This window comes from Sebastes fasciatus, chromosome 14 (assembly GCF_043250625.1).
Source record: "Sebastes fasciatus isolate fSebFas1 chromosome 14, fSebFas1.pri, whole genome shotgun sequence".
In the NCBI taxonomy this organism is placed as follows: domain Eukaryota; kingdom Metazoa; phylum Chordata; class Actinopteri; order Perciformes; family Sebastidae; genus Sebastes; species Sebastes fasciatus.
This window is the reverse complement of record NC_133808.1, coordinates 9,776,950-9,849,038: the sequence shown is the minus strand read 5'-3', so window position 1 is coordinate 9,849,038 and position 72,089 is coordinate 9,776,950. Positions and strand designations below refer to the sequence as shown.

At 41.2% G+C, this 72,089-nt stretch overlaps 1 protein-coding gene and 1 long non-coding RNA gene across 6 annotated transcripts; both read right to left on the bottom strand.

Annotated features, from left to right (window-relative positions):
• Positions 1-17,888: 17,888 nt before the first annotated feature.
• On the bottom strand, positions 17,889-18,824 carry LOC141782100 (uncharacterized). The gene is made up of 3 exons (XR_012597039.1): positions 18,657-18,824; positions 18,174-18,298; positions 17,889-17,960 (listed from the first exon to the last, which is right to left on the bottom strand). It is a non-coding gene; the product is annotated as an uncharacterized LOC141782100 (long non-coding RNA).
• Positions 18,825-32,059: 13,235 nt separating this feature from the next.
• shox (shox homeobox) lies at positions 32,060-42,669 on the bottom strand. Of its 5 annotated transcripts, none has more exons than XM_074658628.1 (7): positions 40,921-42,668; positions 38,845-39,053; positions 35,580-35,637; positions 35,313-35,422; positions 34,167-34,211; positions 32,717-32,929; positions 32,060-32,352 (listed from the first exon to the last, which is right to left on the bottom strand). In XM_074658628.1, the coding sequence occupies exons 1-7, from the start codon at positions 41,165-41,167 to the stop codon at positions 32,263-32,265; spliced, it is 972 nt and encodes a 323-aa protein (XP_074514729.1). In that variant the 5' UTR covers positions 41,168-42,668; the 3' UTR covers positions 32,060-32,262. The 5 variants fall into 5 exon arrangements, with proteins under 5 accessions (XP_074514729.1, XP_074514730.1, XP_074514731.1 ...); XM_074658629.1 differs by having other exon boundaries at positions 35,313-35,401; positions 40,921-42,666; XM_074658630.1 differs by lacking the exon at positions 34,167-34,211 and having other exon boundaries at positions 40,921-41,948.
• Between the last annotated feature and the right edge of the window lie 29,420 nt (positions 42,670-72,089).

Here is a 72,089-nt window from a genome sequence, read left to right as displayed (position 1 = left end):
AGTTTGTTAATGAAGTGCTATTCTAGTGCTGCATCACCTGAAAAAGTGACAACGGCTCCACAGCGATTCACCGGTCCCTGAGGGGAGGGAGACAGATGCAAGCTGATTTGAGAGCAGGCACCGGGGGACGGTAAACCAAAACCAATTGAGTTACAGCTTCATTACATAAAGCCAGAGAAGGTGGTTTAAACGATATGAATGATAACCCAATATATTGGACATTAGCAGCACAGATTGACATGTGACAGGGGGGAGAGTGGTAAAGAAAGGAACAGATGGCTCACCCCGTCTCTCAGTGTGTAACATGGTATATCTTGTCGAGGGGCGAGTTTTATTGATTGAATTCCTGCCCTCAGACACGGGTCCTATAGCTACATGTGTCAGCGCTGCTACTGGCTGTCGGAAACCCAACACCGGAGCACAGGTTGTGCAGCAGGGTGGGGAGTGGCCTTTTATGGTAGTCGCACACAACCAGTCCCATCTGTCATCTGAAATAGTGCTTCCCTGTTGTCAGGGTTGCTTGCAGAATAGAGCCTCATTATCACTTACAAATAAGAGTGGGGATATTAGCAAAAACATCTCCCTCAAAATTATCTTTGTACATGTGAGTTTTTATTTTGCATCTTTCATCAAATTACAACTGAGATTTTATTCAGCATCTTAAGAAGAAGACAAAGATTCAAAGCCTCATTCTGCAGAAGATGAAGAGATATTTTTTTTTTAAAGCCTTGGATGTGATCGTGTTGTTTGTGTTTGTGTTTTGTTATCCTGTCAGAAGGGTAATTGCTGCGGTTGCAATAGATTAAGGTCTTGTGAGAAAACAGAAGTATTGAGTGGACGCAGTTGTGCCGCTAACCACAGTTTAATCACGAGAGCACGGAATGACCCCACTCCCGCAAAACAGACCGCTTAATTGCATACAGAAGGCAGCGAAAAAATGCTTCCCTTCAACAAACAGTTCATCATTTTGGTGTAAACTATGAAACGATGTTATATAATGATAACCATCAGCAGCGGTGATCCAGTGCACCCAAAGACCTTTCTCATCAATTATCTGTTATTGGAGCCCCTGTATCCTGTGTATTGTGATATTCGTTTACGTTTGATGAATGCTGCGCTCGGCGGGTGTTTTGGTCCCCAGGATATCTTTCTCCCACTGATGTACTTATTAATAATAAATTGAGCGAGGAATGTGTGAGTTCTGCCTCCCTCCACTGTGATTATAGAGACAAAAGAGTGTTTGAAGTATCCATCTTAATACAAAGACACTTTATTAGATAAAGCTAACTCGCCCAAGACAAATAGTGACGCTTAGGCGCTGGAGTAGCAGCAGCGCTCGCGTTCTCTCTTTGCCTTTTCTCTGTCTCTTTTTCTTCCTCTCACCTTTTTTTTTTTAAACAAATCTTTTTTTTTTACCCATAATTTCATCATACGTGATCGGTGTAAGAAGGGCAAAGACCTCCGTGGTGTCAGGTGAGGAGAGACCAGAAGGTATAGGATGTGGTCTGAGGTGGGCTAAATACGTTTCTGGTGGTGTAAAACCACCAGAGGTTGTCTGCAGAGTCATATGTCATTCATTCATATTACCACCAGCCACCCCTCCTGCTGTTCTAACACTAACAATACATAATCTTCATGTGTCAGACATTCAAATGAAAATACAGGGAGTGTTATTTATGCCTTCATCGCACCTCTCCGATATGTGTTTTTCTCCCGCTCTATCAAAGAGCAGTCAGTCACCCCAGCCATATAAATCACCCTCGAGCTGCACTTTGTGAAAACATGCCGATTAAGTTTGTGCAGCACCGTGGTCGGGCCGGGAAGGCAGTAAATTTCCCTAGTAACAAAGTTAACATTGATTCAGATATAAGCACTTGTCCGTGTGTAACAACGATAACCTTTTAGTAGATTTGGAAAACATATTTGACACCCATTAAAATAACGAATGATTTTTCTCCTCCCCAGAGGAAGGCAGAGAAGGTGTGTTTGGACAGGAAGGGGAGGGTGGGGGGGGGGTTAACACGCCGTGACTTCACCTCAGCCCGGCATCCTGAGTCCTCCGGCTCTCCAGCAGCCCGGGATGAAAAAAAGCACACAGCAAACTGCCCATTAAATCACACATTTGAAAAATGATGTCGTCTTTTGACAGCATTCGGAAGCAATAAAACTGGACGACATTAAACAAATAATAGCCAACGTTTTTCATATGAATAAAAATCTGCTTCTCTATTTATGATTGATATAACACAAAAATGAACCAGCATGTAACTTCACATTTACATTTGTTGGGTTTTTTTCTGCTTTCACACAGATTTGTTTAGAATTAATCTCTTTAAACAGATTCTGCATTCATAGGGATATTCATAGGCAACAGGACAAGAATTTGGTATCAGAAGCGTTCTGGTTTGACCAATCACGTTTGAGCATACAATACAGTCCTTGTGAAGAGCAAAAGAGGTGGAACTCATTGGCTGAAATGCAGTCTCGGAACCCACCGACTATCGTGTGATGATGATTTAGCTTTTTATTGGTTTAAAATTAGCTTGTATACTGGCTACTGTGAATCAATCCGGTCGTACACGTTATCTCTCAACTCCAACTCCGGTATCGCATCTCAAGTTTCTATGACTGTAAGCAATGAGCAGCACACAGAAGAGGAAGTCTTGGCCCGGGTAAACGTTGGCTACACCGGAACCCCAGAAATATAGTCCCTTGCCCCCAGAGGCTTATCCGCCGTCAGACCGATAGCTGATGGGTTCAGAGATTAGTTTAGAATAAAGTAAAGAAGAGCGGAGAGGTTTCCACGAGCAGTGACAGACACCGACATTTTGCAAACGATGTGAGGAGTACCAACAGAAACAGAAGCACGTTGGGCAAGTTAGTAAGCTTAACGTTAGCCCTGGTGACAACTTTGGTGTACCGGGAGTTGCCTTTCTCTTCCTCTCCCATTCCTCCAGCAAACGCACCAGGGCTGTAGTACTCAAGTCCGGTCTCGATCTCGGTCTCGAGTCCACTTTTTCGAAGTCTTGCACTTGTCTTGGACTCAGATTTGTCTTGGACTCGGGCTTGGCTATTTAGAATTGGTCAAGTTGTTCCTGGGGAAAACACTATAGTTTTATCTCCGAGTTCAACTTAACACTAAGTTTAAACTTTATCAGTTAGTTGTTTGTTTTAGGAGGTGCTGCAGGACACCTACGTCCTCGTCCAGGCATAAATACAAATCTCAATAAATAAATAGAAATTTAAGAAGTGAATGAAAATGACCCTGCTTGTGGGCATATTGGGGGTGTTCCCCGGGCGTAGAAACGTCAGCAGCAAATATCGGATCAAATTCAAGGTTTATTAGTGAATGTAATATTTGAATGTAATGGTCTTAAACCTGAATTCTATGATTCTATGCATTGATTAGTTTGATATAAGATGACAGATCAATATTGTTTATAAATAAGATTATTTCTGTCCATCTTAACTCATTAATCACTAGCCTATATAAGAATTAGAAAGACACTATTGCCTATTATGGTCTGGAACAGGACTCGATTTGCTCTGGACTCGACAGCCGTAGGACTTGTTCTTGACTCGGACTCAACTGGACCTGGTCTTGGACTTGACTTGGACTTGATTAAGTTGGACTTGACTACAGCCCTGAAATGCGCCAAGCTAACACTATAGGGCAGGGAACGCTCAGACAATTAAAAACTTATATTAACCCTCAATCAAACTCACAGTAAGACAGCAAGTAAGCCAACCCCCAAATAAAAAATAAAAAACATTGACACACCAGAATATTACTGGAAATAGTAACTGTGATGTAGTTACTGAATTTCAAATTGTATTCCCTTAAATTACAACACAAAAGTAATTACAACCTGTAACGCGTTAATAGGTAATACTACTACCTAACATGATGAAAAGGTATTGCCGCACCAGTTACAACGTTTGATTGACAGGTGATCTCTGGGAACTGCAGTTCAAAAGGTCACATTAAGAAGCACTTAGCACCAAAGCCTTAGTAACATCAAATCAGCAAGAATTTAACCCTGAAAGTCCTGAACAGCACCACCACCATGACATGGATGTTATGTATAAAAGTATTCTGCTAACATAAGCACAGACTTTACATGGCTGAATACTCACTATGGAAAATAATAATATCTACAACAATAATACAGAAACTTCCCCGGTAGTAGGTAATGAAACATAAATTATTACAATTAATTATTAATAAAATATTAATAAAATATAATGTTAACACCGGTATAATGAAGTTTGTTTTATTAAAAAGAAGCAATATATTTTGAACCGTTTATACCTACTTTAATCAATTATCAAAGGGCTATAGATGTAGGCAAAAAATACCTAATCAAGGCTTTTTTATTTGTTTATATGGTGTTTCTGCAGTGCTGGTAATCATCTTTGAAAATACATAGATGCTTCCAAGTTGTAACAACACTGGTGGTGTTCCATAACAGCTTTAAAATAAACTCTGTCTCCCTAAGTAAACCCCTGATTAACAGGATTAATAAGCGGAACAATTTACATTTCATGGACTTGATGAGATACACCTGAGTTTCATGTTTTTACACTGCAGGGCGTTTGTGTTCTTGTGTTTAGCTGTGTGGTTGCTGAGCCGATGATCTGTTTAAACGTGTTTAAATAGTTTCCAAGCAGAGAAACCAAACTCAATGAAACACCAGCTCCAGTCTTTCATGATTCCTGTACTATTCAAGTATTCAGTCAACCGTTTCCATTTTAAGTGTATACATGAGAGAGTATGTACGCGTGTCCATTCTTTTAGAGTTGATCTAGTCAGGAATGTATTTTCATAATGCCACGTTCAGGTTCGCTTCGACTTCAATGAGTTATGACAAGAAAAGCTCATAGTCTTGAATTTGCAAAAGTATCAAAGAACAAAAGAAAGAACAAGTATGCCTCTCTCATTTTCTCCCTCCCAAAAAGCAGAAACACATGTCAGTTGGTTGTGTGTTCTTCCCAAGGTAAAATATTTTTCCTAGCAAAAGCACCAAAGTGACAACTCCATCACTGAAAGTAGTTTGTCCTCTGCAGTTCAGTGAAAATATTATGAGAAGCCGAAGAAGCAGAACTAAGGAGGAGGGGGCTGGGATGAGTGACGGACAGCTTTGACACACCGGAGTACTTAGACAATTACTAACAGTTTCTGCCAGTCACCACATCTGACACAACACAAACACGGCGAGGATAATTTTACATTACACTGCCGGGCACGGGTCACTTTAAAGGAACACAGGGAAGCCCGTTTCAGCTTGCATTTCAAGGCCAATCATCCAAATTGGCCCCACAACACAACCGGCTGCCTGAGACTCATTCTCTCCCTCACCCTCTCTCTAGCATACATAACAGATGATAACCATGAAAGCGAGTGAGCGAGCAGATCTTTTGAAGTGCAGCTGTCAGTCAACATGTTTCCAGAGTGGGAACTATGAGGGTAAAATGGTGTACAGGTGTGGGAGCAGACACGGCTAGACCCCACTAGGTCAAACTGATACAGAGGGAGGGGGGGAGGTTTGCTGGCTGTTATGGTGAGAACAAGCCTTGTAGAGCAGAGGAGCAATGACGTGTGACCTGCGTGTTGCAGCTTCAAATATTCCTTTCAGCTCATATTTAAAGCAGTAGTTCGACATTTGGGGAAATATTCCCTTGTTTGCCAAGAGTTAGATGAGGTAATTGATACCACTCTCACATCTGTACTGTAAATATAAGCCTAAAGCCGATGACTGGTAACATAGCATAAAAGTGGCAAAAACAGCACCTCCATTTAATCAGTTTTTATAAACAAACGAGATATAGCGGGTTAATTAATGAGCTGTAGATGTGCTGATAGGTGGATTTTATTACCGTCGGACCAGTGGGATACCTCCTGGCCTGAAAAGTGAAGCCAAAGCGGAAGTGCCTTAAACTTGCATTCTTTCTAATATCCAGCAGGGGGCGACTCCTCTGGTTGCAAACAAGAAGTCTGATTGTATAGAAGTCTATGAGAAAATGAGCCTACTTCTCACTTGATTTATTACCTCAGTAAACATTGTAAACATGAGTTTATGGTCTCGATCGCTAGTTTCAATTCGTCTTCAATACAGCATGATGTTCATTTAGTAAATTATGGTCCCATTTAGAGTCAAATAGACCATAAAGCAGGGAATGCTTTAGGGCGTGGCTACCTTCTGATTGACAGGTCGCTACCACGGTGTTGTCCGGCCTGGGAGTTGTCCGCGTTTTCGTCTTAGAACTTTTCTTTTTACTTATCTTTCACGTGTGTTTTTTGTTCATGAAAGTTAATTGTAACATTTTGGTTGAAACTGTAACATTTTAGTTGCAAAAACACAAGAATGTGACGGACAAAATGCCGAACTCAAGACTTCAAAACGGCAGTCCGCAAACCAATGGGTGACGTCGTCCATTTCTTATTAATAATAATAATAATAATAATTAGGAATTTGATTTATATAGCACACTTTAAAATACAGCAACATCTCAAGGTGCTTCAAACAGAGAGTAAAACAATCACAATACAATGTTAAGACAATTTACAGAAGAAACATGCAATTAAAAGCATCAAATAGGACAGATAAAATTATTTCCTGACATGAGTTAAAAGCAACTAAAAATCATAGTAATTATAAAACATTAGGGGGAAAGCTAAGAGGAAAAGGTGAGTTTTAAGATTAGATTTAAAAACAGCAAGTGAGTCTGAGGCCCTAACTGTTCCTGGGAGAAGACGCGATCCCCCGCATGCTTGTCAACTTTGTCCGTGGCACAGTGAGGAGGTTGGAGTTGCCCGCTGGGTGTCCGTGGGTGAGGATTGAGAGGTGAGGAGCTCCTGCAGGTAGGTGGGACCGGTACAGTTTATAGCCTTGAACACCAGGAGGAGTATCTTGAAGATGATCTGTTGGTTTATTGGAAGCCAGTGAAGAGCATTGAGGACTGGGGTGATGTGCTGTGATTTCTTAGGTTCTTCTTACGTTACGCATTGCTCAACGAGGTTGGGATGGAAGTGCCTCTGGTGTGGGGACTACTGGTTTTGCTGCCTCTCAGCCTATGATTTTTGTATTGCATTATATCGTTTGTAGGTCTCTGTTAATAAATCCTATGGATTTGAGTGTTTTAAAAGGTGTCTTCTGTGGTTGATTTGGGTCAGTGGTGGAGTGTTGTTCGCCCCGATAGGGCTGCCCAAGGGTGGGGCGTAACAGCAAGTATTACATGCAATTCCTTCCCTACCCCTGTAAAGCAGTTTTATGTCTTATGAGCTTTCTCTACTTTATCTCTGAGCAAGGCACCGAACCTCTTAATATGTGAATTTTAGGAAAATGTAAATAATCCCTATGGCAGTAGCGAGAATGAATCACTGGGTTTTCTGAGCAAAGAAGATTACCATCTCTACAGAGCAGTACATTAAACTGATTGTGGATGTGGAGGAAGTAGGGTGTAGAAGTCACATATGTTAATTCTTATTGTAAAAAGTTTCTGGATGTGCTTAAAGGAAAATCCTGACATATTTTCATCTCTCATTAATTCACTACCTCACATCCACCAATGAATACAACATGTCATAAAATAAGGCACTTCAAAGAGTGTTTGCTTTCCACCGCTCACGGCCTCTCATTCAGTTTGAGCCTGCATCAAACATCCAATTGACAGACATCCTTGTCATTTCATCATTGGCAATTCACCAGTGTCCACTTTCTGCTGGGAAATGATTTCCTTTTATTTTCAGACAACAGCTTTGATAACAGACTGCCAGTCTTCAAAAAAAGTAGCCTTTGAATTAGTCTATACAACAGAAACAATATAATCTCTGTGGGGCACTGGTGCATTGGGTGCCAAATTAACACTCACATAATGTAACTCTAGCTCTGTGAATGCTGTAAAAAAAACTCTAAAAGTGTGCTTAGAGCGATGTGAATTTTAGACGTGGTGCAACTGAATATAAAGTCAATGCAAAGACAGAAGTGGACGCAAACGGACATGAATTTCTTCTGGGTGTTTCACCTTTAGCAAAAAAGTTTGTGCTCATCTCGGGGCTGTAAGACTCCAGCTCATGAATGTATTGATACCAGAAGATAAGGAGAGGGGTCTGACACAAACTCCTCTTGTCCTTCCTTGTCTGTATGGTCGCTATGTTGGCTGTAAGAGGTGAATACATTCAAACTGCAAAAACACTCCGATGGGCAAATTCGCGTGAATAACGCAAGACAAATTTTCGCTTTGCTTAACGGAGCTATATTGGTGATTCAACTCAACGAAACTTGCTAGTAATCAATCAAAATGCATCAATCGTATGGGAGACACAACATTCAAGAAGAGAAAAATTTGAGCATGAGCACTTTAGCTATTTACACCCCTTAATTTAGGGGTGAACCAAGCAGCAACCTCTGGTGTGGAGCAGTGAAGGCAATGCGGAAGTGCCAAAAACAGCAGTTCCTCAAATGGCCACTTGAGGCTGGCTCCAAAAGCGAGTCAATCCCCATAGACCCACCATGTTAAAATGCCAAACTTTACAGCAGAAATAAACATGTTTACAGCCTGGTACAAAAAACTGGGGCTAATTTTACCATTCATGACAACTGTATGGGGTGAATTTTTATATAACTCACCCGTTTAAACTATATTAAGTCTTAAATTTAGTCATAATTGAGGGCGTGGCCGCTTTGAGTGCGCTTTGGGTAGGTGCAGTACCAGGTCGCTAGCTGCTAGCTGTCTGCTCTGCTCTGCTGCGTCACCCGGGCCGCCTCAGCTCCAACAATGATCCACCTCTTTGCCCATTTTTGAATTAGCCTTGAGTTAGGCTGTGTCGTCACTGCCAAGATGGCCGGAGCCATTCACTATGAGCTCCACAATGGCTCTTCAGAAAACTATGGGTGGCGTCACGGAGACTACGTCCATTTATTATACAGGCTATAGGTTGAGCCCGAAAGTGAGGGTTTCCATTTTCCATTTTTGCATCGAAAAACTCTGAGGCTGCTTGGTAGGCGGCCCTCAGCACTGCCATACTGTATGAGACTATTTTCCCTGATTCCTTCCAGTTGTCCAGGTCCCTCCAGATCCACAAATGTCTCATGTGCAGATCTCTGAATGAAACCAGGGTGAGCTGCTGACATTAGGCCTAGGCCGAATGCAGCTGCATCTACACATGTTGGCATAATCCTTCTAGTTAATCAAAAACCGTAACTTCAATAGGGGCCACGCCAACTGGACAGCATTGGGTGAGGACCATTCTCTCTACATCTAGAACACATTAAACATCTGTGTTGTATTATAATTCTGTCTTGGAGTTTTCTTTGATTTCTGTTGTCCAAACTGCAACAAATTACAAATTTACATTTATTACAGTTCTTTGTGCACGCTCTTGTGAGGTGACAGTGGTTCCCAAGACAAAGTGACCCTTTTTCACGATGCATGTCTCCGACCCGATTTCACCCTCGTGTAACTTCAAGGGATCTAAATTTGGAACAGCTCAAGTCACTTGTCAAATCTGACAATGCTGTCACTTCTGTTCACTCCAGCTTGGCCGTGCATCCGGGCTAATTGTTCCCCAGATGTGAACATCCACAGCCATCTAATCACACTCCATTCTGATGTCTGTGTCGGAGTCCAGGTTAATCTGAACTGAGCGTGGAATTCAAGAAAAATCAAAAACATCCTGATTGGCTGACAGTCCCGGTTAGCTGTGTGATTTCAGAGTGACTACGCCATCTCCAATGGACCTGGACCTCCTACTGATGAGTGCTCCATGGAAATTTGTTTGAAAGACACTCCTCAGAGATCTTAGGCACACACGCACACATATACACAAACACACACGTGTGTGCATACACACAGACTATCAGAGAGAGAGAGTCCAAACTCATAACTGTCAATGATGGACAGGTTGATGCTGAGACTTTTTGAAGTGACAGAATGGACCAGGTTTCCGCTGCAGACCCCTTCTGATTGTTTTGCATTTTCCTTCTGTTTGGCTGAGCTTTAGATGTTCACTGGGAAATCACAATATTTCTATTGTTGGTATTTTTACACAATGTCTGTCTGGGTTGTTTGACTGGGCAAATTAACAGGTCTAATGGTTGGAATAATTAGGAAGGCGATGTTTTGTTCCAACAAGCACTCTGCCAAAGCAGCTGAAAGAGAAGGTAAGACGCAATTCCCTCCCTGTGTATACATGCCAACACATGAAAGTCATTTAGCTGCACTTAACTGTCGAAAAACAATTAGGGCAAAGCATAGCAACATCTGCATGCACGACTCCTGTAACATGTTTTCTGCATCCTCCTCCTTTGCCGACAGAACAAGTATTGGCAATCCTCAAATGCTAGGTACACTTCATGAATTTTACATCACGCCTGATCATTACCATAACGATGCTATCAAAGATATTAGGAGCCTTCAACGCTGCTTTCTCTTACACAGGGATCTCTCTTAGATCTCTTGTCAAGGAGGTGGGTATCATCTACCATCATCTTAGCATATAGCACGCACGAGCCCCCTCTCCTAATGAGTGCGTATGCATGTCTGAGTGTACAATATGTAAATCCCAGCGTTGAGTGATCGAGAGGGGGGTCGACGCCGTCTGTGGGTGTGTGAGCGAGTTTGTCATAAATCCTTATAAAAGAGGCAGCATTGTCTCCACCACTGTGTTGTCTGATTTATCTTGAAATCAGTGCATGCTTTTGCTTGTTTTTTTTCTGCTGCGATGTCTACCAAAAAATGAGCCCCTCATTTCCCCTTTTCATTAGTTTGGACAAATTGTATTATTCCAGCTGGTTTTTTTTGGAACAAGAAACCATGAGATATAATGTACCTCCATGTGCTCACATGTGAAGTGTGCGTTAAGAACACGACGTTTAGATTTATTATGAAGAGTGGGTGGTTTGACAGACGTCCAATATGAGGTGGAGTAATTAGCATCCTCATATAATGGTCTCATCTCTCCCTTGCTATTGTCTCTCTGTCACCCCCCTCTCCTCTTCTTCTTCTTCTTCCTGGGCAATGTGACGTCCTCTCTCTGAAGCAGTAAAATGAGGCTGGTTCCTGTGTTGTCCTTCCTCCGTCGCAGCAGCTCACAAACAGACTGTAATTATTTTCTGCCAGGGACAGGATCAGTGTGGAGAACAAAGTGCACGCAGGCATGTTTCCGCAGATACATGCACACACACACACAGAAAAACAAATCGCACATGAGCACAGACACCAAACTTTTTTTCCCCCTGGTCGTCTAGTTATGCTGCGATTCTTCCCAGAGAGAAATATGCTTATTAATGCAACAAATGCTGCCTGTTTTCTGGCCATTTAAAAAAATGTTGTTTACATGCAATCACATGTTGTTCTGCTGTTATTAACAAGACCTGCACACACAGAGTCACACATATACATACTGTACACATGCACAGCAACCAGCCATCTAACTATCACTCAGCACGCTGCGGGTTTCTTCCTTCTATTTGCTGGCAGCAAATTGGATGGTCTCCCATACATATTTTCATATGCTGATGGCCACATTACTGGTGCAGGCATCCCGCTGAAGTGATTTGTGGTGCTCATTTGAAAGTGATAGGACGCGGGCAGCCACTGAACTCCTACTCAGCTGTGGCTAGAATCAGGCTGTCTTTATTGCTTTACAGCCATCGCGGTAACCTGGGCACATTGATAATGGGCTGTTGTGCTAACAGGCAGATAACACATCCAATCCATCACCAACTTCCCGGACTGTGTGTGTTGTTTGCTTTTAAGTAACAAATATATGCCTGTAGCCGCTGAAACGTACCCGGCTATTTGTAAGGAGCCGTCCACGAGCGAACAATGAATCCATTAGATTGTGCCAAGTTTCGTTTTAACTACGGGTAACAGGCGTTTCAAAGCGAGAACACACAGTTGTTACTGACAAATGATGTAGCACATAAAGTCATAAGTGCTATGTACAAAGTTGCTCATTATTCACTCTGAACTCTTTTTCTTATCAAACTGTCAGACTATGTGGTTGTTATAAAATGTGATTACCTTCCTCTCTCTCTCTCTCCTCACCCCCCGTATCCTCTATCCTCCCTGTCCCGCTCTCCTCCATGATTACCACACTGCCTCGAGCTAGTGAATTTGAATTGGGGCCGCCTATTATTTTTCCCCCCCATGTGATAGTAATTATTTACAAATTTGTGAGTGTTCATGTGAAATACAGGATGTTCTATTAGACGTTATGTGTAACTGTGGGGGGGAAGGTGTCAAGGTCGGTCTTGATTCTGAATATGCTATTAGTGCAATCAGATTAAAATGCAGCCACAGGTAGTTGAGAAGTCAGGCTGGAGGAGCCCCTGAGACACTGTTAACCCAATCAGATTAATATTACAGATTGTCATGACCGCCTTTGTTTTCAATTCGGGAGAGAGGCTTGCTTGGGCTCACAGGGTTGGGACTGACTTGGTGAATGTGATTACCCACAAGAAACAATAGGGCACAACGAGAGCACCGCTTTTGGCGCCGCTGTATTCAATAACCAGCAGAACAGACCGGATTCTCGCCCATTATATTTCTTAATTTGGCGAATCTTCACGCAAATTACTCAGGCATGGCCTCATTTGGGTGGAAGTACAGATTACAGAGGGAGGATGTAATTGTAGGAGACGTGGGGGCCGCTCACTGGGAAAGTAGCGAGGCTGATTGCACAGGAAGTAGTATTATTTGCCATGCATAAGGAGGAGCCGCTGTAATGTGGCACAACTGGTTCTGCAGAAATCAAACTATAAATCTCCGGTGAAATAACATTTGTCTTTATCTTCAAAGAGTTGAAGCTTCAGTAGGTAGAATGTTTTTGGCATCATCGGGCAAAAATTCCACAATAACCTTTCAGCATATTGTAATTTAAGTGTTCTGAGAGAAAACTAGACTTCTGCACCTCCTCATGGCTCTGTTTTCAGCTTTAGAAAAAATCTAGCCCATGACGGGAGACTTTGGCCAATCACAGGTCATTTCAGAGAGAGCGTTCCTATTGGCTGTGCTCCGGCTGGTGGGCGGTGCTTGATATTTCTACAACTGATCTCAACATGGCTGCCGGGTCACAAACTATCTCATTTTATAGCTAAACAGTACACTACAAGATGTTTGTGAAAACATTTGAGGCGAGAAATAGACATTACAGTAACAGAATATTGATTCATATTTGATCAGCGCTGCCTAGTTTGACTGTTTGATTGGAGTTTGCGAGTGATTGACAGCTGCTCAGAGACTCTGATTGGTTGTTATCTTCCGGTCTGTGAAATCTTGCAGATGCCATTAGGAGCACCGGAGAAACATGAGGCACATGATTTTTTTCAGATCACCTGTGGTCATGCACTACTGTCAGGATATAGTGACTGTTTTATAAAAAAAACTTTTCTTTTTAATCATATTTGCTCCATTTCTACCCACTGCAGCTTTAAGCTCATCGATAAATACTGAACTGTGCATGTGTGATGATTGGTACACCAATGCAATTTGTTTAGTATAGCCACAGTAATGCAGCTTGTGCTAACTCTATGGCACCCAGCAGTTTAGTTCATGGCCTGAAGCACGCCACAAGGCGTATACAAATACACTCTCAAAGCCAACTCATTCTCTCTGTATGAAAAACACACAAGGCACAGAAACCCTGCAGAGACAACATTTTGTTACAAAAGCCTTTGTTCGTTATCTGATACTTCAGAATAGAACATTTTACTAAAGAGATTGTATTCTTAGATAGTCCTACATTCAACTTATTATTTCTTTCACAGCTCTTTGTCTGTCCTTGGTCAGTGGCACGATAGCAGGTTTTCATTTGTTTATTGATTGGTTGCCAAAAGTCAAGAAGACGGGTCATATCTAATATGTGTTACGACTGGTGAACCCAGAGAAAAAAAAGGCAGGATTCAAATGCACGACTCGAGACAAGGCAGGTGCAATCAAGCAGTCTTTACTTACCACAACGGGTTCGGTGCACAGGTGAGCAGTAGGATAAGGGTAAGGCAAAAATGCGGTCAAAAAAAATTAGGCTAAGATCAGAAAAAAAACAGGATAACTAACACTAGGAAATCACTGGAACACTTGACTCGAAGGACGAAGACGAACTGACACAGAGACAGGGAAACACACAAACTAAAAACACTGGAGAGGTGAGTCTTATTGGGCGCAGGTGAAACCAATAGGGGCGGGGTAGGTAATCACACAGACAGGAAACACACAAGGGCAGGAAGTGAAGTTTCTGAAACGAGAGGAGAGGTAAGTAACAGAAAATAAAACTGGAAATAATAACTGAAAATGGTAAACAATAAAACACATAACCTAAGGAGCAGGACGAGACTTGACAATATGAGCCTGTCAGAGGGCAGGATAGGAAAAGAAGAGGATCAAGGGAGTGGCATGCTGCTGATACTGAGGAACTATAATTTTGCTTTCCATGATGGATAATGAATAATAACCCTCACCCCTGAAGTATTGTGGTTTAGTTTCTGTCTGTCTATTTGTAAACCCAAATGAATTGAAGCCAACGCGAGAAGAGGACCGGGTGCAAGTGACACTGCAGGGGATGAGTAGAGTGACAGCTGAAAGCTAAACTCACCAGGGATCAGGTAAGGCCTGCATCCTGTTCTTGGGAACTGAAGGCATTCAGCATATGCTATGATAGATAAGACATGATAAAGTGCCCTTTAGGGTGTTCTTCCAGTGGAGAAAACATGATAAAGTACCCCTCTAGGGTGTCCTTCCAGTAGAGAAAACAAGATAAAGTGCCCTCTTGGATGCCCCTAAAATAGGTAAAACATGATAAAAGTACCTTCTAGAGTGACCCTCCAGTGGAGAAAACGTTATAAACCGCTTTCTAGGGTGCCCTACCTTTAAACAAAATGGTATAAAGTGCCCTCTTGGATGCCCCTATTGTAGATGAAACAAGATAAAGTGCCCTCTTGGGTGCCCCTTCAGTGGAGAAAACGAGATGCAGTGCAATAACAGGTGCCCTTAAATTGAGAAAACATGATAAAGTGCCCTCTAGGGTGGCCTTAAAATGGAGAAATCACACGGGGTACAAACTCCAGTGTCCTGGGCAAAAATCTGTTTTTTTGACTCACACATTCACCCCGACCTCCTCCCAATGCAACTTTTGTTGCTCTTTATACTTCCTGGTTCAAGACAAGGCCTACTGAAAGAGGCTGGGTCACGCTTCATTAACAAGTCATATCTTCTTTTACAACACATCTGGTCTGCACTCGCCGAAATCGAGCCAATTGCAATGCACGACCGCAGCTTCAGTTACACTGTGCATGTGCTATACCCCATACCCCAAGACCCGTGTCCGTCCGTGTCCCAGCCTCCTTCAATAGGCTTTGGTTCACGATTACATGGATTACATACGAATTTCGTGGGATATATAAAAATTACGGTGCATTGCTTTTTGTAATGAACCGTGTAGAACAGCCTGACAAAAGCATGTTTATTGTGTCTAAAGCAGATTCCTTGTCACTTGAACATTTGACTATAAGAGTGCAAATCTATAGAATTCGCAAAAAGGAGAAAAAAAGTTGTAATTCTAAGCAACACATCCCCCTCTTTCTAATTCTATCTATCTATCCATCTGTATTTCTCTAGTGTATGTATGCAGCAGCTGCTGTGGCCAACACGCTGAAGGGTGTAGAAAGGGCTCGCGTGAAGTCGATTCAATATCACATGTACTACACCTTAAAACAAAACAGAAAAAAAACACAATGTTATTGCCTGAAAACATCCAATAATAGCCAATTAGATCATCAAAAACCATATTCCCAGCAATACACCCTCGCACAAACACACACAGCCAGGGCTCAAAAAAAAAAAAAAAAAAAAAAAAAAGCCAAAGGAACCCTAGGGCTGTTAAACTTTAAAGCTCCTGCTTCAAAAACTACATAAAATAAATGATCTGACTAAAACCATAACCCTGGGAGACCTCGCTCACTGCCTTGTAATTGTCTTCTTTCATGACACCATCCATCCAGAACATTAGGCCTGTGTTCTCAGGCATGCTGGGTGCTATCGCATAGGGCAATCGCAAATGAGGGGGGGGGATCTGACCTCCGCAGGGAACTCTACAGCCCCCTGCTTATTCGGCCGTAGGGATATGGGCCTACATAAACAATTTCAAAGACAAGGCAAGATTGTTGCAAACAGGCTAGTTACACTGCTGGGGCACGGCACGCACACAAAAATGTACATATACATGATTTATACACACACACAAACAGAAACAAATGCACACACATATACCGGCTTTGCTTCTAACTCTTTGGTTCGTCTTCAGTCTTTCTTTGAGGCAATTGCTGGTTTCAAACAGGATCTATAAAAGATGAAACAACCTTTGCACTCGTCTCCCTCTGATGTTAGGAGACATACCTGCAGCCAGTGTTATTAGTAGTTATACTGCCTGTATTGATATGCACCGTGCCCAGTGCAGCGTGTTGGCGGGTAAAACCACTATGTGTTTCTCCCACGCCTCTTCCCTTTGGACAAACAGACGCACTCTGGCCTCCAACCGCAGCACCGTGTGGGATATGTACATCTAATTGGGTCTCAGAATAACAGCAGAGAGGAGGACGAGTTCATCAAGTTTAGCATCCAAACCAAACAGGTTCAGTCGCAGAATTCAAAGCGTTTTGATTGAACATTAGATAAGTGTGTGTTTCTACAGAGGGGGGTTATGCATTTCCTCTGAGTTTATGTATAAGCGCTGGGTGCGATAAATTCAATCCAAACTGATATGCCGCTGAGCATTCATCATAACAAGCGCAACTCAATTTAGCGCGAGCCAATTTCCTGCCTCCCACTGAAAGTCATCTAGTGTGGGTTGTGCTATTCAAATCACAATTGAATTCATCTTTCACGGCTTCATCTAATAGAAGCTTCTCTAGTCAAATCCAACCCTGTTAATTTGCTCATCAATACAGCATAAGCATGCCTGTAGGGGACAGACAGTACAGTAACTTAACAGGGCCCATTCTTTTTCATCATCGCGTCCCACATTATGTACCTGCGACGTTTATTTGCTGTGCGGATGGAAACTGTTATCAAGCTCAGCCGGGCAAAAATAAAACACTCTTTAGTTCTTTCTGAGGGCGATTATACAGTACATTCATTTTTGTTAGTGTGCTAATGTGTGTGTGTCATCCCTGCGGGTTTGCAGGCGTCAATAACACTCTATAAATTCCTCCAACACATCCATAATAACTCACGATAGGGTTCTCTGCCCTTTACTTCAAAGATGTATTTTTGTGCATATCTGATTGCCAGCAGAAAGCAGTAATATCCACGAGGCATAGCTGGAGAAGTGAAAATCCTAATGATCATCTTTATTAGGCAAGTGAATCTGTCACAGCGAGATAATATGATGCTTTACTCAGAAGCGTCCTGTAAATAAGGGTAATTAGGTACTCTGTTCTCTTCAAAGCAAACAGCAGCCTCGCTGGGTTTACTGATGTATCTTTCACTGGTGGATAATCATCACGGCAGTGTCTGAAACTGAGGGTGTCCATACAAAACACCTACTGTAGAGAATAGGATTTTTCAAAGCTGACAGATGGGTTTATGTTTTCCACTGTGTCGGTTACACGCCATTAAAGTAAATGATTTGTTGTTACCGCTTTCTAATAAGGTGCCATTTAAAAATGGCATTTACATGGTGTTATAATGCTTTATTAATGGCTAGTAAACATTTACTGGTTCTTTGTAGATGAGTTTTAAGTGTGGCAAAGAGTGGTGGCAACAGTAAGTTGAATGTAGACTGACAACACCACCTGGGGACTTGCACCCCAGGAACTACTAAACAGAATCTTGAATACTTTTCTGGTAAATGGATAAGGCACAGATTCATTACTGATGAGGCAGAGACACGGTTGCAAAAGAAGTTAAATATTTTATTGGAATTAATCAAATAAAAAGCACTAAATAAGATGGGACAGGAGCTGTAGGGAAAGAAAATATGATATAACAGATTACAAAATACACAAACTAATATGGGGTTATTAAAATGGTTCTATATTGTAACAATATCTAAAGGCCTAATACAAAATCTAATGTGACCTTAAAATATTACAGCTGCCAATCCAAAATTAAACTAAACAAAACTAATCTGAGGCAGACTACACCGAGGAGGGTGCAGGGGTGCTACCACTTACACAGCAAACCTCACAGCAAAACTATGGTGCAGTTCATTAGTGTCCCAGTGCTCTTAACTCCCATGCAGTAGGTGGAGGTACCTCACCGTGGGTGCCTAGCCTCCCAACAAAGTGACACTCAGCTTCTGAAAGAAATACGAAAAGAATTAAACAACCAAACCGAATAAATAAACCACCCAGTTGGTTTAAAGGCAAAAATAACTCAAGCCAACTAACAAAATGGTCAAAGCTAATACTCAAATAAGTCAACAAAGCAGTATAAAAGAACAGTTACTCAAGCCAAACTAAAAAACTAGGGCAAAAAGAACAAAACTAACTCAAACAAATCAAAGCAAAAGTATTTTAAAAAGGGACAAAACAATGAGTATAGATGGGGGACAAAAACAGCCGCAGTGTTACTTCAGGTCAGCCTAAAATGAAACACATATTGAGGCTAATAATACTGCAGCTTAACATTACTATATCCTGAGTCACGCTACTCACCACCATGGGGCATCACAAAGAATTATTCAGCAAAAGAAGTGGAACCATGGGCCAGGGTAAGGGAAGTAAGATAAAGTAAAGCAAAGATCTCATTAAACACATGACTTAAAAGACAAACTACAGTTTTAAACAGCGGTTTCATGTTCCTGCAGCAACACCAACACTACAACAGCAATGCCAGGCAGAAGCAAGAAGACTTAACAGGCCTCAGGTGCCTTATATAACCTGGCCTGATTAGTGGGTTGGTGGAGGAGGAGTCAGGTAAGGGGCTGTGTTCAAAAACTGCAGACACTATAAGGGGAACAAAAAAATGCACCTTACCACATAAGCATGGAAGAGAACAACTTTTAGTAAGTAAGCAATGGAGTTTATTTTGAGTGTATAATCACAATCAACACAATGTCTCAGTATTCTTTGCAAAAACGAAAGACAATTCCAGCAAGAGAAATCACAGAAAGCTGTAAACAACATAGCAATCATACCACTCCATTTATGTTCCATTCTTCAACTTTTGGGTTCCCACATTGTGAAAGTTTGCCCTCCTTCAGCATGCTGGTTCCACCAATCCAAACTCCAATCAGCTACGTTGAAATGGAAATAAAGTATTGAAACTTGAATCTGGATTTCTCTTTTTAACTAACTCTTTAGTGCATCAGGAAGCCCCGTTCCAATAGACCATTTACCGTGTGGAAAATGGCTGCTTTAACTTACATTTACATAAACTTATTGACATTTAAAACTGCAGACTTGTAGGTGTTGTTAATAACCTTTTTCATTAAACGTGCTAAATTCGAAATCGGTCGGGACGGCGTTATCAGCTGTAACCGCCGTATGAGCGCAGTGCAGAGCGCCGGCCATTAGCTAGCCAGTGGAGCACGCTCACATGCACTAACATGCACTAAAAGGCACTCACTGCTGACCCGGCGATCAGATTACAACACACACAGAGGGAGAGGGACTTCATTCTCTGCTCAGGTAGACATTACTCCTCTATATCTTAACATGGCAAATAGTTGTTTGCTGATATATCTGGATATCGTATAGAGAACCTTTAATAGAGCCATTAGTTACAATTTATAAACCTTTATAAGGGTGACTAAGTGATACCAGCTTATTTTTAATTTATCATTATTTAAGTTATCATTTCTGGTTTTATTCAGACGGTGCCTTACATAGCAGAATTCTCCAATATCCAAAATACAAAATGCCTCTTGTGAACAAAACAAAAGCTGACTGCTTGGACTGTGGCATTACACAATTGACAGGGAAAGCATCCATCTGTCCACATGCAGCCTCAGTCTATTTATAAGGCTGCCATTGACTGACAACTACTCCTTAGGCATACTATAAAAGACCAGTGCTGGCTGAGAGGCGGCATGTGTAGCTATTGATTACCAGTCAGAGGAGCATAAAACATCTGGGAAACAGTGAGATGAGTAGCAATCAGGAAAGCTAGCTTTCCCCCAGGCAATTTATAGACCCATTTGCCTTTATCGTATGAAATATTCTCCTATTCTTCACCTTAAGGGGAAGCAATAAGTAACACATTGTGCAGAGAGGATGTTCTGGAAGTCTGGGTGCCCCCCTAAAGGCATTGCACTTTGCCGGTAAAATCCTTGCAGGGTGAAAGGTTAGATGTGTGTATATGACATATTGTTATTTTACATGGCTGGAGTTGACCCCGGTGGGCTGTCACGGGGATTGTTAAGTTTTCTTGAATGCATTTTGTCCCATTTATATTCATATGTATCTCATAATGCTGCATGCACTGTGCTCAGAAGCAGACTGAAGATAAGACTATAGCACTGAGTTAAAGGCTCTGATTCATCCGCGAGGTCACGAGGTCATGCTGAAGTGTGTGATGTACTGTAAACACACAGTGCTGTTGAATTCAAATGTGTATTTATTGATTTTTAATTTAAAAAATGTGCATTGGTATTTAACTTTTAATTATGCAAGATCATTCCAGCATGTATATTAAAACCAAATATCATCTCATGGATCAAACATTTTGTTATTAAGATTCAATGTAATCTTAGTATTGTATTGTCAGTTTTGTAAATAAACATCTCAATGCGTCTTGATTTGCATAAAATCATTATCTGAGCTCAAATGGTCCGAGTTAATTCTGCCATCCATCTGTTTTCTATTAAGAGGGAAAATATGCATAATTCATAAATTAAGAAATATGAATTGGTTGCTTAACAAACACTGAAGGAGTCTTGCGCTAAGAATTCAGAAGTGCTTACACTGGTTTCATATTTGACAGTGAAGTTGCTGTTTTTATTTTCCTAATAACCACAACAAAGATGAGGAGTCATGGTGTTGTACGGTGATATAATTAGAGAGGAGCCCCGACCCGTCTGGTCAAATGAGATCATTTTTCCAGAGTGTGCCCTGGGCCAAGTCTGATTAATTTGCTACACATTGTGTTGGCTTATTGTACCGCTTGCATTACTCGTTCTCATTTTGTTGCTGAGCATGATGAATCTCTCCTGAAGTGACAAAAACAGGGAGGTTTTTCAACCCAAATTTATGAAGTAGCACAAGCTATTGTTTTTCATCAAACTATTTTTTTTCTGTTTAGGGACTGTGTGAAAATTACAGAGGGGGTCAGAAAGTGGGAGGGTTATTTATTTTCTGTTTGATGAAGGAATGGGAAGGCCTTTCACTTTTTCTCATCCCATAAAAAAAAGTAGAAATATTCCAAAAAGATTGATTGTGTGTGTGGAGTGGATTGTAGTGGAAAGAAATGAAGTACTCAAGTACTCAAGTGCAGTACTTAAGTATAATTTTGAGATACAGTATTCGTACTTTACTTGAGTAATGTTTGCCATAATTTTGACAAATGCTAGCTCTACTTCAATTGTGTGATTTTGTGGCTATGTGAACATTGTTATTCCATTAACATGTTTAGGTTTAAACTGGAGGACACCATGTGCACTTTATAGATTAAAGGCAAAACAAGCAGCATCATTTCATTGGTGTCATATTATTTTAAAATGGGTGGGGGAGGGTGTAGCATTCTTTTTTTCCTCAAGGGGAGGGTCCAGAGAAAATATTAATAATGCTGGGTAGAGTTTTTTGTTTTTTAAAAAGTGAACCATAAGGTTCCTCCAATCCCCACTAGGACTGGGTATCGATACTCGATACCTTTAAGGTATTGACCGAAATAACCGAGTACCAAGTGGTATCAAAACTTCTCCAGTGAAATGATACCTGCAATCAATTTGTTTTGTGCCCCAATCAAGAATAAAAATGTTGTATGGTTTTGCTCACAGCCAATCACCACAAGTGTTCTTCGATTTAATGCGACGTGTGACTGGCCCACTATCGCAGCAGCTACAACCCATATAGCCGGGGTCAGGGGATGGCGTTATCAGCGGTGATTGCTGTATTGGTATCGGTATCACTTTAAGGGTACGGGCATCGTAATTTTTTTTAAACGATACCCAGCCCTACTCCCCATCCAATCATTTTCTTACAGTCCCTTAATAAATGCTTATTTGGCGCATTTTGAGTCACATTGCAGCCGAGCATTAAACATTAACAGTTAAACATTAGGAAGAATTGTTCAGTCGTTCAGCCGTTCACTCCCAAGGTCACATTTTGTAAGGCGATACAGTTGATTCTGTCAGTGAGGCCCTCTTTACAGATAATATTTGTCTACCTTTGAATGTATAACTGCCAGACTATTGACATAGCTTTCTAAATTCCAGCAATTTCTGTCATTGGCACAATTGCTGGAAAGGCTTGTTTTAGTATTAAAAACAGAGTCTTTTTCAGGTCTTAGCCAGAGTTTTAGATATTAATACAGATCCAAGTTGGGCTGATGCGCAGTCCTGAACGCTGCAGTGATTTTTCATTACTGCACACAGAGAGCTGCTGACCATATTTTATGTAAATCACATTTCCTACAACCAAAATGTTCCCTGAGGACAAAAATCTGAATTCACTCAGTCAGGTCTGACCTTTTGGCCTTGGAAAGGACGGGTTTAGACCTGAGACCCAAAAACCTAATCTGTTCATCCACACTTAAATCTCTTTGTGGATTTGCAGCGGAGGACTCGTACTGAACGTACTAAATGACTCAAACTTGAAGGGAGGGAAAATAAAGCTGAAATTTTGTTTCACTTATCTACTGTTTCATCGTTATTTTAGACCAACTTTGTCCATGTTTTACATTGAGGTTGTTTCATTGAACAGGCAACACAAAATCACAGTCAACCTTCTCTTGTTCACATGATCGTTTTCAGTCTGAAAAGCCAAAACTTGGCACAAAGTTGCCCGTTAGTTTCCCAAAACACGTTCTCAGTGATCGCATAGTTTTGATCACAGTAAAAATGTTTTCTGCACCATATTTGCATTTATCCATTTCATTAGCAAGACTCCAAAACTGGAAGTTGTTGTCATTTGCATGTAAATGCATTTGACCCTCACACTGGAAATGACAGATAATTATTTTCCCTGAAGTGTTCCTTGTTTGCAGGGCGAACGGAGAAGAGTACAGAGCCGCGGCAATTGCTCAAACGTGGTTTCCTGCACAAATTGCAGTGGTGAGCTGTTTGCTTTTTCATTAACATTCACCCTCTGTCTGATTGCCCTGAATCTGCAGGGTTCCTTCTGCTAAAATCTCCTCCCTGCTACCCTGCAGAGGACGCACAGCAATGCAGGTTTATCTTTTTATCTGCATTGTGGGACGGCTTGTAGCATCGCATGAGATGGGATGAGATGAGAAAACCCTGTCCCCTAAAAATTACGCTCATATACTACTAATTTGTTTTCCCTATTACGTCGTGGTGAGAAACATAATTGCTGCTGGACTGTTGTCCACATGTTCACAGGCAACATTTTGAGATGATGGCCGTACAAAGTGCAGGACCAGAGCTAGAGGTTCACATCCTAAGTCTCGTGAGTGGTTAGGTTTAGGCAACAAAAGCACTTTGGTTAAGGTTCAGAGAAAAATCATGGTTTTGATTAAAGGTTAATACAGTAAACACATTCTCCTTTGTGCTTCAAGTCACAGCGAACATTTTCTGTATTAAACCAAGATTGCTATCTTTCCCAAATCTTAACTAAGTGCCTAAACATGACAACGAAAAACATTTAATAATGCTTTAGCTCCTACGAGCGAATACTGTATCGCAAGATCAGATATTTCTCCAATGAAGTCCGTTGTCAGTGAACATGTTAATGATATGTTCAGTATCAACAATTTGTGACTTGCCCCATACGTTAATTAACAAAATTTTCTTATTATGTTGATTAAAAAAAATATAATCTTGGCTACGCTCAGAGGCCATCATTACCATAATATCACTACTTTAGGAGTAACGGACGTCAGCCGGCGGCTGGCAGTACCACGGTTTTGTACTCTGCGACTCACGTTAACCGCAGTTTCACAAGCGTGAAAGAACTACGGTGGCCTTCAGGTAACGTAAAAACACAAAAGGCTCTCTCTAGAGCAGGGCCGGCTCTAGCCCATTTGGTGCCCTATAGGCAAAATTCAGATTTGGTGGTTAACGGTTCAACCCCTCAGAACCCTAATCCTAGCCCAGTAAACTGCAACACACACAATGATTTAAAGACAAAAAATAAGATTTTTATTTTCATAAATAACTGTATTTATTACAATATAAATAATAAATTGGTCCCTGATATTGTCACTACAATAACAGTTACAAGGTTAAAAGTGTATTTCTCTCTTTCTTTCTTTCTTTCTTTATTTGTTCATTTGTTACCACACTGCAGAAAATGAGGAATGGCGCCCACCAGCACTTTTTAAAAAAAATTTTATTTAAAGGTGGCACCCTTGGCGACCGCCTATATGGCCTATCTCCATTCTGGGCTACGGTAGAAACACAGCTGGGTTACATGATGGTGGACTCTGTGAAGAAGACCCTCTCACTATGTAGATTTGAAGGGTTCATTCTAAGTTAACAAAAACACAACAATTCTTTATTATTATTATTATTTATTATTATGCTATGATTAGACGCTAATGAAAACATAGTTATGAATATTATATTCCATTTCTGCAAATCCCCCAAAATGCTAGACACTGGCCCTTTAAAACATCATGAGGTTCAAGAAACAACATCTTGGTGTTTAATGCAACATCATCGTAGGCAGGAGTAAACCCAAACATAGTTTTGGCAAATGTCCTTATTTCTAATCACACTGAAATATAACACTGTTCACTTGATGTACATAAGTGTGTACAAATGGTTTCGAAAAACACATTAGGATTAATGTGTAAGTGGTGTTATTCGTTAATTGTGTCACATCACACAAACTTGGCTAATGCTTTACAGCCCCGAGATGGCCTCCCTGTCAGTAGTGGAGTCTTTAAACAAGGTGCAAAGTTTCTTTCGCCGACTTTGGAAATGTATCAGAGCTAATTCTCTGTCAAACAGATGTTTTGCTGAGCCACATCAAAACAAAAAGCTTCTGAATGATCTACAAGCAGAGCGTTGAAAGGAGAAATCATTTTTTGCGACCTTTGCTCCGCCTTAGTCCAGATTAGCATAAACCAGTCTGGGGTGACTGCTTGTGATAATAAGCCACAACATAAAGATGTGGAAAGTTATTCTGCAGACAGTCTCGCAAAAGTTTGGCGCAACTTTAGAGAAATCTTTCTAGTTTTTCATGAGAAAGTCTCCATAAATAAAGTTTTTTCGTCTTTTGATTTTCTCTCAGTAACAAACTGTTTTATGGCGAACTTTACCAATCCTTTTAATTCACTCACTGTGACAAATGCAATTAAAACTTCACTTTGGGCCACCTGCTTCTGAGCTGTGCAACTGGACGAATACGCACTGAGATGAGGAATGTGAATCTGAGACCTCCTGGCAATCTGAGCTAACTAAAGCTAATAGTCTTGGAATTTACTCTGATGGTCTGTTGGGACGGTTCGCAAACATTTACTGTTGACATCTGTTTCAATTTCTCAATTTAATCATATTTGCTTTCCCATTTAGATTAACGTTTTTGTAAATACGAACACAACCTAATCTGTCTGTGCATACAACGGCATCGACTCCGTGCGGCAGAGAGGAGTGTGTTGTCTGCAGTGAAGTGAAGCTCAGATAAACAGGCAGCCCGGCTGGAAATAAAACTGCTGTTTGGTCGGGATTATTGATCACATTAATATGCAATGATTATTTTCTCTGGGTGAATTTGTTGTCTAAATACTGGTTTGAAGTAGTGTAATTAGAAAACACTTTGAAGAAGACTCCGGTAAAGAGTTTTGACATTTTAAGAGACGTATTTTTGAAAACAGCTCTAAGTGAAGTGTTTGTTACTCAGCACTTCAATGGAGGACATTTCAAAATGAATTATGGTTTTAAACTGCTGCTGAATGTTTATTTGTACCATATCCACCATGTTGTAGTGTAAAAAAAGAAGAAGAAGAAGAAAACAATGATGCATCATTGATCAGGGATGTTTTTTCCCTTCAAAATGAAGCTGTTTTATTTTGAAAGAAAAGTCACTTGACAATAGAGTTCATGTGTTCTCCGTGGCTGTGGGCAGTTCAAAGACTGTTTATGAACACGCCTCTGATGACTAATGTCATCACGATTTCTGAACTCACAAATAACAAAGTGATTTTCATTTCAACTACAACCACGTAAATTAACTTAATGTCTCATTCTTCACAAAAATGATCATTCTTCATTATGGAGCAAGTTTTTTTTGTCTTCTGGGAGAAACAAATTCATGTGTTTACCTCTTCACAACATGTGAGGGATCTGATTCCATTTTGAAATAAATGTCAGTAAAATAAAGACAAGACTATTGAACAGCAGTGCTTGCTGGGATACAAGCTACTTTATTTATTCCTTATAACTTATGCCTGCTAATTCAATTTATAGGTATTTGTTTCACTCACAGTCCTACACAATGCCAGAGGGAAGCATAGTGGTCCACTCACTTTTAAGTCCCCGGAGAAAATTCACAGCAAGAACATTGCAGTACATGATCTGTATAATTATTATTTTTATTGTAACACTAGTGGTATAAAGCAATATATTGATTTTTGTATTTTAAAGCATGTGAAGGAGTTAGTGGTCTGCTCATGGCATGTTTTATATATAAGGTAAAATACTTTCATTTTGCCAAATTGTGGCAATTTTTTAAATTTTAGTTCTTGCAAAAATGTCCCTAAAAAGTGGATTTTAACACAGGTTGAAAATTAGACTAGGGCTGTGTATTGGTAAAAATCTGGTGATACGATACGTATCATGATACAGGGGTTACGATTCAATATATTGCGATATATTGTGATGCTATAAGCAATGCGATATATTGCTTCTTTTTTTTTTTTTTTTATTCAAATTTTATAAAAAATGTCATATTCTAAAGATCACACCACCTTATGCATAAAATCTGAGTAAAAAAGGTTAACTTTTTATGCAATCAGAACAGTTTTGTATACAGTATCACAAAACATAATATCGCAATACTCGATATTTAAAAATTGTTCCTACACCCCTAAATTAGACACATCTCAAGTCATTTAAATGCACCATTTTCACAGCAGACATCTTGACTTGTCATAGGAGGAAAAGCCCAGGTGTTACTAAAAACATTAACAATGAATTTGTTTTATTCAAGTGTCCCAGTAAACCGTGACAATGTGACAGTGAGCCAGCATGCACAATACCAGGACCCTAAAATAGAACTCAGCCATCATTCATTTTATTATTTACACCTGTGTTTTTCCAACTGTGACGTGTCAACATGTGTTTGAAATCTGAAATTTTGTTAAGTGAAATGTAAATTACTTAAATAAATCTGTGATATTCTTTATTTATACGAGCTTGTTTGATTATTTTTTACCGTGAGAAAAAACTTTGACTCAGCTGCCACGTGACACTGTCTTCAATCTGATTCTGTTCCCGACTCCTGAAAGGATCCTCCCAGCAGAGAGAAAAAGAGAGAGAGAGAGAGATAGAAGAAGGAAATGCTCCGGTCATGAATACTCTGAGCCCACTGGATGGAGCTGCAACGACACTCCGCAACAGAGAAACCCACTCTAACCAGAGCTAACCAGAAAATTAAAGCATAAACCCAAAACATGGAGCTCAAAAACAACTTAAACACTGCAGCCACTATGAAGATATCCCATAATCTCTTTCTCCATCTGGCGTTTAAGTTACTACAACAAAAGTCGAATAAATCACAATGTCTATATGCAATAAATTAGTGTGATGGATGTTGTTAAAAGATGGCAAAATATGTCAATTAAACTTATTCTTAATTGTATTGTTTATTTTGAGACAAGGTTTTAAGTGTCTGTATTTACAGATGGAGCTGATACGTTTAGTAATGAGCCCAAATTGATGGGACATTAAGCTGCAATAAGACATAAAATTCAGTGTTTTTACTAGATAACTTACAACAACACGAGCCGAACGCTTGATCTGAAAATAAACTGCTAATGAGTGTAACATAAACGGCTGAACGGAATGTGAACTTAATGACCAGCTTTTTCTTTCCTCAATTTTCTCAGTTTAAATTCTTGACACTTTCCATCTTCACTGCAAAAAAAGAAAGTGTTGACCCAGACTTAAAATGTTAGTTTTAATATATTTTTGCACTGTTGATGACTCCAGATACATTTATGAGCATTAGCCGACAAAGCGAGCCCGAGTCTAGCCCAAACAAACTGGGATGAAAGGCGGCCTTTGATCCTCGGCCGACCGTAGTGACTTCAGCACTTCAGCTCGATTGTTTTCAGCTGAGGTTTCTCTGGGTGGCTTCACTTCAAGCTACGACTGAAACTGCCGGAACAGGATTTACTTGGGATTTAAGAACCACAAAGTTGTCTCGAAAAAAAAGAAAGAAAAACTTTCAGCTAAACCAAATAGATTTTCAGAGTTGTTGCAAGTAGCCCCCGGAGTTATTGTGATATAGGATGACAAAAAGCTCTCTAACTCCATGTCTCGGTGCCAAACATTCACCGTCTTCTCAGGCCTGTATGCTCATGTGTCATTTCACACCACCGCCGCCAGCTTTACGTTGAGGCCCGCGACAGCTCACATTCCGTCTGATCATAGTTGTGTGTGACATTTCAAAGAGGATTACGAGAATGAACTGTGATAAAAACTATTTCCACGTGACCCCTGAGCACTTGACCTCTGATAGGCTAGCGCAGCAGAGCACCGAGACTTCTGTTGTGCAGTCGTATAGAGATTTTAGAGGTGGAAAGACCTCGACGGTGAGGTTGATTGAACCATGCTGCATTTTCTGGCATTCAAAAATAATATTTAACTCTTAAAAAACAGTCATTGTTCATCCCAGAACATCATCCTGTAGTACATGTAATGACTGTTTTAGGTAATCTGAGCACAATTCACCACAATGTGTTCTGATTCTCTCAGAAACAAGAAAAAGCTCCCCTGGCAATAAAACCATAGCTACATCTCAAACACACACACACTCCTCTATTAATATATTATTGTGTGTTTCTCACTCGTGGCCAACATAAACAGCGTTATGTGCTCAAACATGTTGACAAAGCAGCCATGGCTCATTGGCGGTTGATGGATGGCCGTGTGTGCGCCATGCTAATTATTAGTACACATAAAAGGATGCTGTTATTTCCAGACCCGGCCCCAGCAGGTCCCAGCCGGAGGGGTCAGCGGGTAAAAGCGGAGCCATCAGTCTGCGACTATATCACTCAATCTTGATGTATGAGCAACGAGGTACAAATTAAACGCGCCGCGACCTTCTAGGGGGGTACGGCACTCAACAGGACGCCATTTGGGCTAATTCCTGCACAGGGGTTCAGACAATAGGCCACTATTCCACATGGTGTAATTACGTTGTGTACACACATCTGGAATTAAGCTCCCAGAGGAAGCTAATACACTTTTAAAAAGAGTCATTTTAGATGTGCAAAATGTATTATGTGTGGGAAGAACGAGTAAGAGGGAGCAAGTTTGCGCATGTGCTGTGTGTGTACGTGTGGCGGTTTGACTTCAGATGTAGATGCTGATGAACGTACGCCAAACTCTTGACCTTCTCATGTCATCTGCTCAAAGTTAATCATTGCCGTCGCAACAAGGAGAAAAGATCCTCTTTGAGCGCCGAGCTCAAAGAAGATTACATGTCATACATACAGTATCCCTCAAATCTCTCGCTTGCCTTCTATTTTCCCTCGACACTTATAGGCTTCCCGCTCCGGTTACAGCCATCTTGCTTCTATTTGACGACGCTACAGCCCCCCCACTTTCCATACCAATCCTATCTGTGTCATTTTGACGAACACGGGGGGAGAGATGCACCGTGTAGGAGGGGGGGCTCCAGATTAGGGTTGCATCTGGATTTTATAGCAGCTCAATTTTCCGTGCTGGTGTGCGGCTCAGATTGGATGTGATGAGCTCGGCCCGGCTAACCCGGAGTCTATACGTGAATGTCAGCTCTAGACTGACATTGATATTGATCCACAGGTTGAGACAGTTGCTGAGCATCAGCCACAGCACGGTATGAGACACGGAGAGAGAATGAATCTGCATCAGGACGTAAACACTCCGGATAATTAGGGGAGATTAGCTCTGTTACTATCACGAAATAAATTCGTGTTTGTGTCCCCGCGTATATAACAAAGTATGATTCCATGACACAGTCTCTCGTGCAGCTTAACAAGTGGTAAAAGTATTTTAAAACTCGAGTACAAATATTTATAACTTTATTGATAGTTTACTTGTACAAGATGTACATTCATATTTTGCGAATCAAAAGGGGAAAAAACAAACTGTACGATGATGATTCATGTTTAGGCATGCTTGCATATGAAATGATAATCATTTTTTAATGGGTACAACAAATTCCATGGAGTATTGTTCAATTCAACCATCCCTGAAATGTTTGTAAACTCGGACACGCTACATTTTTTTTAATTTTTTTTAGGCAAACAATGCACTACAGCCACACCTCCTAATTCAAATTTAACACTTTAAAAAAAACATACAAAAATAAATGCAAAGCCATGTAAAAATGTACACTTGTAGTTTTTCACCTTTCATAAACTTTCAAACAAAATAATAATAAATAAAACACCCATATGTTTAATTTAAAATGGAGACATAGATAAACGATTCTAAACGGAGGTCTGGTAACAGAGAAAATGTGTGTTTTTGGAGACTGTTAGAGGTACGTAGATCTTCAACAGATCTACATGTGTAGCGCAGCTCTGACAGCAGTGTTTATAAGGTTGTCAAAATAATACAAAACGATCCAAATGTTCTGTTTTGTCTGGAACAATTGGTAAAATACAGTTTGAATTATAGGAAATTAATAATGAAATGTCACGTAAAACATGCAGAATTAATCATATTGTAAACAACTGCTTGGTTTTGGATTACAATGCGGATTTGTTGGTTTTATTATGAACATTTTGGAATATCCAAAAGTAAATGGATTTGCTGTAATAACTTTTTTAAATTATTTATTTAGAACCCGTCCCACATTTTTTGCAGCATCCAAAAATGTGCTCATGTTTTCCTCGACAAGTGACACCTGAATACACAGGAGGTTACGCGGGATATGGCACCTGGTAATGAGTGACTTCTCCTCGAACTCAATAAAATATACACTGCTGTAGAAAAACTGGTGTGTTTGGCAAAGAAATTCAAACACTCCGAGAGAAAAAAATCATTGGGTCTCTTTATCGTTGAGGGTTAACTGCTAGCTGTTTTTTTTTTTTACTTTTTTGCTATTTACAGTATTGCACTTAAACTGCACACCATTGCATTTCAGTTTGACTGATGCTTTCTTCATATTTTCAGAAATTACAAAAAAAGAAAAGAAAAAAAGGAACGCACGTTATACCCTTTATCCAAGATAATGTCCTTTTCGCTGATCACATGATACAATATCAAATCCCCCTCTCCCCCTTTAATTAGTAAAGTAGTATCTGCTTGTAGTGTGCCATTTGTAAACGCCCACATACAAGACCTGAAGTGCAAAGGCTATCTTCACTTCTTTACCCAGGATACAACACAACAAACAGAAAGAAATAAAGACAGAGAGGGAGCACGCTTTGAGGAGAAAATGCAAACCTAAAGTCTCGCCGGCACATGCCCAAACATCTCTCCCCTCGGCAACAAAGGAAAAAATGAGTTGTTGCTTTTGTTATAGCACAAGTCCATAAGAAGCAGGATATCACACCGCAATGGAGACCTTTCACTTTGTAGGTGTAGGGAGGGGGGGGGGGTTGAGGGCATGTCGAATGGCAGTGTTAAAAACAGTTGTCGAGCGTTTATGTCAGGTGTGGACGGAGGTCGGTCCCAGAACGGTCCTCCAATAGAGCTCATGCACTTGGCAGCAGCAGGGAACACAGTGGTTGGAGACAAATATGGCCTTTTTAAGGTTTTCTTTTTTCTTCGTTTTTCTAGCGAGGGTGGGGCGGGGGGGTAAAGGTGAGAGCCGTTCCAATGCCTCGGTGAGGTGGGTCTGTTTCCCCCCCATGTTCAAACCCTCTGCATTGTCAACATGGCGGCAGCCAGCGTCAGTGAAGGCTCTGCTTTTTGGCCCTGCTGCTGCCTGCCAGTTAGCTTTGTTCTAACGTCCTCTGGTCTGACGGGCCCCGGCCCGGCACTCAGACAGACATCCACATGTGTTTGTACGGTCCTTGGGATGTGATCTGTGCCTGGAGTGGACTGAGCCACTGGCCCCGCAGAAGTCCTGCCTGTTGGGGCGAAAAGTAAAAGGTGATTTCATTGGTATTTAATTACCGTTCTCTACAAGTGGTTTGTTTTGGCAGCTGGTTTTGTGACAATTTTCTCGCTCCCTCCTTCTTTTTTTTTCTCATTTTCCTCCTCCACTGTTTCTCCCCCCTTTCTCTCTCACACACACTCTGTCTCTCCCCCCTCTCTGTATGTGTTCCTCTCTTTCATTCTCAACTCAGTGTTTTTGTTTAGTTTAGTTTTAGCTGTGAGTGTCACGGCCCTTTCACAGGCTCAGTCTTGTGTGAGAGGCGATTATGGGCATCAGGCGAGCGGAGGGGCGGCCCGGTGGGGTCAGAGTCCCAGAGCTTCGGCGTGTTTTCTTGCCTTGAGTCGCAGGTCGGCGATGCTCGAGTTCTTGCTGTTGCTTTTGGCAGCCGCCGCCACCGCCGCCGCCGCAGAGGCCGAGTCGGCGAGCGATGCGATCGGTAGTCCGAACGGGGGAGGCGGGAACATCAGGTAGGGAGCGTGAGCGGCCAGGTGAGGGTGCAGGTGAGGGTGGGTGTGGGCGACCCCTTCCAACTGGAGCTGGGCTTGGACCTGCAGGACAGCAAAAAGTTAGTCAGCACGGGCGCCTCAGGCCGTGTGTGTGTGTGTGTGTTTGTGTGTGTGTGTGTGTGTGCGTTGAGGATTTAGGTTTCACAGTCTGACACTATTAAATTCCCCCTCAAATTTTACCCCCTCAAAGCTGTTGCTTACAGTGTGTTTTCTAAGAAAATAGTTAAGAGCTGCACTCTGCGCTTTAGCTCTTTTTTTTCGTGTCAGCTATTCTAAAAGTTAATGAATCATACATTGCTCTCAGACACCACATCCAATTTAATCGTCCAGAATCAAAGTCTTTCCAGGACCCAGAACAGATTTGTTTAATTCAGACTGAGGACTCCGTTATACCCTTGGAAATATGCAGTCTTGTTATCCTGATTATGTATTCAATTGCATAAATAAACAATTTTGCACTAAAAAGATATTCACATATTTGGAGTTATAAATATTTATCCAGACATATTCCTGAGTCGAGGGGGAAAAAAAAAAAAGAAACCATAAGGAGCATAGGATATCAGTTTTCACATTCTTGGCAATTATTTTATAAGAAGTAGGTGAAAATTAAGCATCCACTCACTTCAGAGGGAGCGAGCTGAGCCTGTTGCCATTTCTCATGTGTTTCAAACACCACAGGAAGAAGTGGGAAAACTAAAGTATTTCGTGCTTTCTTCTCCAACCAAAATAGAACGACATAAAGTCAAAGTTTTAACTTTAACTAAATATTATTTTTTCAATTTGCTCCCTTTCATATCGGCCTAAAAAAAATGACTGAAAATGACTTAAGCTGTTAAATGAAAGGGAAAATTAATTTGAACCACAAATGTTATCGTTGCTCAGCAGCGCTGCGATGGCATCCAAACAAAGCCTGCAAACAGCTAGAGTTTCCACACATCTCATTTACCAACAATCGGGTAACAAACTGCAGCTGTGACTGATAATTTCCAAATGTACGGTGCGATTACGTCTCATTAAAATGCATGGGCACTGATGGAAAAAACAAATGAAACTTGGTTTTGTGGGGTGTTTGGGAGGATATATGACAGAAACGGATCCGTCCCTGACGAAACAGGTGGTGGACGTTTGACGTGTTTGTGCGTTAGGGTGTGAGTTGTCCTGTTTATAACCTCATAAGTTTGTCACACACTCGCAGCTTGCATAGTCTGTTAGTTTATTAGGATGATTTTGCCAGTTTTTCTTTACTTTATGGTTGATTCTGAGGAAGGATGAGACATACCATAAAAAGGTTTTCAGCCCGGATTTGACCGCGGACATCATGCACCTAGGGTTGTCACAATATCAGATTTTTACTACACGATTAGCATGACCAAAAGAAATCACAATAACAATATTATCGCAGCATCTACAGAAAATTTGAAAAAAACCCTGTGAGTCAAATTCATCTTTAACTTTGTGCGCTCTTCTTTGCCAAATAAATTACACTCAAAATACGAGTGTAGGGAGGCAGAGAGAGTCTGTAACCATAACTGTACTGATTTAAGATTCGCTGGGTTATTTACACACTATCATATGTGTATTATTAACATGATATCGATATTTCATTTTTTTAAATATCACAGTTATCGTCAATACCGGTATATCGCGACACCCCCTACATGCACATTACCCAAACACACCACTATATCCATCCCCTTGTTTTACATGCTGCATTGTAATATGGGTGCAGTCTGTGCGTGCTTGCCCACTGCCTATTTCAACCTCAAACAGCGAAGCCCATCTCGGTATGCAGGCCTCAAGCCTCCACCCCTGCCAGTGCAGCTCAACGCCAATATCCATCAGAGCCCACTCCATTCCCCCTGCTTTCATCATCTCTTTTATGTGCTCGCGCCTGCCTCACTGTTGGCTTAATTAGGCCGCTGCTTTTCACGAGGGTCAAGCAGACAACACAGCAGCCAGGACGCAGAAGCATGATAGCAGCTAGATCAAATGTCTGTCCACCTCTCCTCTAACCCGTACAGCTCCACCCTCTCTCCACACTGCCAGGAGGTGAAAGGTGCACTGAGGTCTGAGCTGCTCCCTCCCCCCCATCCAACACACAGTCTCTCATCACTCACATCTAATAGCTGCACATGGCCTATAGATTCATGTGAATGTACAAATATAGAAAGGCCTACTTTGACACCCATTCCACCACAGAAACACACACACACATGTAACCCACACTCACGTTGACCTGGTTTCATAGATTCCACCGTCTTCACCCCCTGCATTACTATATGCTGAGTAATCATCTTTTTTTTCTGCAACTCAGCCTGCATGTTTAACTTTTCTACATTTAATTCTGCCTGAGTTCCCTGATTAGATGGGTTTTTTAAATATATTTTCCAAGCTTTGTCAGCTCTAATAAAAGAACATGGCCTACCTGTTGGAAGGGCATCCGGAGGGCACCCATATTGACATAGGGTGCTACTCTGCAGGCGTCGAGGTGACTGCCGCCGCCCAGGATGACACCTGGAGAGAAGGGAAAGATGTCTGTCAGACAGCCAGACAGTTGGTGTTATGTGAGATGGTCAAGTCAGAATTTTTTTTCCACATGCAGTTAAAAGAAAAGTGTCAAATTGCAAAAAATAAAATAACAACAAAATAAAGAGGAAAATATAAATAAGATCATTTAAAAAGCATCATTTACCTTTGTGCATCTGGTTTTCTTGTTTTCGACATTTTGCTCTTCTGTTCTGAAACCAGACCTGGAATTGAAAAAGCAAATTATCTATAAGAAAAACACAAAAGGAAAAAAAAGCACTAAATCCAGTTTCCAACAAAAATAGATACATCAGATGTTATTTTAATATTATTATGTGGACAGAGCACTTATTTGTAACCAATAAAAAATAAAAATGTAAATAAATATGAGCCAATTAAATGTTATTTAGCTGCTTGTACAAAAAAAAATACTAAATTGTTATAATAAAAACAATGAAGAAACGTTTATAGCACAAATAAGGACAGAAATTGTTAATATTTTATGCAGGCAAAAAAAAATCCTGACACAAAAAAAGACTGTATGATACCTAGATTCACAGTACATTCAGAAATAGTATAAAAAATACAATCTAATTATTATATTCTCTGCTTTCACTATAGCCACAAACTCCACAGACCGTGTAGAAATATTACAGGAATACTAGGATGATATATTCCGAAGATATCTTTAAATAATACACAAGAAAACGTCACCGTCCAATTAGCTGCGTGTGTTTGAAGCTGCAGGCTGCGGCCTATTGTTAATCATCATCAACCTAATTTGCCTCCTCAGTGAATAACATTATCTCCCTTCGACCCCCGCCATGATTATTATCATTTACAGATGCGAAATTAGCGGCTGGTCGCGAGACCACAAAGGGCGCAGATTGATGATGAAGAGGATGATGATGATGATGATGATGACGACTCAAGGAAGGAGCCGTGAAGCCATTTTGAGCTCCGCGTTCAACAGAGTGATGGGACTGCAATAAGTGTCCATTAGTGACTGAGACCAAGTCATATGAAAATTAAAAAAAACATTATTTTATTTGTCAAAAACTGACTTTATGAATATATAGATTATTATTTGTATTATTATTATTATTATTATTAGATAGATTTACAAATATCACAATATATATTTGTATTTATTTATGTCTTATTATTATTATTAGTAGTAGTAGTACATTATTAAATATAAAATGTATTATTATTATTATTATTATTATTAGATAGATTCACAAATATCACAATATATATTTTTAATTTATTTATGTCGTATTATTATTGTTGTTGTTATTATTAAATAACAATAACAATAATAATGACAATAATAATAATAATAATAATAATAATAATAAAAAAGTTAGCCCACTGTAAATAGTCATGAATGTATAGGCTGTGACCTATCATCTGTAGCTGCGTTAAATGACGGTAATAAAGGTGTTTATGAAGATCCCAGGTGATTTTTTTCATAGACGCACAGTAAACCCCTCAGATAAATCAAGGCTAATATTAGACGGGCACCGAGATCAATTCCAATTACGCGCCAGTATGTTAAGCAAAGTGAACTACACTGGTTCAGACAGTTATTTCTTCATTAAGGGCCACTCAATGATGCGCTTCACAAATACCCTAATCTCATTTCCTTTTTGATTTTTTATTAGAGACAGTGAATAATGACATTTAATTTAGCAGCGCGCCAGAAACCCAAAGATATTAGTCCTAACCGAATTACTGCCTGCTCCTCACCAAGCTCTCATAACTTTCAATTAGATTCATTGACAGCTGCTCGGAGCGCAGGTTCAACAGCCTGCAAACACACACAGACCTGCTGCAAGCATGCAATCCTCTCACTCAATCTGGAGACAACAACGTGTCCGAAAACAGGATTATTGGTCATCAACTGGTTCTTTTGATGGCACAAAACGCACCATGTTAAGTCTATCAACCATACATTATTTGAATGTGCACGCTCTAAACTTTACGAGTGATAATTGCAATGTTCTCCTTTATTATGACTATACTGTCAAACCAAGCCCCGACCATGTTGAGCTCAAAATGGTAGTCGGTGGGCTTATAAAAGCTCTATGATGGCTTTTATTCATCCGATTATAGATATAGCTGAACAGCAGCAGAGTTGGTGCCACAATTGAGTTATTTCTAATGTGTTTTTATGGAGACACTACATCAAGCCAATGGCAGATATTACAAAGAAAATGAGGAGGGATACGAGTTGACATAAGAGCTCGAGTCCCCTGAAGCAGCCATTCAGGCTCTTCATTCATTTTAATCATTGATCAAGATTTCTTTTTTTTCTTCTTTTTTTCTCCCCCCTAAAGGCTGCTCGGATCGTAGAGACCTGCAGGCCTACTGCTGCAACTCCAGTAGGCTGTTTGATTTACAGCACTTTACACGTGTTTGATACCACTGAACACACCCTCTGTAAAATGATATGTTTTTTTCGTTATTTGAACTACTTGTTAATTACAATCACAGAAGGCACAGACACAGACGTGGTTAAATATTCAATAATTGTGAATTTAATTTCAATTCACAGCCTATAAATCCTATAAAAGATCCACAGTAATCGCAGTGAAATTATAACTCCCTACAGGATTATTATTACGACACCACGAGGAATGAAAAAAAATCATAGATTGCGATAAAATTACACTACAGACACTTTACCACAGGAATATTAAATAATATTTAATCCACAACAGAGGTTGCATCATTTATCTCTCAGGTGTGTAGTAGGGTCATCCTGCCTGTAGACTAATGACCTATTGACATTTTTTAATATTTTTTTTGCATTTTGCAAGACACATACAATGATCTCTTTATATAAAAAAAACAACAACTAATATTTTTTGGTATGATTTAAACATGACGTTGCGCGGTATTTCGCTTGCAGTATTTTTTACAAGCCCGAAAACATGATCAGCATAAGGTCAAACACCGCCAACTATTAAAAAAGAAAGAAAAAATAAATGCATCGTTGTATAATTTACAGTTTCGATATTTTCTTACAGTTTATTAAGTGTGTTAAATGTTTCATAAGCAAATAAATTTGGGAGTAAATCTTTTTCATGTGGCACACTGTTTTTGGATTGTCCTGTAGCTTTAAACCAATGACTGGTTAGATCATTAACAATTAACATATCGCGATGGCACTAAACAACTCACACCTGCTGTCTATTAACTATAATAAAGATATATATATATATAGCGTTTATAACAGACATCCTCATAACGCATCAAAACACCTAGAATATGGACACACTACCTGTCCTTGCAAGAATATCATGAGAAAAACATGGTTTGTTGCTCACACACAGCAGCCCCGCTGTGGTAATGCCATTTTGAATCAGATTAAGAGAGGAAAAATAAAGAGGAAGATGGAGAGAAAGAAAGAGATCCTCCCTCACCTGCACCCTGGCCTCGGACAGTCCCAGCCTCTGGCTCAGCTCCTCTCTCATGAAGGCGTCCGGATAGTGCGTCTCGTCGAAGAGCCTCTCCAGCTCGTTGAGCTGCTCCAAGGTGAAGTTAGTGCGACTCCTCCGCTGCTTCAGTTTGCCCTGTGCGTCCTCGTCCTCAGACTTCACGTCCTCCTTTTTCTCCTTACACTCGTATATCCCTGTTAAAACGAAAACCCACGGTTACAAAAAATAAATACAAAATACAAAAAAGAAGAAGAGAAGATTTAAATTCTGTTCTTCCTAGATATATATATAAACATATGTTATCTCTCTCTCTCTCCCTTATTCACACATGCACATTATACTGGCCCCCCACACTGGGCCCTGTCAGGGGCCTCAGGCCTTGCAGTCTGGCACCAACACACACATTTCACAGCCTGTTTCTTCAAGACAGAGAGAGAGAGAGAGAGAGAGAGAGAGAGAGAGAGAGAGAGAGAGAGAGAGAGAGAGAGAGAGAGAGAGAGCGAGACAGAGAGAGAGGCCTGTGGCTGCATTTCCAGCCTCCACAAGTTCAGTGCGTATAATGTCAGTGCCGTTATGAAAGTAAATCAGTCAATACATGTAAGCCTAATAAGGGTGTAAGCGATTTAAAGGGCAGAGAATTAAGCTCTGGCTAAACGGAGAAGATTTAGGCCTAATTACTCGTAAAACAGACTGAGGTTATTCCAGGCTATGAATAAGAAATGCTCAGTCTCAACATTTCATTTCATTTTTTTAAATTTAAATCCTTAAAATGTCTACATTTCATACAGTGTAACTCGCTGTCAGTATATTCTATTTCCAAGCTATTAGTGTGTTATTATGAGTAACAACTGCTGCATTACTGGATTGTTTGGTCACATTTTGGTGTTTGTAAATGGGTTTTTTCCACAACTGGAAGTCTTCTAATATTATATGTAATATCAAATTATCAAATCTAATACACAGAAAACCAGTCTTCTTCTATTAGCTTATTAATATTAATAAAGAAAAAGTACAAGGCATAATAATAATACAGCTAATAATGCTGCCCCTTTTCGCTCTGCCTGTAAAATAAATATAGAAACAAGTTAAAATGTACTCACTAAATGTCTAAAACTGCACACTGTCTGACTGCTGTGTGAAAAAAAGAGGCCTGTCCTGCTGTTTGACTGCACTTTTTGAACCAATTAATAAATAACAGGCTTTTATAAAGAGTGTGTTCAGTGGCACATTTTTTCAATTAACGAGAATTTAACCGCAGAAAGTGTGATTTTTCGGGTGCATAATGTAAAGCAGTATGACAACCCTACATGATTTTTAAAGGGGGACACTACGTCACAATAGTATCGCAGTTAAACTTTTAAATAATACCAAATATAATATGAAATATCCCTCAGAGTTCATATAATACTGTAACAGATAAAAAGAAAATAAAGATTGTCATACACTTTATAATAGTTGCCAAATATTTTAGCGTTGGCACAAAACGTTAAATTGCCATTAAAATAAACTTTGGGTTCTAAAAGAGAGATAATTTATCTTTATTTGTTCAGTTATTTTAACTTAAAATATATCAGTGTTGAAGATGAGAACATAATAAGATAATAATGTGCACAAGCAGAAATAATAAAATAAATAGATTCTGACATTTTCATCAGACGGTGGAAATAAATTCTTAATCAGCATAGATTTGTTTTACTATTTAGTATTGTGTTTTGAACGGTGTATCCAACATTAAACTCAGTATTAAGATTTAATGAAATTACATAATAAAAAATAGAGGAAATGCAGTGTTTTTTCTTCTCGTTTGGCACAAAAAGACTGAACGTCTGAAAAACAATCATTAAATAGTTAAAAACGACGGTCAGAGGAAAGGCCCGCCTCCTGCTGTGTCAAATAATCACAATAATGTGTTAACTTTGTGTAAATGTATTTTTGAAACTCTCCTTTTACGCAGGAATTTACAAAAAAACAGAAACATAAATCTCTATGCACAAAACTGAACTTGGACACATTACGCACCATTTCCTTAAATTTAAAAAAAAGAAAAAAAAAGAAACTTACCCTCAGTCGACCTGGAAACGTTAAAGTCCTTGTGTTTGTCTTTGTCCAGCTCTCCGTGCTCCTTGAACAGATGCACCGGGCAGTGTGTGCCCTCCGTTATGTCCTGCAGGTTGCTCTCCGGGCTGCCCAGCTCTCTCTGCCGCGTCAAGCCGCTCTCCAAAACTTCCCTGTACGTGATACTCTCTTTGCTGCTCTCCTTGGTCTTCTGATCGAAAGATTTCGACACGAATGCCGTAAGTTCTTCCATGGTCTTGTCGCTCAGTAGTGGTCCTGGTCTGGGAAATCCACCGTGAATAGTCTCAGTGTGTACCTTTTACACCGTCTCTATGCAGCTACTGCTCACGGAGACGCTCTTTTTTTATTCTGGAGGCTGGCAGCAGCAGCAGCAGCAGCGATAGATAGGAGGGGTGGAGAGAGGAGGTGAGATCACTCCTGCTGTTGTGACTGTGTATTTGAGAGCTCACTATTTATACTTGGCCACCTTCAGCCCAGCCCCCTCGTCCTCTTCTTCCACTCCGATCTCTGTGTCTTGAGCAATTACAGGCCAGCTCGACTTTGCAGAATTCAACTTTCAGCAGCTTTTTTTTTTCTTCTTCTTCTTCTTCTTTTTCCACAAATCAATGATGGAGCTGATGGAGGCGGTTAATTGAATTACGGGGTCATTATAATGCCCACGATGGCTCACTCCTGGAGAGGATGGCTGGCTGTTATATTATGGCTGTTATTATGTCTAATTAATTCGGTGGAAATTTAATTAACGCGATTAGAGGAGATACAAATGTGTGGGATTGCCACCATGATTTTTTTTTTTGGTGTTTGTTGAGTTGACAAATGTGTTTATGTGTCTGTCGATAAAGCACCTAAAACCTCAGCTGAGAGGACTCATACTTCTCTAATGTGCACAATTCTAAAAATATATAAAAGCAGCTATATGGACAGATTCAACAATATCAAGCAGAATTTAAAAAATTAATTGAAAAAACATGGATTTGCTCAAGCCTAAATATTTCCAAACATCACAACAGATTTCAGTAAAATTTAATTAGGCCCCAACCCTTTTTGTGTTTTCCACAAAATTTAGTGCAGACAAATTGTATTTTTTTTTGCCATATTTAAGTTATTTCCAGCTCTACCTGCCTACTTTAAAACATTTAATCACATGAATCTAAATGCAAACTGTAAAATAACGAGGGAAAAGTATAGCCAGCATTTAACAGCAACAAACACATAATCATGAACAAATGCTATAATTAATATTTAACTCTTATAATAAATTCGTGGTCCCTTTTGAGTATTCACTGTGTAATCCTTTGTGGTTTACAAATATGGGCTGTAAAATCGATAGATATCAGCAGTGAAAAAATGTTCCCTGTATTTACAGGGTTTTTCATGGGAATAAGTGAGCCCATAATGGCTTAACGTTATCTAAGTCGTTCATCAGTCCAGCACACAAACACACAAAAGGCCCGGAGAGGAGTGTGATCCCCTGGGTCCTGGGTCCTGACTGTGAAAGTCTCATATCTCAGCCCTCTAATGACTCGGTTTGATGTCTCTCCATTTATCAGTGAGCGCGCTTCACATCACTGAGGCTCAACGCACAAGTCGAGGTTTTCTCCCTCGTGCCATGAACTGCGCCTTTTGTTGTTAATAGACCTAAATCCTCTTTAAGACGCAAATCTGCGCTCCCAGTCGTGTGCCTCGATATGAGCCTTGCACAATAAAGTGGCGTTTACACAAAAAGGGCGCACGCGTGGGTAACGAAATAATCCACCAAACAGGGGCTTTCTAAAAATAAAAATTAAAGGAAATATCTAACTTTTACGCACGGCATATATAAGCATGTGCCATCCAACTTTGGGATCTAAAAGAGATCTTTATTTGTTCAGTTATTTTAATTTAAAATATATCAGTGTTGAGAACATAATAAGAACATGTGCACATGCAGAAATAAAAAATAATAAAAATATATTCTGACATTTTCATTAGACGGTGGAAATAAATTGTTAATCAGCATATATATTTTTTTTACTATTTAGTATTGTGTTTTGAACGAGTGTATCCAACATTGAAGCTCATTTACAATTCTTTAGTGGTACAACATATTCATCCATAATAATAAAGGAAAACATATCGCCAGGAGGCCTATATAGGCTGCGCATGTTTAATATGAATGACGAAAAGAGCGCCTAATTAAAATAAGACAACATATAGCACAATGTATCCTTTTTATTTTTTATATATTTTTAACCACATTTCATTTTATTTTGTTTTTATTAAACGGTAGATTTTCCACTTCTATTTTTTTCTAAAGATTAAAAAAAAAAACTATTGCTTGTAATCTCACAGATTGGAGGCACGTGGTGTCCAATCAGCAGCAGCCTGGAGGAATATCAGAAGCAATCCAGGAGGGATGCTCTTTACGCACCGACGCTGGTGTCGCTACAGTTTAGTGGCCAAAAACTCTTAAAGGGGCCTCAATCATATTTTCACTTGCCGTTCATTTCCCCCCCACGAGCCCAACACCACGCCTTCACTACTGCACGTGCGCTCCCGGAAAAAAAAAGGCAGGCATGTTATTTTTAATTATTCAGTTGTTTATTTATTGTCAGTAATATTGTTGTTATTAGTGTGGCCGCCCACAGGACAGAAAAGGGACACAGTGTGCGTAAAAGCAGCAATGCATACAATTTACAGCAAAAATAAATATATATATTATTATATATATATTATATATATTATATATATATATATATAAATATTATTATTATTATTGTCATTGTTATTGTTATTATCAGTAGTAATGCTGTAATATAATTCAATTTAGATTCACAGTTTATTTTAATATAGTTCCTTAGTGTCAGGAAATTTTATTTATTTAATTAATAAACAGATTTTTTTCTACATTAATCAGGCACTTAATTTCTAATGACATATCAGCTTTGATCAATGTGATCTGTATCTACCAACATTATATCCTACATGTTTACTCTCATTGCAACACCACTTGTGTACAGTATGTTGTTTATATCCATTGTACAACAGTTGCTTCCACCTAAGTGATACATTAAATAAATTGGACGAGTAAAGCACATAATCACCAAAGCTTAACTCAGACAACTACTAATACGTTTGTTATTTTTTTCCCACTTTATTAAACCTATTGGAAATACTGTGAGTGCTTAGTAGACTTCCGCATGGCTGCAGGTTTTCTTTACGTTGAGTTATACAAGTGAATTATAGTCCTTGTAGGAGGTGACAAACGCTGTCTTTTACTGTCCATAAACCTACTCATGGCCTGATCGTCCATTTACTGCTAATTAGGGGAGCTGAGGAATTCCTTCTCTACCTGCTTGTGAAGGCTTTGGAACATTATCAAGACATCAGCAGACTTAAATGAGTCTGCACTGGCTGGAGGAGAGCACAGAGAGAGAGAGGGAAGGAAGGAGAAGAAGGGAGGGAGGGGGAAGAGACAGTGTGAAAGAGAGAAAGTGGGGGGACATGCTGTAGCTATGCAAAGCAATGAGCAAATTAGGATTGTGTTGCCCCCCATTGATCATACATCAGATTTAGACTTTTGGGCAGCATGTTGGATATTAGAATTGAACTGTGTTAGTGCCCTGTAGCCTGTGTGAAGGTTTGAAATCCCTCTGGTCCTGCTAGTATCCAGATTTAGAGATGAGGGTGAAGGGAATACAAGGAGCAGCCGCTGCCTGCCTGCCTGGACACCAAGTCCTCACCCAGTCAAATGCCACGACAACCTGTTTCAACCTGTTCCCTCAACCAGACTAATCCCTCATGTGTGAGGCCACGGATGATCCTAAATGTAGATCTTTGCTCCTGGAAGTTTGCCAAGATGGGTTTTACCCAACTTAATAAGAAGAGACAATAACTAAATAATTGAATTACTTAAAATTGGGCATTAAAGGATGAGTTCTTTTCATTCATTTTTTTTTTTTTTTTTACTAATAACATGGACAAATTGTGTGTGTGTGTGTGTGTGTGTAAAAAAACAGTCAGAAAGATAACAAAGGATGTGTTTTCATGCACCCATGCTCATGTCTCTGCACCATGCTTCAGTAAAATCATAATATATGACAGATGTGATTGGGTAAATGTTATACGTGGCCCCAAGAGAGCAGAGAAAGTTGTGAAAATTTAACTTAAAAAAGCAACTACTGCACCTCCAGCTTCTAATATAATTTCCACGACCATAAAGCTTCTTTTAGAGCATGAGCGCGTATCTCCAAATATCATCATCTGATACTATAGGGACAGGGGGAGCAGCGGAAAAAATGCAATAAAGTGGTATACTTCAATCTGATTCAGCAATGCAGAGTTGCTGTACAGATGTGCAGAAAGAGAAAATTGGATTCTTCCCCTGGTAGAAAGATTCAAACCTTTCTTGTGAGGAAGAGGAGGGTTTGAACTGGCTGTCATGTTAATGACAGTGATTGTGTGTTTGTTTATTAGACTCCTCTGGCTTGTCTGCGGGGTGCAGGGATCTCGTGGTTGCTACATTGTCTGGTTGCCTTCATTTAGGTCCTTTTTCCAGTGAGCTGCAGCGGTCCACGGAGACTACAGGCTGTTCTGTGTTCAAAAAGCCTTGTCTGCCATCTAAATGAGGCTTTCGGGGCAAAAAAAAAAAAAAAAAAATTCAACATGAAAATACCACAATGTGCTGAACATTAGCTCGCACTCGACTGGGATGTTTTGGGAATACGTTGGTTCTCCTTTTTGGATTGTTATTTTTCCCTGTGTATTCTCTACAGTAACTGCTATCTACCCACAGGGCACCGGGGCCTCTTGTTGAGGGGAAAAAAAGCATGAAATTGACATTATACCCTTAAATGCAGTGCAGATTTGCAGGGAAAACATAGTAATCCTCTGACAATGTTTGAAAAACAAACCCCCTCTCTCTCTATCTCTCTCTTCTTAACAAGCTGCTCTTCAGGTTAAATATACTCATTAATTACTAGCATCTCCTTCAAATCGTTTCCTTTCATTTATACCAAAAAAAAGAGATTTTCCTCAAGTCCCTAATAAGGATACTATTGTTCTTATGGTCAAATACTCTGGGGAAATGCAACATTTTATACAAATCAATAGCGTTCAAATAATTCATGGCTGATCACATGGTGTTTTAGCTCCTTATTTGCAGTAGAAAAACCGTGTTTTGTTTGGCTCCCAGAGGGCAACATGAAAGACCCGGGGAGAGGCGGGGAGAATCGGGAATGGAACTGAAGAGAGTGCATGAGGATAATAGGAGGACATTGATCATTTGGGTGCACGAGAAGACAACTGAACCTGCGAGCCGGAGCTAACAAGATGCATCATTTATACATTATTTAGACGTGTCTGGGCTCCTCGTGTGCATTTTGTTACATTAGGTTTGCATCATCATCTCAGGAGGGGAGACACAATGTGGTGACCTGAAATGATGTGAAGAAAATGCTGTTTATGTAATTGTCTAATTTTTATTGTTCATGCACCAGCAGAGAAGAAGAAGAAGACATAATATTATAAAACAACAACCAGCAGTCCTGTTTGATGCTGATTTCCTTCAGTGTTGTCCATCTGAGATTACTATTGTGCATTGTAGGAGGGAATAAATCCCAATTTGGGCAGTGTTAGTCAGTCACAGCTTGTAATAGGAATTAATTTTGTAAATGTGGAGATGGATCAAGTTCCCTCTTGGCAGGGGAACCATCCCACAGACATGTTAACAACGTCTTCAGAGACCAATGAGGCCCATTTACAATAAGTGTCTGTTTTAAGTCGCTTGCTTTGTGTGTGTATGTGCACGTCTCACCACAGCGGGCTATAAGGGGTCCCTCTGGTGTCAGCCGGAGAGCGGCCATTTGAGGCAGGCTGCCTTTTGTGGAGTGATGCTACACTTTCTCAATCACACAACTAAAGCCTGAGAAAAAAGAGAGAGCGACTGTCTTCTGTTCACAGTGCAAAGAGAGCGAAAGAGAGAGGGAGAAAGCATCTTTTACAGAGTGATTTATGTTGTGGTGTTGAGAAAAGAGGAGTCCTTGATAGATGACTTCATTAGATTTAATTAACAGAAGCGAAGACCCGACACAGACAGAGGAGAGACAGAAGGGGAGAGAGTGGATTTGAGGGGGGATTGAGGGGATAAAAAAAGGTGAAGAGAAGGGGTCTACCCAGGAAAACAAGAGAGGTAGAGCAGAGGGAGAAAGGGTTGAATGGAGAACAGATGCCCGAGATTAGGATGAGGATGGCGATGCATGAAGAAGAGGCTGTGTGTTGAGAGGTTGTGATCAGACAGGAGTAGCTGGGACTCAGAGGAAAGCCAGTGAGTCCCCATAAAACCCACTACATAAAGCCCAGTGGCCCGTTTAGGAGAAGGGGGCACAAGCCCGAGTGTGCGCATACTTGTGCATTGAACAACACTTGTGACACACCCACATGTGTGTGTGTGTGTGTGTGTGTGTGTGTGTGGGGGTAAGACTGATCCGGCATGTGCCGCAGGCTGTGTCTGTTGGCTGAAGGCAGGCTTTGATGGGCCAAATCACTGCCTCTCTCCTATCAGACATGTCTATCATCTCATCCCTTTGAATTTCTCATCTCTCCTCAAAAGAGGCAGAGGCCAAAGCAGCAGTGACTGCAGTCAAACCCGCGTCCACGTTCTGTCGACCTCAAACCTAGTTTGACGTCTTTAGATGTGCCGTTTAGACAAGTCAAAAATATTGCATGCCACTCTTCTTACCTGTGCTCTGTGAGATTGGCAGGCAGTATTTTTGACTTATCATGCTGTGCCTCAGCTTTGACATTTTGGGCATCTGCTGGACATATATAGACAAGCACTGCCACTAGTTAGGAAATGCATTTTTTTAGCACTGTAAGAAGGTGAGCGGCCGAGGGGAAACGTGTCAGAGTCAGATGCAGGTGGACAAGGAAGTTTGAGATAGACAGGAATAGAAAATTGCAAAAAAAAGTTAACAGAAGCAGTCAAAACGTCATGTGGTTGGTATTAGCATAGAGGCAGCCGTCAGTTAAAGGGGACATATCATGCTCATTTTCAGGTTTATATTTGTTTTTGGGGTTTCTACAAGAACATGTTTACATGCTTTAATGTTCAAATAATCACATTATTTTTCTCATACTGTCTCACTGACTATACCTGTATTCACCCTCTGTCTGAAACACTCCGTTTTAGCGCCTGTCTCTTTAAGAAAAAGCCCAGTCTGCTCTGATTGGCTTGCGAGAAATATATGGCGCACCTTTTGCAAAGGTAGTTCTTAAGCTGTGGGCGGTATATTCTAATGAGCCTGCATGTGACATAGAAAGGGGAGCCAAATCTGATTGGCTTGTTGAATGACGTTTTCTGATCTAGGCAGCCCACAAAAACTGACTGGGTTTGTCTTATTTCGCAGTTTGTTCGTTGAGTTTTTCATCATATCCCCCTTTAAAAGATGAGAACTTTGTAAACACGTCATGAGATCATAATTATGTCCAATCAGTAATGAGGAAACCACTGACAGGCCATCATTATTAATAATAGATAGTGTTGTAAAAATGATTGGTATCATTGGGTTTTCAGCTACATGTTAGATTATATGTTCCTTATGTGTTGTGGGCAGTGGTATATGCTCTCTCTAGACAGTCATTATAAGCTGCCAGTTGATAGCTCAGTGAGCCGCTGTAGGCAGGGAGCACCTGTCACTACTCATCCATCCATCCTTGTCTGCTTTAACTCAAGTTTGATGGAAGGAAGACGACCCTCAGAAGACCACAGCAGCCTCGCCAGCTGAGAGCGATAATTAATCTAATTATCCCTCTCAATTCATTTGACGCACCTAATATATAGGTGCAGGCAGCACGGATGTGAACAAAAGTCATATTAAATATAGAACATAACACTTTTTTTTTCTTATTTTAATTACATCACCCCTTCTCATCCCTCCTTCCCTTCCTTCTTTCCTCATCCATCCATCACGGCTCAGATGGATTCGGGCACCAAACACGTGGTCACATGACATGAATGGGTAATCAGTAGGTATTAGTGCGTGTTAACAACCCCTGAGCTGAAAGATGATTCCCTTCTCGATATTAAAGAGATAACACAGCAGAGGAGCAAAAAGCAAATGGCCCTAAGCCTCCAGCTATGCTCCCCTCCAAAGTTGTTTTCCTGGAAAATTAGGCGATTGACTAATGGTGTAAATGCTGTTAATTACCGGCACCAGTACCCCAAACAGTCGTCTCTGCCTGTAACTAATAAGAAATCAATTAGCTAATGAATTGGTCATTAAGTGGAAAGCTCATCTTGGCCGAGGTATTTTTTAATGATTATTTTTTTGCCTATGATCCTGGCTAATTGCCGTTGTCATACGGCGCTCTCAGCTTTCAGCATGCCTAATGAAGCTTCATTAGATCATAACTGGCACTCTTGGAAGATTTGCGGGCAAACCTGCTTCCCAATTATTTTTAATTGCCAGACATTCTGCACAAACAAGTGCTGCTGCACCTTGCGGAACAGGAGAGCTCGGGCTGGCTGCGCTGCCTTTCCTTCATGACTTCATTTGAAGCGATTAGAGCGCGGGGCAGGGTCGCCGCCGAGCTGCTGTTGTCTGCGGCGGATTTAAAGAACCCACCAGCTCAAACTGCTGGGCTCATTGTTGCGCTTCCTTCCTCACTTTGATTTGGACTGGAGGAGAAAAACTGCTGCTTCCAGCGTGGCTGAACGTGGCTCTGTGTCGCCCGTGTGTGCGCACACAGACACTGACGGACACATTGTGTCTGCTTGTAAACGCGCACAGACAAAGGGAGATGCATGCATTTAACTGGCATTTCTGTGCAATTACAAAAGCACAGGCAGAGACAAACACAAATATATAAACACACACACACACACACACACACACACTGCCTGCACCATCATACCTGTACATGTGTCAGCTGACAAAAACAAAGGAGAGAGAGCATCCCTCCCGGGCATGAATAATTAAGAAAAGACAAAAGAGCCTTGTTTTTTTTGTTTTTTTCTCCTGTATCTCCTTCTTTTGTGTGTCTAGTAAACCCCAGTGTAGTGTACTCTGAGTTCTCCACTAATAAGATGGAGGATCAGGCTCTCCATGGTGCTCACACAACACATGTTTCCAATCTGACCCCGAACAAGTATCTCTCTCGAACGCGAAGAGGCTCAGGGTGAGAACAGAACTGCTGAAACTCTGTCAATCCCGCAGGTGCTTTTTCGACAGTTTGTCATGAATTTGCCCTTCCCTCAAACGTCAGGTCTTTTCCTCTACCATTGCTCTAGATGACAAACACAAACAATGCAGCTTCAATGGCACAGAAATGATTTGTTCGGCTGGTGCGAGTAAAAGAGACAAAAGAATCCAAAAAATCAACTGTTCTCAAAACAATATTTGGGAAGCACAGACTCAGTTCAATTAGGCTGGGAGCTACATAATGTCATTACCACCTGTGCTTGTGAAGATTCAAGCAAAGGCATATTTGTCCAATCACAATGCTGTTTTTGCCAAAACATTGTGCGCTTGAGAAATCAGCCAATCTTTCTAAATTCCAGGTGCTTGATATTGTGGCCAAGGCCTCTGATTTGCAGTGATGCCAAAACCCCTCACCTCTGCACGCATATGTGTGTGTGTGTGTGTGTGTGTGTGTGTGTGTGTGACACACTGAGAAGAGGGCCAGGCCTACTTCACTGGCACGCTGCAAGTTTGATGGTGGATGAATGGCACTCCAGATGTCTATCAATATTTAGCAGTAAACATCCCAGTTGCCCTGGCAGGCGGGGAGACGTGGCAGCTGAGAACATGAGGTGGTGCAGCTATGAACTGTTGACTTTTAGTTTAACTGGTTAAGCTGGAAGGTAAAGCATCTCTGGAGCTGGCAGTGCCAGTCACAGCTGTGACACTTTGCAGCCGCAGAATTTGTTGGAGAAAGACATTTTTTCTTTTTCTTTTTTAAAGAAGCAGGCCATTCACCTGGATGTCATGACCCCACACGACCCCACCCTATGTTTCCCTCTTCCTCTGTCTCTGTTTGTATGTGGTGTGGGCGTGGATCCCTCCTGATTAGGGCTTATTTACCACATCTGTCCAGTCTGCACAGCTGCCTTCCATCTACTCATCAACTCCTATCTATGGTGCCTTTAAATGAAACTCGTGAGCTCGTGTTTACAACATGGGAAGTCGTACATACTATGCTTGGCGTTTAAGTGGTTAAATCATCAGTACACTGCTGCAAAGCAACGTCAATATTAATGTTACTGTCGGCGTCCAGAAGCCACAGAGGCTAACAATTTAGCAAGCTAGCAAGTGGGTAACATAATGCAGGAAATGCAAAGGCATAATGACAGAGGAAAAAGATGAGGCCGTGGGGAATATCAACATTTTCTTCAGACATATTTTAAAATTACAAAGAAAAACAAACTAACTTCCGTGGCCTCCGCCATTTCTGACAACATCAACAAACACAACTCACAACTCGTGAACTTGGAGCTTTCAGAAACTTTCCACTTATGAGTTTGTGAATAAGACAAGAGGGGGTCGTTCATATGGACACGGTAAACACGACCCCATTTGAAGGCACCACTACTCCGGTTCTCCATCCACTCATTGCCACATCATTGTTTAACTTAAGTGGTAGATACTTGCGCTAAGGCCATTCATACTGATATTTCCTAGTGAGCGTGTTTTTGTGTCTTATCATCCAACTTTTCCCTTGTGCCTAGGATCACCGCATCTCCACCTGCCTCCCAGCATGTCCATTTACAGCAGAAATACACATGTTTACAGCCTTGGTCTCTATAGCTAATTTCCCCGTTCATGATAACTGTTGGGGGGGTACATTTTCATATAACTCACCCGTTTGAATTATATTAAGGCTTATAGTTTGGTATAATCGAGGGCGTGGACGCTTTGAGTGACAGGTGGGTGTCGTACCAGGTTGCTAGCTGCTAGCTGTCTGCTCTGCTGTGTCACCTATAGGCCCGCCTCAGCTCCACCATCTATATACCTCTTTGCCTATTTTTGGGTTACCTGGGAGTTAGGCCGTGTCGTCAAGATGGCAGCGTCAGAGACTACGTCCATATTTTTATACAGTTTACGGTCCCACCATGCTCCACCATGCTTCACCATGCTCCACCGCATCCTCCCCACCGGCAATACCTCATCCTGGACATCAATTCCCCATCTGCACTCTCCAGAACGATTGCAATAAATTCCATTCTCTTCAAAACCTCAATTCTGTGTCTGCGTTTGGGTCCTCATTTCACAATGCAGCAGTTGTGTATTCTGATACAGAAATTGCGGTCCTCGTTTGATCACAACAGCAGAAAATGCTTCCGATGATAAAAAAGCGAAGAGAAATCTGAAGGAAAATGGAAACAATGCACTGATTCTGATCCTCCTAGTATACGGATTTCCCCCCAAATTTTCATTTGCTTTTTAATAATCAAAACAAACACAGATGAACTCCTGTATGAAACTGAGTGAATGCACAAGGTCCCAAAATTACAACCCGCGTTTCCATCCATCCATTATCTATAACCGCTTATCATATTCAGGGTCGCGGGGGGTCTGGAGCCGATCCCAGCTGACATTGGGCGAAGGCAGGGTACACCCTGGACAGGTCGCCAGCCTATCACAGGGCTGACACATAGAGACAGACAACCATTCACGCTCACATTCAAACCTACGGGAGATGTAGAGTCAACAATTAACCTAACCTGCATGTCTTTGGACTCTGGGAGGAAACCAGAGCACCTGGAAAAAAAACACGCTAACACGGGGAGAACATGCAAACTCCACACAGAAAGACCCCAAGCCAGGTTTAAACCTGCGTTTATGTCATTAATATCCTAAAAGCTCATTCTCGCTTATTTAAAGCTCCAATCTACAACATTTATCGTGTTTCAACCACAGCAGAGATGACGGAGCATCTAGCGTGACATGTGTCAAGTTGTTTTACTTAGTTGTTGTTGGTTTACGGTGACAATGTCATCAACCAACCAATGTTAATGTAGATCAATGAAATGAGATTGCACTGGCAAACAGGTGGAACCCGACAAACCTGCTCAACAGTCTCAAGTCAGATGACATTTGTTATTTTTAGATTCTGAAAAACACAAGTCTCTCTCTCTCTCTCCCTTAAACCTACACACTTGCTTGCACACACACACACACACACACACGCTCAAATCACATTACAACACATCTAATTGACGTTTATGATGCAGAGGAGAGCATATGCTCATTGAGCCAATTGAATCATTACAAAAGCACACAGTAGGCCGAGGACCTGCCAGAATTGCAGCTGAGGAAAATATGCGAAGGCCTGGATTCCCTGTCCAAGACCGTTACTGAGACGAAGCATGTAAACACGTCGACACACTGAAACACACATTTCACATGCAGTGTGACATTCTTCCGTTATGCAAATCCAACATAGGGTTGTGTGGTTGTAGCCAGGTCTGTGTCGTGATATCTCCCCACATCGTCCCCCTCCCCTTTTTTCCTGAGAGCCGGTTGAGCTCTGACATCCTCGCACGTCCACACATTCTGTCTGACATCGGGCCCCGTGGTAAGATGCTCCTTGACCGGCCTTGATCCACACGGGAGGGTGTAAGTGGAGGGGAAGTAAGATAGACAGGAGCAAAGACAGCCCGTCAGAGTTAAAGGCAAACAGACATTAGGCTTTCCAGAGCCGCAGTTGCTCTCTCTGACTCTCCTCCGCTCCACACTTTATAAAATTTACATGACGCATCACAAAGGCCACAAGAGCCTCTTTGATTGTGGAACTATGCCTGAAAAATACATCAGTCGCCATCTTTTTCTGGCGGAAAAGCTGGGAGACAGAATGAAAATACTTGGCGCGTTCACACGCTCTCGTTCCCAAACAACACGGCGCGCACAGAAAAGGCGAAAGACAGAGAAATACTCATAGACACAACACACAGAGACACACATTGACTTGCACTCAGGCTTCACTCTGTGTGTCTGCGAAACAGTGGGACGCAGCTCCTCAGTGTCATCTCCAATCGCTGTGATCTAAATGTATAAGAATTGATGGCGCCTTCCACCAAATGCTGTTACGGGGGACCTGGTTTGTTTATTTAATGAAGCCAGTGTCACAGTGGATCTGCGTCCTTGCCTTTGGAAACGGTGGCAGGTGTTGGTGGCAGATTTCCCTCAAACAGGGCCACTGAATTAACAAATCAAATTAACATAACACTGGCGTCAGATCTGGGGGCCTCTTTCTCTGGCACGGCTGTCCCTGTAGTTTGCCTGTACGGACGCTCCCCTCTTGTGTCCAGATGTCCCCACAGTGCCAGCTTCCTCTGCCCAGAAACCACTGAACATGGCCCAGGCTTGAGCTAAAACAAATCACAAGGGGGCAAGGACAGAGCAGAGTTTCCTCACTACTTGAGTAAAACTTTTTCATCACGGCAACACATCCCATCACTACATCTCTTGTTGAGGTTTACATACACGGTAGTCTTTATGGCTATAATGCTCTCACCATAGGAAGCGAGAAGTTTGGCTAACCACTGCAACAAAGAGAGACATGACATTATCACTCAGTCTGATTGGATTCACTGACAAGCTGAATTTTGACAGTGTGTGCTGAGATTACAAGACACTGGGGCTACTGGTGATTGTAGCTGGATAGAACTAAGGTGGAATCAAATTACCAAACAGGGGTAAGTGGATTTGAATACACTGGATTGGATGAAACTAGACTGTGATGGAGTGGACAGCAGTGGAGTTAAAGTGAACAGAAGGCTAAATTCATGTTTGTCGTCTAGTCCTTGATTATCTTAAAAGACTTGTGTGTAACCATTAAGGGGATCTATTGGCAGAAATTGAATATAGTATTAATAAGCACATTTCTTTAGTGTATAATCACCTGAAAATAAGAATTGTTGTGTTTTCGTTACTTTAGAATGAGCCGTTTATATCTACATGGGGAGCGGGTCCTCTTCACGGAGCCGGCCACCATGTTTCTACAGTAGCCCAGAACGGACAAACCACTGTGTGAACTTGGTTGCAATCTGCAACCTCACCATTAGTAAACCCTAAAAAAACATGCAACTGCGTCAAACTGCTCTGTTCAATCCAGCAGGAAATATTTGCCTTCTGGAAAGGACATTTTACTGGGAAAATTCAGTGAAGCGTGTGAAAATAAAGAAAACTCCCAGTAGCATAATATTTCAAAGCAGTGCAAACTTGTAGCCAGCCCAGTCGCCAGGAAAAAATTGTTGGCATTGTACGTTTCTGCAAACCACAGGATATGTTGAATGTGGTGTTTTTTTGCATTCGGTCAGAGCAAGTGATGTCAGAAACATTGACATTCAGCGTATCCCGTGGTTTGCAGAAACGTACAATGCCAACTTTTTATCTGCCGACTGGTTTGCTGTAGTACTTGTGCTCACTCGTCAGTCAAGCTCAGGATAGCTTCCTCACACAAATGAAAGTGACTGCTGACGTCCTCACTTGTATATTTCCAACAGGTTACTGGTCAGTGTTTATTTTTGTGAAACTGCTCAACTTACATAATCTAAGGATAAAATGAAGACTGACATAAATACAGACCAGATTAAAATACCTTCATGAAACCAGACCCTGGTAACATTGGAACAATTAAAATGCAGCATAGTATCCTGAGGTATTCAAGCATACTGTTTGATTCTGCACCTCGCGATTTATGTCCAACACCAACGTTCAGTGCCAACACAGAAAGAAGCTTGTCCTACAAGTAGCGAGGTGGAAAGAGTGCAGAGGTTGAGGTGATGGATAGGCTGGAGTTTTTGTCCCACTAAACAGACCTGCAATTAATGTTCACGTTTTTATTAATCGTTACCACAAGTGTTTTAGTGGCTTAGTAGTTTAGTAACCCTAACCATGCCTTGGCTTAGCCATAAATTGTTTGCCATAACCACAATCATAACCATATGGAAGTTTCCATGTGCAGATCTTGCACGGAAACTTTGATTGATTAACATTCATGTGGAGTTGTGTTTCTGACCAGCTGATGAATTTAAGTCCAGTAGTCAGTCACTTTTTTGCTTTGTTTTGGTCTCTACCAACTTCCGAGAAAAATATCCATCTCTTAACTGCTTAATGTGTCACTATGTTCACCAGCTAGTCGATAACTGGTAGTATGCAGTGGGATTACAATGAAAACAGCTGCCTGCTCCTGCTGGCAATGGCGTTGACGGGAGCAATGAGACTGAACCAAATCAGCAAAGTTGCAGGTCATGAAACCAAAGCAGTGAGCTGAAAGTTATTAAAATGCTCAGTGTAGTCAGGTCTATTAGGGCATGGAAACATGCAGAGTCAGGTGATAATTCGATGTGGGTGCATCATTACAAGCGACCCCTTTTACATAACACATAGTCATATACACCAATGTTCCAGCATACATCAGTAATAGTGACACAATCTACATATTTAGAGTAAAGGCAACATTTTGTACATTAGCTGGTATTCTATATACTGTTTGGTAGTTAAATCTATAGCATTTTATCATATTTAATGAACCAGTCATATTTTTTGGTGTTTGAAATCATAATTCATTTGACTTGCCTGAGCTAAACAGGACTGTGCAGCGGAGTGAATATGGATCCTGCTGCTTGCAGACGTAATGTATCTTTACGGAAAAGCAGAAGCGTCTAAACTGACTGTAAACTGGCTGTCACAGTCATTTATGGCCTCTCTATCCATCGACCTGATGTTGTGGATGCGCTGGCAGCACAAACAGAGACAGCCCACAGACTGTCTCCACAGTGTTAAAAACAGTTAGCAGCATTTAGCCGTATTAAACAGAATATTAATGGATTCGGAATGAGACTACCGAGCGCCATTAAAAACCTCAAAGTGAGTTGATATGCAGATATAGATTCCATTACCTCCATTTACCTTGGCTTTTATTCACCCGCTGACAGTGGTAAACAAAAAGCAAAGAGCTTAAAATGAACGACATTCATTATTACGGGTAAAACCGATTGTGACGTTACATTTTCTAATCACCTAATCTCGCAGCAGATTGCCTCTGCCAACAACACTTCAATGACGCTACCTGTCCCCGGGAAAACATTCAGAGTGAAGGCACACGTCCAACTGACTCAGTGTCACGCGCGCCATCACAAAATGAAGCTGGACACTGGAGCTCGACGGTATAAATGACACGAGTTCTGATAGAATGCAGGAGTTTTTTATTCATAATTATTGGTTTCAATCTTCTACACAACACGCCTCTGCGGTACGTCGGATAAACAGTGACGGCTTGGAGAGTTATGCTAATGGATGTGTACAGTGACAGCGGATGGCTCAGTCAATCACAAACACCTCTCATCTCGTAATCACAAGCCAGAAGCAGGCCAGGGATGCCTGCTAGACACACTACGGCACAACACTGACAAATATAATGATCAACAATCTGCGAGAAACGTGACAGAAGATCCAGACTCCGAGATGTGTCGTCACCGCCGCGCGGCTGTGCCCGCATCTTATTTCAGAAGTAAGCAAATAGGGAAGATTGCCTGCGTTTAATGACAAAAGAAACCCCGAATCAGGCGCAAAATGAAAGTTTGCGGATCCCTTTAACAAAGGAACACCAAAATCTGTCAGAGTATTCTCTAATTCCCCGCTGTTGGGAGTTTGGGGGGGAAAACACAGCAGCAGCCACAGTGCCTCCCTCAGCTCTGTCCATTTCCATAAATGCTGCCGGCTGTCTCACCTACACCAGAAACACTGCTAGGCTAAATGCCCTGGCATATCATTTCCCTCTTTCTCTCCCTCACCTATTCCGAACCAAATGTTCATTACCATGCAGCCCTGCCTCGGAGAAAGAGGAGGAGAAAACGACTAAGAGTACAGAGCTGAGATCATTGACAGCTTGATGTGACGAAGGTCAATTGAAATAACAGGCTTTTGTGTGTTTATATTTAAAATGGGCCACTTGTGTCGGGCTGTTCTTGGCTCTCCGCGGAAAGGGGAAGCTGGGGAGCACTGTGGCTATAAGGGCTGTGTTGAAAGTGTGAGGCCGACATACACACACACACACACACACACACTCGCTTGCTGTAATGAGCAGGTTATGCTAAGGCACAGGCTGCTAAAATCTGTAATTATAATCAACCTCTCTCTCCACCTCTCCCTCTCCCCCTCATCTCCATCTCCCTTCCCTCTCTCTTTCTTTTTTTTCCTGCCTACATCAGTGAGCAGGCATCAGGGAATCCTTCACTAAGCACCGGAGGTAATGAGTTTATTGATTAACATGCAGAGATGAAGCGGCTCTCTCAAATTAGTGTTGTTTTACATTATTAGATGGACTCGGGGCACTTCAGAACGCTACAAGACCATTACCTCATCACAGTCCCAAAACTCACATATGAATCCACTCTATTACTTAACATTAAGTAGAAAAACAGCATGCAAGGTGTTTGGACTTTTGAGCATCCCAAGCTGCTTTGTTCACAGCCAACTAGTTTCTATTATATAAATAGTTCTGTGGTAATTTTTGATGAATGCCACTCTCTGTTTTGAATGTGTTTGTTTTTGTATGCAGGTAGGGTGTGTGCTCTGTCAGACGACTGGCAGCTCTGCATCTGGCAAACCATCTGGATGAGGAAGATCACATGTGACCCACATAACTGGTGTGTGACCCCGCTCTCTGACACCCTACAGTAACTGCACCAGAAGTGGTAAGAAGTGGCAGACGATTGTTGGGATTTGTTTGGATGGAGAGAAGGGATAGATGGATGGATTAATCAAATTATACACTATTTAAAATGTGTTTAAGTTCTTTGTCTTCATCTATAACTAACAGGAGGGAGATGAAAGATTTTTCGGTGGCAATGATGACGTGGAAGTGTGTAAAATTTGACTGAGGCAATTAGGTAATAAATACATGCTTAAAGGAAATTTGTATAGGCGCATAGGTTCTCAAACTATGTTTGCTTGAAACTAAGGGTAGGGTTTAATTCATGCATGCATATATGCATTAGCAAATATGTTTGTTTCTTTCTCTGCGTTATTATGTAAAGGTTAATTTAGAACTTTGAGACATTCTTAGCAAAATAGTACAGTGCAGTACCAGCGAACAGGCAGAGGAGCAGCAAGCCACATCAGTCTCTTTCTGTCAGAATCACTAACAGATTCAAGATGCCAGAAATCCAGTTTTGGAACAAATATTGAAAATTATGTTTTTTACGACCGGGTCAAAGTTCAAACGGAAAGTATTTCCGCAAGAACTGTAACTAAATGTAACTAAATGTCTCTTGTAATGTGTCTTCCTTCATAGTGGAAGCCGTACACAGAGAAAAGTCACACTGCCGTATGACCCCCACCCCTCTTCACCAACACAAACACACAAACACAAATCCATTTAAACAGCCTGTCATGTACTCTCAGTGCATCACACACTCATCCTACAGGAAGGTTACCCACGCTCACCACTCAGCCAGAGGGGAGTCCCTCAACTCGGGCTTCCCCCTTTTGCCACCTGGATGCTTCCTCTGAAGGTTCCTGGCGCGCGGCATGTCAGAGGCGCTATGAAGACACCAGCGAAAATGGCAGAGCAAAGGAGCGGCATCAATCTCTCACCACCGGTGCCTCTCTCGCGCCACTTTGATGTGATGGCTGCTCTTTGCTTTGTGATGCGGAGGAGCTGTCAGATTAGTGGGCCTGTCACGGGCTCTGTCTGCTTGTCTGTTGGGCTTGACAGAGCCTGTGATGGAGCTCAGACTAAACAAAAGGGCTATCACCTTCCCGGCGCTCGACCGCACTGCTCTTTCATATACGAGAGGAAGGGAGGAGAAGGCTTCCATCCTCCATGCAGAGAGAGGAGGAGGAGGAGAGCGTGTCACCCTTCAGCCACCATCAAAAAAGATGTGAGCGGGAAGGAAAACGCAAGCGATTACTAAACCTATCTGTTTATCTACTGCATCAACATCTGTCTAAATACGTAGATACATCCTTCCAATAGTGTACAGGCATATTTACACTCATACATGTACGTGCATATTCACAAAAAAGTAAGACAGAGTGTGTGAATTTGTACAGTAATCCCCACGCATCCTTCTACAGGAAGTCCCTGCTGCATGGACTTCCTTTAAAACACAGCTGTTACTTGAAATGAGGCATAGAAAAAGTGATCCATTCTCTGGACACCTGGCGCCCGCAGTCTACAGGTGCAGTGTGTGTGTCTGTGTGTAAATGAGGTGAAACAACACAGTAATGAGGAGAGAGTGATCACCGCTGACACAGCCAGGCTCTCACGGTAATATGAACTTCCTGTTTCAAGTAATTTGTATTTCCTGTTTGACTTGTGCTGTAATTAAGAGGCCATGGGCCTCGACATGCAGTCACTGCAGCCTGCATTTACTGTGCGCCTCTGCGGACGAGTTCAGCTCAAAAATGCACAGTCCACATTTAACACATCACCATCTGTAGATCAAAACAAATGATTGGGAGAGATCGCCTCCAGCAACAGATAAATATGTGCCATCGGGGTACTTGTGAAGCACAGCGGACTCATTTACAAACGCTTCTATTTTCTATTAATAACTGTTGGCAATGCAAGGTCATTAATTCTTACCCTTCAACAGTATGTTGACATGGACATGGCCACATTTTCTAACATCACTAACGACATGACAAGCTCAGAGAAATGCATCATAGATTTTTAGATTTGGCTTCTACGCTCTGATGCATAGCTAACAGTGTGCAAACTTTAAGTCATTTCCTGAGATTTCCCCTTGACTATGATTTAAAGGGCCAGTGTGTAACATTTTGGTCTTCATCACCGACTGCGCCATGTTCCTACAGTAGGCCAGAATGGACAAACCAAACACAGTCTCCAGAGAGAGAGGACATTCACGTTTTTACCTGAAGGCCACCGTAGTTCTCTGACACGCTTGTGAAACTGCGGTAACATGAGCCGCAGAGTGCAAAACCGTGGTACCGCCAGCCACCGTCTGACTTCCGTTCCTCCTAACGTATAGTGTTATTATGGTAAGGATAACCTCTGAGCGAGTTGAACGACGTTACCACAGTTTTGTACTCGGCGGCTCACGTTACCGCAGTCTTGGAAAGGGAGGAGTGAGCGGAGGGGTACTCAGTTGGTTGCAATCTGCAACCACACCAATAGATGCCGCCAAATCCTACACACCGTCCCTTTAACCTTAATTTAACAAATCAAATCTGTGTCGTCAACATGAGACCAGTAGCAGGGCCTTCAGGATGCATAACACCACTGGTGCCTAAGAGGCAGCTGAAGGGTTGATGAAGATCATTAAAGCCACACACTGAAGAGGTCTTCTTCACCTGACAAAATTATGAAAGGATTTAGCAGTGCTTTCTTATCCTGTACTCCACTGGACGAGACATCTGTTATTTAAATAACGGTTTCAAACGAGAAGAAATAAATTGTTGCCCAACACTGTCTCAGCAGCTGATGACAGAGAGCAGAGTGAGAAAGAGAGAGAGAGGGAGAGAGAGCATATTGAGTAGGTTAATAGTAAAAAAAGAACAGTCTGAATTCCAATGACAGAGGAGGAGATAATGAGGTGTTTTGATGTGACATGAAAGACAGAGGGGATCTAACAAAGGTAGTCAGCTTGTGCTGCGCAGCTGCACTACAGGTCAGCTCGCTCACACACACATTCTCACACACAAACGCACAAACACAGCCACTACAAACTAGTTGCACACACTCAATGAAATTCATGTGCACAAACACGCACACAATACAGGACTCTGTCACACCTTTCTGTCTCTATTTTCAAGCTTGACCCTCTGATCTGTAAAAATACACACATTCACACCATGTCTCTGTTCAAACTTGGTATCTCTGCAGACTGCTGAGTGTATACGCTTAGAGCAGACACACATTATACTATATACGTGTGGGTGTTTGTGTGTGTACGCCTGTGCATCTACATCGTGCTGCATTTCCATTTGAAGGCGACCATCTTGGCAGAGATAATAAGGAGCGGTGTGCGAGTGTCTCCCCAGAGGAGTGAGTGACAGTCTGAGGAAAGCGTGGTGATACACTTATTCACACTGATGGAGAGATCAGAGTGAAACATGGCAGACGTTGTCATTGCAGCCTTACACCAGAGAAAGGAACGCTTCCTAACATTGATGTTACAGTCCTGTCTGGCAGACAGCGACGCTCCGAAGACAAACAATCGCCCAGGACAGCTTGAAAGTGGCAACAAGAGGAGAGGAGGAGGACAGATGGGAAGGAGAGAGGAGAGAAGGGAGGAGATGATGTTGGATCGCTCCCTCCTTAAGCTCCTCCTTTTCTACCATTATGTTTACAGTGTTAGCTAGCTACCTAGCATATAGTCGATCGATTCACTCTGATGTTGTTGACCCCATGACACACGTTGAATGAAAGCACCTTCATTTGCATAATGAAGCAGAAATGCGTAAAGAAATGTTAAAAGAATACAGCAGAAATAAACAAGTTTGGGAAATAAATAGGGGGGCGGGGATGCAAAGGGAAAATCATGCAGAAATAAATAAATACATAAATGCAAAAATAAATTATTTAAAAGTTATAATAATATATATATATATATATATATAGAGAGAGAGAGAGCGAGAGAGAGATTATATATAATAATGTTATTAAATTAAATAATAAATGAATTATTAAATGAATAAAAGGGAAAATTAAATAGAAGAGAAGATAGTTTGGGGAATTAATACAAAGGTAAATAAATAAAGAGGCAAATTAAAACAGAAATATCAATGTATGTCACATCAGTTAATTAATGCCTACATGTATTTTAAATATTATTATTGGTACATTTAATGGCATATTTATTTATTTATTTATCTAGCCTTTTATTTATTTGGGATTTTGGCAGGTTCCATCCTCCATACATGGCACTCTGCTGCAACCCAGCCTTTATATGTGCATGAGCATTATGACACTAGCCATGGCACCCGTACTCTTCATCACAGATCAACAATTTTTTTTTTACCCAAAACTGGTCCCATGGACACCTCACATAAAGACAAAAACATACCTGTACACTGACTTCTTGTTTCCAATTCTTTTACTCTGCATGGACATGACACTACAGTTCCTGTAGAAAGTTAACAGGGATAAACTGGATAAAATTTCTGTTGTGACCTGCAGTAGAAGAACTGGTATAACATACAACTGTAGGCTACAGAGAATATTTGACAATATGTTACACAATGTCCATTTTCACCACAATTAGCGAATAAGTTTTGATTTTGCAGCAGTGGCGGGAGGCAGCAACAGAAAACTATATATAATGAGAGCTGGCAATAATGACTCACTTAAGAATTATCAAATTCAGAGAATCCAACCTACTTGGAGTCTGGTGATGTTTTCTTATTGGACTTTTTTGCTTTTCAGGCACTGTGATTTTCATATATTTATAAAGTCTTGTCAAGACAAATGGTGATAGGAAACAGTGAAAATAGAGGGTAGGAGAAACCATACCTTAATTTGCCTAAGGCCTCCAAAACACCAAGTCCACCCCGGGGTGTTTTCATCATTAAACAAGTAGGCTGACCAACAGGCCAATCTCCTCTCTCCTCTCCTCCCTCTCCCTTCTGTTTCTCCCTCCATCTCTGCTTTAGCCATGTGATTAGCGCTGACATGTATCACCAAGGATACTGTGCTGGGTCCATGACTGGCTTTAGATAGGATCTAATAGGGGTCTAATGGGGTCAGGCTCCCAATCGACAGTCTATTCATGAGAATCAATAAATACAGCATGCATGAGAACCGGAGGACGGTAAGGTGGGTAAGGTGGATATCTGTTAGGTAAAAAAGGAAAGGAAGAAGGAGGGCAGAGGGAGGAAGGAAGGAAGGAGGGCAGGGATGGCAGGAGATATAGGCTTTAGGGGATGCAGGGCCTTGGCATGGTAACAAAGGCACCAGCGCTCTCTCATCTGTCATGGCATTAGGACTTTCATAAGTTAGCTGTGTAAGCATTATGTCTTATGATAATGAACTGTTTGATCTCTGGGATTTAATGTCCTTTATTGGTAGGCTATTTGAGATGTTTTGTCGGTGTATAATTCTGTAACTTGACAAATCATAATCGTCTCTGTAAGTAAACAATTGCCACAATATAATATGCACATATCTGCGCAAGGAGTGTGAGTTTATGTGAGTATGAGAGCATGCATGCCTTAATTCCAGGCTGCTGTGGGACAGAGAAATAAATCAGGCCCAGCTGATGTGTGTTTACCTTCCCTAAGCCCCAGGAGACTTTGGGTAATTGAGCATGAGCAGATCAGCAATAGAAAACCCATTTAACACGGAGATAGACGCGCACCTCCAAAATGCTCCACTGCCCCAGCTAGCAATGAGACACGCACACACTCACACCTACACATCTATATACACACACACACACACACACACACTCATACCCTTGTTGCTCATTGACAGATGTAGTGCCCTTGGAGTTAACGGTGCATTTAAGTGTTTTTAGATTTGTTCATGTGTAATGGAGTGAGGGTGGATGTGTTGTGATGATATTCCCCCTGTGGGACAACATGGACATTATATAATTTGACTCTAGTAATTTCATGAAGGCAAGTAAGGCCATATTGTTGATGTGAACTATGTGATGTTAATTAGACAAGCTAAAGAGCATTAGCATTACAGAGTTAAAAGCAATAATTCAACATTTTGGGAAATACTAATAATCACTTTTTTTGCCAATAGTCAAGGCCTTTACAAACCGGGGGCGTGACGAATAAACGACACGAAAATGCAAAATACTCGAATATTATATGTCTAGGGCTTTTGTCGTGAAAGTTAAGGAGTGGATCTGGTGCGCGCTGTTTTTGTCAAGGCTAAAAGGAGTAATATTTGCCGTGGTTTGGACTACGGAGCCTCCGTGTTGTTGTTTCATAAATATAGGAGCAACTCAACCCGTTCCGCACAACATGATCGGTTGATGCCTTTATTTGCGGTGCAAAAGCTCAGAGAAAAAAAAGTATGTTGCTTTTTCGCCACGTACTATTCGCCTTCTGTGTGAAAGTATTCATGACAAAGAAAAAAGTTTGAAAAATATATATTGGCATGTGAATTAATCGTGTGTAAAGGCCTTTAAATGAGAAGAACAATACCACTTTCATGTTTGTCCATTAAATACAAAGCTACAACAAGTAGCCAGTTAGCTTAGCTTAGCAGAAAGACTGGAAACGGGGAAATAGCTGGCTAGACTCTGTAACAAAAATTGGCTTACCAGCACCTCTAAAGCTCACTAATTAACACGTTAGGCTACATCTCATTTGTTTAATCTTTACAAAAATGAAGTGTAGAAACTGTGGTTTTATGAGGCGTTAAAGGTACAGTGTGTAAGATTTGGCAACATCTAGTGGTGTGGTTGCAGATTGCATCCAACTGAGTACCTTTCTGTTCTCTCATTCCTTTCCAAGCGGTAACTTGAGGTAACCGAGTGCAAAACCGTGGTAACGCCATTCGCCTCGCTCAGAGGCCATCCTTTCCATAATAACACTACTTTAGGAGCAACGGAAGTCGGACAGATTCTAATCTAACGAAAACACAACGATTCTTAGTTTCAGGTGATTATACACTAATGGAAAGATAGTTAGGAATATTATATTCCATTTCTCCTAATAAATCCCCCGAAATCCTACACACTGGACCTTTAAGTGTGGGACTATTTCTTGGGCAGGCCCACTGATTTCTCCGCTGGTTGCCTGGCAACGTCATGGTGATGACAAGACTCTAGAAAGTCACAGCGCCAAGCCCAGAAATAGACAACACTAAATACAATTTAAAACCACAACTTGTAGTATTTACACTTATAGTTTTTGTACAGAATACACAAATGAGATATAATTTGTTAATAAGTGAGGTTTAGAAGTGCCGTAGGTGTATTGTTGACCTTTGGACAGAACCAGGCTAGCTGTTTTCACTCTTTATGCTAAGATAAGCTAACCAGCTGCTGGGCTGTAGCTCCAAATTAAATAGGACAGATATGAGAGTGGTATCAATTCTCATCTAAATCTCGACAAGGAGCATATTTCCCAACCGCAATTCTTACCAATAACGTAAAATGGTCGTGTTTCAAAAAGCCACATATATCACACATATTGCAAAGCAAATGCAGAGTATATCTTTATGCATTCGTTAATCTGAATAAATGCATGGGTTTATGTGTGTCTGAGATCTCTGCGTCTGTGTGTGTTTCTGTCAGTGTGTGCATGTTGATGGCATCCCTGTAGTCACAGCTCCCCTGCTCTTGTAATGTACCCATGTAATGGTGTAATGAAAATTCATGATGAGAGCATGTTAACTGCATTAGCCAGTCTCCCGAGTTCCAGCACATGAATAAAACGAACAAGCGGAGGAGAAAAAAAAACAGGGAAACTCATTTTGATGCCTAATTATTTTTGGACTTGACAGCCTGGCAGAGGCCTGGCCTGTGTATGTATATGTGTGAGTGTGTGTGTGTGTGTGTGTAGGTCGGCAGTGTTGCTGAGTAGATGCACAGCGGTAAGCAGGGCCCTTCATTATGGGCCATAATGAGTACATCCACCCCAGATACAACAGCCCGGGAACCTTTGTTGCATTGTTTTGTTCCAACACCTTGAGCAACAAATCAACACATTTTACATGGCTCAAGTACCTGCCGTTTTTTTTTCTCTAAATATGTAACAGGGACAGATCTTTCCATGGTGTATGTTTTTCCTTTCATTATGTTTGCATACACATTTTTGACGTGCAGAAATGATTATCATCACAAGTATAATGCTGTAAAACCATTAAATTACTGTAAGGAATGTGTGTTTTATAACAATTGTGCTATTACACACATGGCTGCAGTTAAAGACGCATCGTTTTGATTGTTCATGTAACCAAATGTAGAAACAAATTCCAATTTGCTGAGCTAGTTGGGTGCAATTTTAAAGCCTCTAAACAATTTATGGTATCAGTGTTTGCATTTTTTGGTTGCTGCCACAGGTTTTTTTTCTCCTCGAACATCATCACGTAAATGGAAGACTGTTGACTTAAGGGTTGAGCTGCATTCAACCGTATCGGGTGTTTCTTTGTGGTTACTGACACGGATCTCTGTAATCCTTACACAGTCGCTGTTAGTTTAGTGAAGTCAGATGTTGTCCTGAACTTGTTTCGCTCATAACAAAAATAGATCCTCCTGGAGACTGCGGTTTGTTTGATTTCGCGAACGACGTCTCAGGGAGAGAAGCAAAAAGGCAAACTGCTGAATATGATCGCTCTGTGACGATCGGGAGACCGTGACTAAGAATGATTTTTCTCTTTTAATAAATCTACCTTCTTCGTTCTGTATACCCTTGGAAAAGCAAATGCCCTTCACATGGCTAATATTCAGCTGACCAAAGGTTTTCCTACCTTAGATAATCAGAAGCACCTGTGTGGCGCAAATGACTGCGTGCATGTGTGTGTGTGTGTCTAATCAACCCCAGGGGACTGACTGAATCCTTCCTGCCCATGATGGAGACGCGCTCCAGTGCAACGGATGCAGCACAGGATTCCCGAAATCACAATCTCCCAGGATTAGACGTGGAATGGAAGAGAAGCGGGGCATCCGGATGGCCTTTATTGGTTTATGATTGCCCTTATCCTAACCACATTAACCTCCTGATTGCTTCAACAGACATTATTAGATGCTTCCATTGGAACAAAAAAAGAGAAGAGGAGAAAATAGAGGCTAAACGGCAATCATGCCCACCGGCCCATGTAAGGAATTTAAGGCCAAGGACACAAAGAGACAGAGAAATGAAAAGGAGGAGAGAAAGAGGAGAGGAGGTGGGGGGGGAGGGGGGGAGGTGGGGTGGAAGGGGGGTGTTTCGATCGTCGATTAAAGTGCAATTGTGCAATTTCATTCCTGTTCCAGCACAATGAGGAATGAGATTAAGCTCAATTTGGACCTGTTCAAGAGATCTCCTCACCTCTGTCTGAGGTGCACTGTGCAACACACACACACACTATAGCAAACACACACATGCCCGCACATGCATACACACACCTACACACCCCTGGAGCCCCTCACCATGTCAGCGCCCCTCCAGGGAAATCAGGCGTCTGGAGACAGGTCAGCCCTGGCCCATGTATATATTCATGGGCTTAATCTGGCATCATTTCTCTCTGCTGCCGGAAAAAGAAATGTATTTAATTTACACAATCCCCATTTGGCCTGCTCACCAAGGAGAAATACATAGGGAAAGTAGGCCCATAGTCAGAGCTTCACCCTCTTCAGCATAAACTATTTTGCAGGAGTGTGTGCATACACAAGTTTGTGCGTGCGTGTCTATATACTGTATGTCAGCATGCACAGCAGTATTCCGTCCGTGTATCGCAAAAGCAGGAGAAAAAACACATCTTATGATATTCCAGGCCTGTACAGTACACCCAAACAGTGGCAGCTGTGCTAGTCAGTTTGAATGGGAGGATGGGAGTTGTACCCAGCAGATGCTGTGTGTGTATTAAACAGATTAATTATTAAAACATGCTTGACAGATGAAAAGTGGGTCCTCGGGCTATAAAGGAAAATGTTTATTCTTCTGCCATAGACTGTAGTACACTTAGGTTCTGCTCTCAACTTATCCAGCGCCTCAATGAAGAGAGTAAACACTTTCTGTACTCTGTGTGGTTGGAATCACATACATAATAATTTGGAATGGCCGCATGGGATAAACCTTCAAATATGAATGTGTGTTTAGTGATTGGGGTGAAATATGATTAGCATGCAGTACCAGCGTTTATGTGTGTGTCTGTGGGTGTGTGGAGTTAGGTAGCCTGAGGACAGACCCAATCACCTTTTTTTTCCAACAGCGCACCTAATCAAGAAATGTTACCCCCGTTCTCACCGCCTCATATTAACTTTCTTTCTCTCCGTCGTTTCCCCTCCAACATTTGGATTCCCTCTCACTGCTACCACTGTAAATATTTGACTCTAATATATTGTAACGGGCATGAGGAGTGGCTGTTATGATTAGTAATTATGTTCAGTGAAGTTAGTTCGGATCAAGAGCTAAGTTAGAGATAAATGGTTGTTACATCACGATCACTGCGATTTCCAAACATGTTGTAAAGTCTAAGAGGTTGTTAGGCCTGTCAGTCATTTTTAGCTACCTGTTACTGTGATCTGTTTGATCAGGTGAATATTTGTCATGCGTTTTATTATCAGGCCTGTTTAGAAACAGCAGAAATTAGTCTTTATGCAAAAGTCTGAAGGTGAATAAAGCTCAAAGCTATTATGTTTTTATTTTTCTTTGTTTTAGAGTTGGTTATGGCCTGCATCTTCTTCAATTTCTGTAATAAATTAATGGAGATGGCTGGTAATATCTCGCCATCTTCTTGCTGTGATTTGCTACAATATAGTGGTGTAACACAAAGCTACTATCCATACCTGTATATGTCACAAAGATATCTGTCTTTGGACTTTGCATCGGAAGTGGGTGGGGCAGAGGTTTTCACAACTTTCCATCTAACTAGTGATTGGTAGCGCTTCGGCATTGCTAACAGTGCAACCTGAGAATCTCAGAAGGGGCAGGGGAGGTGACCGCCCCCCCTTGGTGCGCCCATGTTCGAAAGAAATGCAGCTAAAGTGCCCTCTTGGATGCCTCTATGATAAAGTGCCTTCTAGGGTGCCCTTCCAATGCAGAAAACATGATGAAGTGCCCTTTAGAGTGCCCCTTTAGTGGAGAAAACATGAAGAGCCTTCTAGGGTGTCCTTCCAGTGGAGAAAACATGATGAAGAGCCCTCTAGGGTGCCCTTCCAGTGGAGAAAACAACACAAAGTGCCTTCTAGGGTGCCCCTCCAGCGGAGAAAACGTGAAGTACCCACTAGGGTGCCCTTCCAGTGGAGAAAACAAGACAAAATGCTTTCTAGGGTGCCCTTCCAGTAGAGAAAACATGATGAAGTGCCATCTAGGGTGCCCTTCCAGTAGAGAAAACATGATGAAGTGCCATCTAGGGTGCCCTTCCAGTAGAGAAAAGGAGATGTAGTGCACTAATGGGTGCCCTTAAAATGGAGAAAACAGGATGCAGTGTCATATAGGCTGGCCTACATGCTGGCAGTGGGATACTTTAAATATGTTTGTATGAATTCAGGACTTGAGACCTTCATTGAATTGATCACTAAAACCTTTTCTGTGTTGTCCAAAGAAATCGCCAGGACACTTGTCCACAAGTTAACATGGCAACGATATTAGTTGAAACACTGAATAATGTATTAATAAACTATTAAAAAATATATATATTACTATATTATATGATTTTAAGTTCAGCCATAATGGTTGCAAGACAAAGTCTGGGCAGTGATTATTTGCAGTCTTATTTCAGACAACAAAAGTGCAAAGCATTGAAAGAGAGCCCCAGGAGAAGACAAGAGGATGGGGGGATGTTTGCAGCCAGACACATCTGTCTATGGCACAAGGAAGAGGGAGAGAAAGAGAGATACCACCTGCTCATATAATTTCTCCGGTTCTTGGCTCCATGTAAATAGGTGACAAATTATTCAGTCCAGGATCTGAGCATCCAAAGCCCCTTCTGAAGGTGGAGGCCAAGGAAAACGGACCAGTTACCCTCCCAGCATCCCTTAAAGATAGCTCCACCCTCGCTTGCACTCACATATATACGCACAGAATGAAATAATTTATCCCATCCCCCATACTACACACACATACACACACACATATACACACACACACACACAGACACGGGTTGCTGGGCCCCCTGTTGCCTCATCTGTCAACCACACACACGCGCGCGCACACACTCCCAGGGGAGAGGGTCTCAGATGCAGATCATCAGTATTAGTGGGCGGCTGAGGGATTAGCATCCCCCTGCAGTGACCTACAGGTGTAGCCCTGGGTTAGAGCAGACACTTGTCTTCCAGAGCATCGCTGGGCCCTGACCCCCCCCGGCCCTCACCGAACACACCTCGCAGGAGAAACAGCACAGACAGGCAGATGGGGGAAGTGTTGCAGGGTAAGGGGTAAGAAGAGCTATAGGGAATGTATGGAGATAAAGACTGACAGGTAAATACAGACGGGTGACGAAAGCAGGCAGTTAAAAAAGGGCAGAGTCATCCTCGTGAGGAGAGTTATGAGGTTAAATGTGATTCTGTTTTAGTTAAGATTAAGGGCCGCAGTTAAGAGCGGGCAGGTGGTGAAGAGAATAAATCTGTCATTGGCTGGAGATAGATAGATAGATAGATAGATAGATAGATAGATAGATAGATAGATAGATAGATAGATAGATAGATAGATAGATAGATAGATAGATTGATAGATAGATAGATAGATAGATAGATAGATAGATAGATAGATAGATAGATAGATAGATAGATAGATAGATAGATAGATATTGAAACTAATGGTTATATTAATGGTTAATAAATAATCTACTAATTGCTTATAGGCCGACTTTTTGGGTTGCCAGGTTATGAAAAGTCCTCTTCACAGGTCTTTCTGTTCTATTTGGTATTAATGACGTTATAAATGTTGGTAATCCATTTATAAATGCTTATGGGTTGCTCACGTTCTAATAAATCATCAAGTCTGCAGTTGTAAGTGTAAAAACGTTATTAATAAATGGCTTTTGGTAGATTATCTCAAGCCCTTTCTAACAGTCTAACCTGTCAACGGAAGTATTTACAACCTGGCAACAAAAAAAATGTTTTTAAATAATGGTTTATGCTCCATAAAGCATTAGTAAATGATTTATTAAACATTAATAACGCCTTTAGTTACAAATTATAAACCATTTGTAAAGTGTGCCTTATTAAAAAGTGGTACCATAATCTAACTATATTAACTACTTCAGTTTAAGTACAAAAATAGCTAATTTAAGAGCTACTGAGTAAGGGGCTGATCACACCAAGACGTGTCGCTACAGGCGCGGCCGCGATCAAGTGTGATTAACGGGAAAATGTGGTGTATCTCTCTCTCTCTCTCTCTCAAAGACAGTAGCGTATATGAAACTATCACGACATGAGATATGAATTCCCCCTTCCTTCTCACATACTCCACACCTCTCTCACTATCCAACAGCTAACTATCTAGCTAGCCACATCTATCAGCATCAAAACAGGAAGAAGGAAGTGGTAAAGTAATAAAGCCGACCCTCTTGCTTGATTTGATTGGCTGCCTGGGCCA

Bases quoted from the DNA above. Each gene is read 5' to 3' on its own strand.
- shox (XM_074658628.1), bottom strand. From the start codon at position 41,167: ATGGAAGAACTTACGGCATTCGTGTCGAAATCTTTCGATCAGAAGACC. The intron at 39,054-40,920 runs GTAAGTTTCTTT...TCGTTTTAACAG, and splicing joins CGTTTCCAGGTCGACTGAGG to GGATATACGAGTGTAAGGAG. The intron at 35,638-38,844 runs GTGAGGGAGGAT...TTTCAATTCCAG, and splicing joins TGTCCGAGGCCAGGGTGCAG to GTCTGGTTTCAGAACAGAAG.